The 71,801-nt window shown below is 44.4% G+C and overlaps 2 long non-coding RNA genes across 2 annotated transcripts; both read left to right on the top strand.

Moving 5' to 3' along the window:
• The first annotated feature begins 41,037 nt into the window (after positions 1-41,037).
• LOC113972622 lies at positions 41,038-45,623 on the top strand. Its single transcript, XR_003535948.1, has 3 exons — positions 41,038-41,123; positions 43,999-44,044; positions 45,530-45,623. It is a non-coding gene; the product is annotated as an uncharacterized LOC113972622 (long non-coding RNA).
• A 2,443-nt stretch (positions 45,624-48,066) lies between these two features.
• Positions 48,067-62,404, top strand: LOC113972624. Its single transcript, XR_003535950.1, has 3 exons — positions 48,067-48,228; positions 54,562-54,668; positions 62,286-62,404. It is a non-coding gene; the product is annotated as an uncharacterized LOC113972624 (long non-coding RNA).
• The last annotated feature ends 9,397 nt before the right edge of the window (positions 62,405-71,801 follow it).

Genomic DNA, 71,801 nt, shown 5'->3' with positions numbered 1-71,801 from the left:
TTTCAAAATTTTATTCCAGCTCATTTAAGTTTAGGGCCCTTCCCCATTGCTCATTAATCTCAAGGGAAATGCAGATGAGAGAAGTTCAGTCTGTGCAGGCACTGCAGGTGACTCTGGGCAGGTGAATTCTGTGCTCCTGCTGGCTGGGGGTCAGGAGCCATGGCTGGATTAAAACCCCTGACAGAGCAGTGCCCAATTACAGCTCCTGTAAGGGCTGGAGACTGAGACCATTACTATGGGATGGGAAGAGCTGGATCTCCCATCATTTGGTGGGAGATGAGAAATGATCAAAGAAACCTGACTGGTGTTTGAAATGGAGGAGAGAAGGGACTTTTGCTCTAATGAAACAGTCCCAGCTGCTTTGTGGCTCAGCCTGCTGCCCTTTCTGGAAAACAGAACCCAACTGTCCATTAGTGGCACACAGCACTGCAATAAAACTTAGGGAAATTATGTATCACTGCATCAAGCTGTAGAGTTCCTTCTTATAAAGCAAGATACAGCAGAACTGGGGCAAAGGCCAAGCATTTAGCATTAAGTTCCCAAATACTAAGGTCTTACCTAATGTGCAGTGTATCTCTTGCAATTAAGAGTAAAGTTAATGAAGTTTCTGACAGTCCTTATTTTTTCCCAGGGGAACTTTGGCAGTCTGGGGTTGGCCACAAAGCAAGTTATCTGCAGTTCATGCAAACCTCAGCCTTGCTTAGGAAAACCTAATTCCTTTCTCAGAATACACCTATTAACCTTGCTTCCCCTTTTCTGCAGATATTGTTGTGGGGGAGGTTGTTGTCTGTGCAGTCTCCCCCTCCACCAGACCTTGTCCTCTCAGTGTCTGAGAGCTTTGGTAGGTGAGGGCAGGTACCTGAGCTGAGCAAGGAAAACCTCCTCTTCCTCTGCTCAATGGGAACTTTGCCACTGGCTTGTTAGAGTCGGGATTTCAGCCCTGATGTTCTCCTGGAGATATTGATTATACATGGTGGAAAACACAACAGGGTGTTTTATCAGAAAAACAAGCACAAATGTGCAAATAAAACCACAGAGATAATAAAGGTCAAAGCTGTTTAATGGACCTTCATAAAGTTATGTACCACTTAAATCCTAATTAACTCCAGTTTGGGGCATTTCAGTGGGATTTAATAAATAGGCTTGTGGAGAACCTCTGCACAGGGTTGAATTTCAACGTTTGCAAAGAAAATGGGAGGAGGTTACTTTACATTAGGCATCTGTGTATTTTGCTCCCAAAGTAGCATTTAGGAAAATGGCCACAAACAGCACATGCTGGGTTATAGCTGGCAATTTAATCTGCAGGCAGGAACATATAAAATCCATGATAGGATGAAGTTTTCTGTGACTGCTGTATAATGGAAGCACTCAACAAAACCCAGCAGGCTGAGCAACAAGTGGCATTTCAAACCTCTGAGTTCACCACAGCCTCACGAGTTTTGCAGGATGGGTGTTTTCCTTAGTTTTCCTTAGGTTTCTAGTATTTCAAATGCTTTGCTTGTCGTGGAAACAATGGGGCTGCACCAGTGGGGTGCAGCTGAGTGGTGTACTACAATGCAGAAAAAAAAATCAATTTATTCTGTGGCTCACAATTTATTTCATGGTTGGGGAAATATCAGTTTAAGTGATGATTATGTTACCCAAGTATGTGGTACCCTGGCTCTGTGTCTAATACAAACAATTACTGTATATGGGTTGCATGTGTGGTTGTGATGTGGTGGTGTGGTACCGAGATTTTATCAGCTTTGGGTTGCTCACATTATTCACCAATTCCAACTTTCCCTTTGGTAAAATTCTTAGTGTCTGTGCAGGTCATCCCAAATGAATGTGAGCAAAACCTTTACACCACCAGTCTCTCATCACATATTCCTCTGTTGGCACATACTGGATAGGTGTATTATAAATTCAGTGTTTAGGGAGTCCCTAAAGGCACTCAGGGGACTCTACCTGGAAGGGTTGGTTTCTTCACTGACAAAAGTCCCACGGAACAAACTGCTGGGAAAAAAGAAAAAGATAATTTTTTAAGACCCTCTGGATATTATTTCTTTATAATATAATAGCTTGGTGATTCTTCTGTGGCATCTCGAGGTTTTTTGGCAATGCAGGGGTAAGTGGTTTGAACTCTTTAAAGTGCCCAGGGAACAAGACACTGTGCTCTAAAGCTGGACTCTCTGTCCACTCTCTGGACTAATCCTGCCATTCTTATCATCTGTTTTCTGATTGGCAACACAGAAAAATTAGTTTCAAAATTTCAAAATGTGGGAAAGAAAAGCACTTCTACTCATTTCAGCCTCCTTCCTGCATCCTAGTGATGCATTTGGAGTTCCACACCTAGTCTGTCAAGGCAGATAGAAGTGCTGTCAAACCCTGACTGGGGGCTCCTGTGCCCCCAAAGACTCTTCCCTCCCCTGGTGCAGCATTTGGCAGGCTCAGAGCCAGCCCAGCTCACCCTGACCCAGAGCTGGGCTGGGTATGAAGAGAGGCCCTGTCACAAAAGCTCTGAAAATAGTCAGAGCTCTGCCTTTGGTTAGCTGAGAGAGGAAGGAAAGGGGCAGGGACAGGACAGGGCTCCTCTCCCAGCAGGCAGAGTTCCTCTCTTGGCCTGGCATTGCAGCCTTGCCTCTTACTCCAGCTCCCTCCCCCCTTCTCCCTTCAGCTTTAATATCTGGGTTTGTCTGATTTTAAACTGGGTTATTTGAATGTCAAACTTTCAATAACACTTTACCAGAGGTGTCCATTAACCCATGCTAAATTACAGCAGAACATCTCTGGAAATACATGTGACATGCACATGAATACCAAATGAATTCATTAGGATCAGTGCTATTCCAATGAATACCAAATGAAACCCCAGTGATGGGGACATCATCTCCCTGGGAATAATCGACAGCGTTCCTTTGGCACCACTCAAACACATCAGCTGTTTGTTTGCACTGATGAGAGGTGGCACTCGAGGTTTTAGTTAGATAAACAAATGATGACACCAATAATCACTTAGTTGGTGGCTGTAATGCTTAATAATCACATCCTGAGATCATGCACACTAGAAGCAGTGCTGCACTTTTTATGCATAATGAATCCCAAACACTTCATAAAAGGTGATAACTTTCTTTGACCACTGAATATATTATTTATAAAAGTGCTCCGTTCCCTTCCCCCTCCCACCCTTGGAGATCCTTTTGAATTTTTTTTATCCAATAGAATACACTGGTAGCACATCTTAGACTATGAGGTCTCTTCTTATACATAATTTATAAAACAATTTACAAGTGATTTATTTTTAGCAATAAGATAAAACATGGTGTGAAGGGTTTTGCCAACAGAGATATAGATGGTTTGGGAGTAACACTCGTGGAGGAGCCTGGGGGTCAAGTGAAAATTATTTTTCTGTTTTTCCCTGAGTTGTGAATCTTAAGGAGCCTCCTCTTGCACCCATTGCACAGTGCACTAAATACACACTTCCCTAAAACTGCAGGAAGTTGTATGGCACCATGTTTTAGATGGCCTTGAAAAATACCCTTTAACTGAACATATTGGTGGTTAGACCGTGTTGAGAGGCACAAAAAGAGTGTCCTGTCCAGACACTCCTGGTTTAGTGGCTGGCTCTGTCTAGTTGAAGCCCTGCTGAGTGCTGGGGCTGCTGATGCCCACATAGAGGAGGTAAACTTTAGTTTATAATTAACACCTCGTTGATGAAGAGGAGGGTTGTGCTGCCTCCCCTCTCCCAGGAGATGGCAGTGTTTAAGAGCAGTAGCAGAGCATCCTGCACGTCCTGATCCTCCTGTCCTTGCACCAACCGTGGTTCTCAACAGCCAGTAATTCAAAATATCGTGGTAGGACTGCGATGGGAGAAGAAACACGGGTTGACCCGAGGCTGCAGAGAGGGCTGTGTTGCAGCAGAAGCCCTTTATGTCAGCTATGGTGGCCTGTGGTCTGAGTTACTATTGGGGCTTGTGTAGCAAGATGCTCAAAGATGTTGACCTTGTAGTTTGCTCATGTCCCAGCCTGCAGGTGTGTGCACTGCAGTAGGAAACCCCAGCTAACTGGCTTTCTCTCATGCTAAATATTATTTCATATCAGCCACGATTTTCTACAAAACTGAGGAGTCCATTTCTGCAGGGCCCTTGCCTTGGAGTGCTGGTTACCAGCACAGCACAGGATGTGATGAGCATCAGGGCTTGTGTGCTCACCCAGCACCAATCCGATGAGGTTGTGGCCTTCCCTTCCCGAGCCTTTTCAAAGAGATGTCAGGAAAAATTGCCAGTTCTGCCTGGCCATGTAGAAACCCTGGTCAGAAGTGCCCCCTGCCTGCTGTGGTCACCAGCTGGTGCTTTGAAAATCAGAGCTCTAGGTTGGGTTTCCCAGCCCTGCAGGTTGCACAGCCAGCTGTAACTGTGAGATGTGCACTGGTGCTGGTGTGCTGAGAGCTTTGTGCCTTGGCTCTATGTGTGACTGGGTAAGACAATGCAGAGCAGGACTCCAAATTGCCAGGCCCTGCTTTTTATGTAACAGAGCGAGCTGGTTCTGCCATTTGTGTGTCAGAGCTGGGGAAATGTGTACCTACTGTGGGCTTCCAGGCAGGATCAGGGCTCTGGCACTTATTTTCCTAGAGAGAACATCCTTCTGGAAGGTCATCTGAAAGGGTAAACTTGTCACCACTTAACCAGAAACCTAATCAGTGCAGTTCCCCCAGTCGTGTTGTGTCCAGACACTGAAATGACAGTGACATAAAAGAAGAGTACAGAAATTTGGGATATTCAACCATTTTTGGGGGTTAGATTGAGGAAAAAAAAAAGGGGGGGGAGGAAGAAGCTGGAAGCACAGTCTGGGTGTTCAGGGGTCTGTCTTGCTGCACAATTCCCTTCTCATGCTCCTCAGCATCTCACCCCGCACTCCTGGGCTGACAGTGAGCTCTCCCTTGTGCAGTCCTGGCCTTGAAATGGCTCAGCCTTCCAACTCCTAGGAAACTAATTTCCTACTACTCTATTTGTTTAAAATTAGCATCTAGAAAGTGAACTCTGTGAGCAGCCTGGACTTAGATTTGGGAAGATGGGGACATACACCCCAGAAAACTGTAAATGCAGGCACTGCTTTCCTTTGCATCCAGAATTCAACAGAGCTGTCAGATAACACATGAGAGATGGTTAATAATAAATTAAAAACATCGCAGCCACAGGGAAACTGCATCTCTCCCCTCCCCCCAAACTCCCCCTCTCTTTTGCTTTTTTCTACCCCATGGGCTTAATCAGCATCAAAGAGTAACAAATCCAATAAAATGTTTCCCTGAGCCAGGAACCAGCCTGAACTGGATAGCACACACACACCCCAGCCTCTCTCCTCTCCCCTGACTGCCAGCCCCTTTGCAAAACAGCTGACAGTCGAGGTGGAGATGGAACAAAGGCAGAGATGGGGAAGGGTAAATCACAGGGACACCCCCAGCTCTCATCTGGTGCTGCAGAGCTCCAACAGCCTCCCCTGCTCCTCAGCTACCGGTTCAGAGAGAGCTGTTCTGGCTCCTGACTTGGTTGTTATCCCAGTAAGACCAGAGATACAGGGGAGGGAATGGAAAGAGGGAAGATACATGCATTTCTACTGATTTCTCCCCTTTTAAAACTGAATTCGAACAACAGCAGCTCTGTCAAATTGCAGCAGGTCATACACAGAGCTTTGATGGGTTTATGGCCTTGGTGCTCCACAAATAGCCTGAGCCAGGCTCTGGCAGGTGAGAGCAGGTGATGCTGTGCTGGGAGCGCTGCCAGGACCCAGCAGGGCTCTGTGTGGTGACCCTTCCCCACCCTGCCCTTGCAGGCTCCTCCTGTGCAGTAGCACCTCTTTTCAGAGCTGGAGGAGATGTCCATCCCTCCTGAGCAGGAGGAGAAGGCAGTGGTGGGCTGCACCTTCAGGGCTGAAAGTCCCTGTGGGTGTGTTTGAAGGCAGTGGGCTGACATTGCTTTTCTGTAGCAAAAGATTCAGCCTGAGGTATCACCTGTGTGATGGCAAGTGCTCCAACAGTGCTTATGGCACCAAGAGATTAAAAAAATGAAAATGGGGTTAGCAGGAAGAACTAAGGAAAGGAAGGAGAACATACCCTCAGCAAGCTCTTCATTCTGGGCTGTTCTTTGTGATTGCTTCTAGGGTATGTCTGTGTCCCCCAGAGCTGTAATATCTGAGCACTTCCCAGTTATTAACATGGGGAGTGCATCTCCTCCATAGCCCTGGAGAGAGAGCTGCCATCATTTCTGCCTTAGAGATGAAAACTGGAGCACAGAGGAAGGAAGCTTTAGCTCATGGCCATGCAGAAGAGCCTATGGCACAGTTAAGAAGTGAATCCACATAACTCCAACTCTGCTGGATCAGATCATAGCCTGAAGAACATCCTTGCCTTTGGCCTGTTTGAGCTGCAACACTTTGAGGTGAGTTCAGGTATCAAATCTGCTCTGTGCTGAGTCCAGCTTTCTAAATCTATGCTGAAGTGTACCCATGCTAAAGGTAGAGATTTTGAGAAGCTGACAGGCAGCTCTGCCTGCCAGTGCAGTGCACATCTGGAGCACTTTGTGACTTGAAAGTTTGGCTGAGCCTTCCCAGTGAACTGGCTGTGCACTTTGTGCATCCTCCTTCACGCGAGAGTCCCAGAACCTGCTCGTGTTTCTGTACCTCACAAGACAAATCCCTTGGCATTTTTCACCAGAAGAGCTGTTTCTCTGCCTCTCCTGCTCTGTAATAATTCCCCCTGTGTGTTGTGGTGCTGTGGGTGCTGTCACCCTGCTCAATACCCATCTCCCAGAAGATCCCCTGTGTGTTGTTTGTGTGGCCAGCCCAGGGGTAGGATCAGAGGAGCCTGGGGCTCTGTGCTGGCCAGGGCTGATCACACCAACAGCACTCACAGCCACGAGAGGCACTGCAGGGGCTGATGGGGGGCTGCTGCTGAAGAATTCCTATCCCAGCACTAGAAAATACCTTCTTAGAGAGCAGAGTCCCTTGGATTCACTCTCATGCAGGTCCCTCCCATGGGAAGCTGTAGGACTAGCCAGGCTTTAATGAATGAATTCAGAAACTACCACAGAATTCCTATGGAAATACAGATGACATCTGCATTATGGTCATAATTAATTAACCAATCAATTATCATGATTAATGCTATTTTAATGAATCAGTTCCAAATCATTTTTGGTTCTCATGCTTTTCATTGGGAGCACATTAATCACTCAGATTCTTTGGGTTGCAGAGGAATGCAGGATGTAAATCTGAGACCTGAGTACATCCTTAACAGAGGTGAGCCAGGTTCTCAGCAATCAGATCCAGATGCAGGTGTGGAAAGCTCTCCTGAAGGTCAGAGGATCTTCAAATTTGGAAAAAAAATGCTGGCACATGATAGCAATTGGCCCAGAGCACGCAACAAATGGATCTGAAATGACCTAGGACTGGGATGGTTTTACAGTTTCAGATATGGACTTTCCTGCTAACTCTGTTTATACTGGAAAAAGGTAAAATAATGCATGATAACTGTTCTTGAAATATTGGATAATCCGTAGCAGTTTGGGGTGTTTTGGGTTTGTTTGGTTTGGATTTTTCCTGACGTTAAATGAGAATTCTTGTAGATTTGTATAAATTCAACTGACTTTGGCAATGCTGCACAGGAGCACTGGCTTTCCAAATGGAACCAGTTGAGGGACTGGGGTTTAATATATTCTTGAATGTCTGCTTGGACATTGCTCTTATTTTCAGTGTAGTGTTCGTTTACTCCTGTGGAGAACTTGCATGGTTCTACCATCTGTGAGAGCTTCCAGATCGTGTGAGAACAGAAGTACCGATTTAAATTAATGATTAGACTTCAACCCTTGGATGTAACTTCTCCATTTATCTGAGGTGTTGCCAAAACTCACTGATTGCTTCTGGAATGAGCCAGAAGATGTACTTGGGGTGTTTTGAACAGCTGTGCCTGAAGCCCCTTGGAATCCGAGCTGCTCCAGGGAAGTGCAGCAGATCCATCCCAACACTCCCAGCACTGAGGTGGAATGACACAGGAGCACAGGCTTTTGCACTGCAGGAAACACTGCATTTGGGAAGTGGGTGGGGATTTGTTTTGTTTTTTTTATTATTTCATTTTAAAGAAGAAATGGCTGGGAAAAAAAAGGCAGTAGTAGGGAGATGAAATCTTGGGTAACGAGTTCTGAACCCGTTTGAGGAGAATGATTGGCTCTGCATTTCAGGGCATTGTAGTGAATGAGGAGAATCAAAATGGAAAAAACCCAAACCAGCTAGAAAATATGTGAAGTAATGCACAATGTCAAGCTTGAGCCTGAGGTAGTTTTGTAGTATATGTAACCATATAAGCATTAATTTAGGAATTGATCTCTGTACTGTACCTGTTATGAATAGCTTATTTCACTTGCAGCTCAGAAATACAGAGATATCCTACTTGCATAGCTGAGGGAACATCAGGGGATGGAGTTTGGGTATTTTATTACATTATTACTACTTACCCTGTTAGTGCAGCAGGTCAGAATGTAGTGAGAAGAGGTATCTTTAATGAGTTTAATGGCTTGGGTAGATAGAGAATACTGGAAACCTTTCTTGTAGACACAGGTATTATAGTTCAGATAATGTTTTCCTTCACTGTTTATTATATGTTGCACTCTAAAAGACATATATATGTTGCATTCTAAAGTTTTGGCAAATGTGAGCTTAATATTTGTTTCATAAAGCTATACAAAAGTATCCATTGACTTTTGGAAGCCCTTGGAAAACCCCCTGTTTTCTGATGGCATGTGGGCACCCAATTCATGTAACAAATACAAAAGCTCAAGAGTAGCCCTGACATGGCTATATTAAAAAATGTGGGGAAATATTTGTGGGATATTTTTTGGAGTCTTTATACTGCTTTACTGGCAATCACATGAATTTTATATCTGTCATGAAATCTCCTGACATTTCCACCAATATGTTGCAAGGAGGTCATTAGAACAATTACTGAGATGTGGGAAAAGAAGTAGCATTCCATAGCATCAATTGCCAGCACTGCCATCTCTAAGCAATTAAAAACCATGAGAAGAAAAACTGGACTTTTTTCTGGCCTGTGTATCGAGAGGGTGCACCCGCATTTGTTTTTGAGGTTTTCTGCATTGCTGTAGCACCAGACGGACATTCTTGAAAAGGATGAAGCTGTTTGGGGAAAATTGAAGTCAAATGAAAAAAAATCTCAATGAAACTCTTCATTTCATCCATTAGAACTCACTGACTTGATGTGTTTAAAGATTGTACAGAAACTATTAAATTTTGAGAACTTCCCATGGGAGACGAACAAGTTTCATTAGAAACCAGTTTGTTTTTCTGAGGTTCCCATCAGATTCTGCTTGAATTGTTTGTGAACCTGAAGTGTCCAACAGCCACAGCTGCCCATCGACCCTTCAGCCCTGAGCCTGGCCAGGTCAGCTGGGCTGGAGAGGAGCAAGTGTGTCTGGGAACAGCACCCTGGGGTCAGGCACTGGAGCTGGGAAATGTGTTCCTGGGCTGCCAGCTCCTCACCCGCCTTCCTCTTAGAGAGGGACTTTCCACAAGGACAAGGGAGAATGGCCTTAAGAAGGGAGAGAAGGTTTACATTAGATATTAGGAAGAAATTCTTGACTCAGAGGGTGCTGATGCCCTGGCACAGGTTGCCCAGAGAGGCTGTGTGCCCTCCATCCCTGGAAGTGCTCAGGATCAGGTTGGACGGGGCTCTGAGCAACCTGGGCTAGGGGAAGTTGTTCCTGCCTGTCAAGGAGTTGAAACTAGATGATCTTTGAGGTCCTTTCCAACCCAAACCATTCCAGGATTCTCTGATTCCAGCCCAGTGCCAGTGACCTGTGGTTTTCTCAGGCTTTTGGATCTCTGAGGCCTTTAATTGCCAAAAGGCTGCGACAGATTTGAAATGAATGTGACACTTCTCACAGTGGTAATGGCAAAATTACTGAGATGCTGTTTCACCCTTGCTTGGCAGGGATGGGAGATGCTGAAGCCAACAAAAATTTTGTCAGGCTGGGGCTGTAGCGACCAGGGCTGTCTGACTTGCTGTAGTCCTCTAGGAAGGTATTTGGACACCTGAGAGATCGTAATTCATTCTGAAAATGACATAGTTCAATATTAAAGTTGAATTTCACTGCCATGACATGAAGCTGATTTCTGAATCCAGATGGAAAAAATTCCCAAACTTATATAATTGAAAGGAACTGATATCTTGTTTCCTGACCAGCTCCATTTCTCCCGTGGCAATAAGCTGGAGTTCTTGAGGAAATCATCAAGTCTTGAAAGAACTGAGGAATGGGTGTATCCAAAGGCTCAGCCAGTCTCCCACTGCCAGTGAGGCACGCAGGATTATTCCCCTGGAGACTGAGAGCTCAGCCTGCTCATGGTGTGGCTGTAATAAAACAGGAAAAAATATTAGTGAGGTTTGTCCAAGACCTGCTTTGAGTTTGTGGAAACACTTTTTAGTCTTCTTGGGTCCAGATATGTGATCTATTCCCCTTAAGTCCTAAATTTAGCAGAAAATAAACCAGCCCGGGCTTTCCTCACCTGGGTAAGGAATTTCAGGATGCTCTGTTGCTGGCCCTTGCTTTGGGACTGCAGGAAGGAGGATCAGTTTGTGGATCAGCAGCACTGCACCTGCCCTGCCCTGGGCCTGAGCAAGGCCAGCTCTGCCCACCCCTTACACCTGCGTTTTTGCACTCATGTGGGAGCAGGGGGTTGTTAGTTTGGACAAATTCCAAAGCTGCACAGGACGGGGTCTGGGATGGTCTGGGGTCTCCTGTTGAGGTGCAGGGGTGAGGCTGATGGAGCCTTGTGGAAACACCTGTCCCTGGTCGGGGTCACTGAGCCAGTTGGTCCTGAGCCTTCAAACCAAATCCCTTGAAACTTCACTACTGTTGGAGAGGTGATGGCTTGCACTTTCCCAAACAAAGCACAGCAATGTTTCCTGTAATTCGAACCGAAGAGACAATTTAGTGCTTTGTAATCGGTGGGTGGGGGAGGCACTGTTGAGTCAGGAAGCCCCCAGAGGGTGCTGGCTTTACTGGTTTCAGCTGTGAAATCAAAACACATGCATGAGTCAGGCCAGTGGTTAAGTTCTGCTCACTTTGAGGCCCTGGCTTTGATTAAATTCATGTGTCATTTTCAAAGGTCCATGTTTAGCTTGGTTTTAGATCATGCTTGCATAATTAGTTTATTTAAACTATGTCTCATGTTAAATCAGATTTTGCCTGTGGACTTAAGTACAACTATGTAATAAGATATACCTATTAAACAGATGTTTAATCTTAATGACTATGTTCTTGACAATCAATTGAAATTGAACATCTAATAACTACATTGCAACTAGGCATATCTCTTTGCATTTAATAAGATCCTATAGTAATATAATTATAGTAATATAGCATATTATACATAACATATTCATGGCAATATAACCATGTTTGTATAATGTATAAAATATATATTAAAAATCATCTGAGAAATGAGGAGGCTTTAGCTCAGCTCATCATTTCCCTGAAGGGAAAGAATAAAAAAAAAACACAAAAAAACCCAACAAAACCCCAAACGTTATCCTCTTACAGAGGAAACAATTTGTATTGGCACTTTGCACTGCATGTCCTGTAACAGCACTGTGCCCACAGGTCATCACCCCAAGGAGAGTCCAAAGCAGTGGTGTCGTGGAGCAAAGCTCAGGCTCATGTTCCTTATCTGGTGACTGGTGGGATACTTTTGTCAGACTCAGTAGAGAAAAAAAAAAAGGGGACTAAGAAAAATAAGGGGAACAATTAGAACAAATATAGATGTGCAAACACTTGTTTCCACGAGGCTTGTAAAAAAAGCCCAGCCAGCTCTGTCAGTCCCCATTGGAATTGGGTGTAAATATGATACTTCTGCAGTCGTGCACCCAAGTCTCTGATTTGTGATTGTGACCAATAAATGAGCCATTTCATTAATAGATCCCACAGAATATCTCATTGTTCTGATAGTCCTGACTCCAGAGCTTTATCTTCTCTATCATGACATGTACAAATGATTTGCACATGCTTCTGTACCATAACTGGGTACTAATGGACATTTAAATATAAAACCAAACAGGTTCATAATGTTCTGGTCAGAATTAGCAAGTATGTGTCAAATAGCCTCTTAAGACACTTGAATATTTTGGTAGTTTTGCAGTATTTTAGGATTTTATTTTTTTGAGGAGCCTTTAAGCCCATGGTTAAATCTCTCTTCTCAGCAAATCGGTTGCACATGTGTTCAATATTAAGTGCATACTAATAGAAACACACTGATTAACTTTTGTCTTATGGTTGGACCAACTATTCACTGAACTGTATAGAAAACTTTCCATTGAATCCAATGAGCCCTGAGCTAAACAGTTTAAAATGTGGTGGAAAGGCAGGGAGAGAGAGTGGGAAACAGGTGGGTTCAAATTAGGCTGGATTATGTGGTATCTTTTGGGCTATTGAATATGTATAGAATGGAGCTCTTGCTATTGCAAATTACAAACATGTTTCAGAATCTGTTTTGTGGCACGTGAGCAGTGCAATGATGGACTTGTAACATATGAAAGACATATTGATGATAGTAAACATTAGCTTGGCATTCTGGTCTCCAACATGGCTCAGAACTGGGGGGGGAGAAGAAGTCTTCAAACTTTTCATGTTCCATAAAAATAGTTATCGAGGTTTCTTTTTGCTCAGCCTCCCAGATTCCTCTTTAAAAACTAGCCTGGTTTCCCTGAGCATCTCTTTCCTAGTGCATTATATTCTCCCCACGCCTGCCTGCATTAATTTTTGTTAATATTGTTGTTGCCATCTTTACACTAAAAAATGCATGAAGGAGAGAGGAGTGTGTGTGTGTTTGTGTTCTCCCTCCCCCTGTCCTCATCTAACTCAAGAGCAGGTTTACAGTGAAAAGGCAGTGAATTCTCCAGAGGGAAAACCTATTTTGGTGGCCTTCTTGTAATCATGTTACTGGAGGGCACCTCTAGCTAACACTGTGCTGGATTAAATTAGGCCTAGAACTTCTCAAGAGACTAATTTTACTACTGACTTTGTTTAGCCCTCTTTACCCCTTATTTAGGCTGGGAGAGGATGATGCTCTGTGTTTTGTTTTAGGTCTTTTTTTTCTTCTCCATTCTGCTGGTAATTTTTCCACACACCTTTATTGAAGACAGTGATTGCAAACACATTCAACTTAATATTCAACTCACGCTTTAACTTAACAAGTAGTTCAAAGATTAATTACCATGTACCTTGCAGTTCATAGATTCTATTATGATATAGCTCAAGCAAAGGGAACAGGGGGAAAATCCAGCTGATTAGCCTGTGATTATGTGTTAGCCTGTGCTCGTGGTCTTTGCTTGGTTGTCACTGTGTGATGCAAGAACTGCTGCCTGGTTATGGTTCCCCATCTGCATTAATTTTATTGTCGTTGATGAGTTTGTAGGACTTAAAAAAATAGGAGTGGCAATATTTGTCAGGTTAGTATAGTTAAAATTGTTAATGCTTTGAGAGGTGAAATGAATCTTCCCCGTGGTGGAAGGAGGGCAGTTGTTACCCACATTTCACAGGGTGGCTGTGGCTGATCAGAGTCCTGCATTGCCCCAGCCCTGGGCACAGATCTGAGCAGGATCTGCAGTGGCTGTGCTGGTGCTTCTGGCACTTCACCAGAGCACAGGGGGGAAGCTGCACTGGGGCTGTTTTGTCCCCAGCTTGGTGGCCCCAGGAGGGACTGGGAGACTGAACTCATGGTGAGGCTGAGGTGGGCTGAGCAGCCTGGCCATGGTGTCCCTGCCCATGGCAGGGGGGTTGCAGTGAGATGATCTCTAAGGTCCCCTCCAACCCAAACCATCCTGGGATTCTCTGATTCTGTCATACAGGTGCAGAGCTGACTTAGCATTGTGTCTGGGCACTTTTGATGTGATTATGCTGCACCTAAAACTACATTTAACACCTCATCAGACCGTATCATCTGGTAAGAGTGGCTTTAGCAATGTGCAGAAAGCCCCAGATGAAGAGTTCATCCTGTTGTCCCTCTGCTAATAGCCCAAGTTCTGTGTTTTAAGATTTGCAGAGTGAGACCTGTCAGGGATGTGATTAGACTTTTCTTCCCGCTCTGTTCTCACTGGGAGCATCTCAGTGTTCCCCTTATTCCAGAGTAAATCGATTAGGACTCAATAAAAAGCAGGGGCAGAACCCGCTTGTCACTTCTTAAATGTCTCAGCCTGTTTGGAGACTTTGCCTGAATCCCTGAGCAAGTGGGAGCTCTCCTAGTGTGAACTCCCCACATCTCCAGCTTCCCTGGCTAACGAGGGAAGGCAATATACATAGGACAGAACAGGTTTCCATTCAGCCGTGGAGAAAGCACTTGTGAATGTTGCAGGAAATGAGATCTTAAGTCAGTGCATGAAACAATCTAATCCATCACAGCCCCTCGAATGGCCCCTCATAACTCAGGGGCTGTCACAGCCCTTTGTGTGCGTGAAGGCAGTTGTGGAAGAAGTGACGAACTGCACACATATTCTGCTAAATCCGTTCTGGCAGCTGAGGTAATATATTTTCAATGCCAAGTCACATAATTTTACTTTAGCTCATTTGACTCCAGGCTACAAAGCTATTCCAGAAAACAAAGGGATGGTGTTTGAATAATGAATAATAATGAATTTAATTCTCTGGGCTTGTGCTGGGCTGAAGCCTCTAGGAGGTTAAATGCAGATAAAGTAATGGAAAGGAGAAGTTTTACCTTGCAAAATGGTGTTGTTTTACTCTAGTTGTCTTGACTTCATTAGGCATTGCTACCTTTGGATAGATGCAGCTGGCATATCATTTTAGAACTAATATATTATTAAGTATGATTTACAGATTTACACCTGCAAAATATCATAGAATTACTCTCAGCATCTTCTTCTGTCTTCCAGTTGGTTTGGAGGTTTTTACCTGTCCTGTTATTTTCTCTTGCTTTTGATAGTTGCAGACCTTCACAGTAGCTGCAAGGAAATCTGAGTGTACCCTTGCACCATGACAGATACACAGGCACTCTCTTGTGGTGTCACCCCACACCCTCAGCTGATAACTCAGTGCTTTTCAGGAAGGAAGGCAGGCAATATTCCCAGAGTTCTGGGCAAAGAGGGGATGCCTGTCTCTGCCTGTACAACGCTGAACATGCACTGGCCCTTGCGCTGCTGATATCAGTTTAATGTCAGTGACAGATGGGCAGGCAAGGAGAGGGTTTCCCCCATGGGAAGATCCTGGAAGGCAGCTTCGAGGAAGACTATGACATTTGTGAAGTGTCCACGGACAGAATTAATTACACCACAGTGGCATTAAAGCTCTGGGTTCTTAACTGTACCTTACATCCCTTTGAGAATCCCCCTTTCCTTTAGCACTTTAAAGGGAGTTTGAATTCATTCACAAACTGTGTTCATTGTTGGTGGAGGTGCTTCAGCCTCCCAAAGCCTCACCCAGGCAGGTCCAGGCAAGCAGGGGTGGGGAAGTGCTGCAGGTGCTTGTCTGGGAGGTCTCCTCCCACCTGGAAAGGGAGCTGGTGAATGTGTGCCCAGGGATGCTGGAACCTGTGGGGTCCTGAGCACCACACAGGTGGGGTTTGGTCAGAGATGCTGTTCCAGCTCAGCTGCTTCCTCTGCAGGGGAATCTTTCACTGCAGACCCTCAGTCTCAATGTCCTCAGACCCTGACGAGGTTCCTGCCCAGGACCTGCTCTGGGAACAGTCAGGGGAAGGAGTGAAGGCAGGAGCAGAAGAGCAGCAGCAAACTGAGGCAGAGGCTGTTCTGTGGCTTCCTGAGAGCTGCAGGAGAGCCTGGGGAGCTCAGCCCTGGAGGAGGTGGAAAAGGCCCATGGTCAGGGCAGAGGGGGCACTCACTGGTGCACTGGGATGTGCTGAAGGAGTGGCAGCCACAGGATGTGCAGCTCTGACCTTCCCTGGGTAACTCCAGGGCAGGTCCTTCCAGCCTGAGGGGTTGTGTGATCCCGTGCAATGGAAGTCACTGTGACACCAAAGGTTCATCATCACTGTTCATTCATGGCAGAAGAAGAGCAGGTGAACCAGGAAGGGAAGTCACCTTTAGGAACAGGTTGATAAGTAATTAAAAAGGAAAAAATCCAGACACTTGATAGGCAAAACAGGTTATGGAGAGCCAAAACATACACAGTGTTTTCTGGTGCTAAAGACAACAGATTTATAGAACAGCTCCGTGTGGGATGTATGTTCTTTGTCTGCAGCCTGAATGTGGCAATACTTGGTTAATTTGAGAGAATGAGAAAGTGAAGCTGAATATAAACAGAAATGAAATAGTCACTTGGGCACCATGTGCATGGGACTTCTAGTGAGCTCCACTGGAGGTCCAGGCACTGAATATTTGCAGGATTATGTGTCATCTCGTGGATCTGTTTTCACAGTCCAAGCCATCTGGCATACAGGAGTAAACAAACAGCAGAAAAGATAATAAGTAAACTGGTTTTTTAACTGTTTTTTCCCCCCTTGGTCTTAATACTGTAAGAGCTAAGGAATTTGGATTCCTGAAATAGATTACATCTAATAATGAGTGCAATAGTAAATGTAACATTTCCACCTTGCAGGAAGGCAATATCCTCTCTCTTTTGTTCAGAAGGTGTGGACATGTTTTGTCCCAGCTCCAGCTGTGGTGAGAAAAGGGGTGAGCTCAGCCCTGCCCGAGGGCACTGTCAGGGCTCTGAGCTGATGCTGAGGCAGCTGAATAGCCCCAGACACCAAGCCCTAGTGCAGGCAGTTCTGAGCACGACTTTTGGGGTCACCTGGAGAAGCTGTGATGGTTTCACTGCAGAATTTCCATTGGTCAACAGTGCTCTGTCTGTCCAGAGCATTTCCCAGGTGTTGCTCCCTAACACCGAGCACAGAATTTCACTGCAGGGAGGGAAATGCATTGACCCAAACCTGTTTCACTGGGAGAGTCTGGCAGAAGGATTACAGCATCAGCTTGCTTCAATTCACTGTGTTGGCTCAGAGAAATAGTAGGCTCAGAGTAGCCAAAGAGGTTCTGAATCTCATCAAAAAGTCTTTGAAAGATTTCTATTATGGTTGATGAACTGTACATTAGATGTTATAGAATCAGAGCTCTATCAAAGTAATCCAGATGTGTGTAGACAAGGCCCACTGATACCAACTTATGCCATTTGATTGAGATCTGCATTATTTAATGACTTTCCTTTTGGTGTAATCTCCTTTTGCAAGAAATCTCAAAAAAGAAAGGGAATTTTTTAGCTCTAGTCCACAAGTGGCCATAGTGAGGTCATCACTTTGAACTACTTCAAATCCAGCTAGTTAATCTGGGCTGCAAGAGAAACAAGGTGGGTTAGCTCAGGGTGCCACTTTGGAGGGTGATGCTCTAACTCCCAGCTTGCATCAAACAAGTCAGTCCTTCCATCCTTCTCATCTCAACCTGCATGTTCCTGCCCTGCTTTTGGTGCTCACTGGCACCTGTGAGAAAAGCCAGGCCAAGGAGTTAAACTGGCTGAGGAAGACCACTGGAAAAAAACCAATTCCCTACCAGTTTAGCCCCTTGGATCCAAAAGAGGAAAATGATCTACCTGAAGGTATACAAAGGTAATTAAAATGGGAATTTTGTCTGTTGGAAGATGGAAGCTCTGTAGATAAGGTACAGTGAGAAAAACTGACAGTCCTTTCTCTCTGGCCAGTAAGATTTTCAGGAACTTGTCTCAATCTTTAGACACTGTGTGAAGTATCCTCCCATTCCAGATGTTTGACAGAGTTTAAACCTCCTCTAGAACAGGAACAAAAGCAAAGCCTTTAGAAGCTGCTTGTTGTTAATGTTCTCCTTTCTGAAAGGTGTATAACATCTTTTAACATTTTGAATGGAATCAGAAATATTAAAGAGAAGGAAGAGGCTCAGGGGACAGGAATTGTCTGGATACCAACAGTTGTCACATTGGTTCCCTGTGTGTGTGTGAGCTGGTGTTTGTTTATGCTCTTTGATCTCAGTTCCCAAAAGTATTTCTCAAGCTGTGCTCAGACAGAGCCTATGGGAAGGAACCTTCTGACTGAAATGGAATCCCTCATTCAAGATGAAATAGGATTTTTTTTTTTTTGGTAAGCTGTTTCCTGGCAAGGTTTTCCTGTGACATTTGCTGGGAGGGGAACCCATTAATTTGGATCCAGGCCCCAGCAGGAGCTGATCTGGATGACACGAGATCAGGCTTGGCATTTGTTTCCACGCTGGTGAGGTGCCATGGGAAATATTTCCAGTGTCGACCCATGTTTCCAGCTTTGGAAGCTGTGCTGGAAAGTGCAGTTATGCTGGGAGAGTTGTCTGATGATTTTATTTCATTTTTACACAAAGTCCAATGGAAATGTTAACTATTCACAGCAAATTCAGGTGCAAGCACAGTCTCACACCTGTGTCAGTACCAAAAGGAGGAGTTGGCACACAACTGCTGTCCTTGGTATTTATTATCTTTGCTGTGGAAAGGCTTAACTTCCCAGCTGAAGATGAGGATTCCACTCTGCTGAGTCTACACAGGCAGCTTAACCTGCTCTTGAACCTGCAGAGTGTCTGTGTCTGCATGGAAAGGCTCCCAGAACGAGCTGTTGGGTTGGAATCCTCAGGGAATCCTGCAGAGCTGGGCTGGAAACAGTGGCTCATGCTCAGAGCTGGCACTGCACGTGGTGTTGGGGAGACTGAAGAAATCTGTACATTCTTGTGTCCCTTGCTTTGCTTTCCTGTACCAAACTGTAAGCCAGCCCTGAAGTTTCTTCAGATTTCGGATCAAACACTGAATTTCTATTTCTTTTCTTGCAAATTCCCAGGGGATAAAAAATCAATATGCTAACGGTGTTGCATCAAGCTTTCAAATCTCTGCAGACATCAATAGGCAGCTGTTCTGTGCTTTTGAGCATTTTGGGCCAAGTTTCTGATTTCAAACAGTGATGTAAAAGCAGAGGAACATCACAGGAACTTCTCTTTACACACCACTGGCTCTGGTGTGTAAAATTAAATCAGGATCAAAATTTGGATTTTCATTTACTATTAATATAATAATTAGCATTTTATTAGGAATGGGATTTCTGCACCTTCATAGCTACTCCCTCAGCAAATTAAACCATAATTTTGTGGCATTGTGTGCTGCCCAATATATATAGCTGTTCTTCTTTGGTAAATGTGTATGAAATAGTATTTGCTACTTCACCGATTTAATAGAAAGTAAAATCCTCTCAAGTCAGAGTAATGTCCTCTGCTTTATATTTGAAAAAACAAATTAATCCCCTGATAGGCTGTGATTTGCAATAAAGTTGATCAATGGGATCTACCTCCACAAATTGCAGAACATACCATTCACATTGTTTTGAGTAATACTGTTGTTTTATTTGAAGTACATTGCTGTTGCTCCTTGTGTTCAGTACAGCATCTTAAGAGTTTTTAATAGAAAGAAACTAAATGAAAATTGATTGATAAAAGCTCCATCAAGGTGTTTATTGTTTTTTGCCCAGGGGTAAAGCAGAAACTTTTGAAAGGCACGTCATTTGTCTTAGATTCTGTTTTTCAAAGTGCATGGGCAATGAAGATGTGAACATAAAGGTAGGAAATTGCTTTTTATCATTAATAACTTGCACAGGGGCCTTGTAGTACAAGGTGGAGTGTCCACCTTCGTGCTGGATAATGAGGATTTTTTGCAAAACCTGGTGTTCAGAAGTGGAGTGGAGGATTGTGTGTGCAGTCACAGCAGTGGTGCTGCACCCACAGAGCTTGGAGCATATGCAAAGGGAAGAGAAAATACCTGATTACCAAGGGAGAGCTGTGTTCCACTCAGCTGCTTTACCAGAGGTGCAGCAGAGACAGGATGTGCTTCAGCAGCAGTTGCCTGCAGGGCCTTTAAAGTTCTTAACCCTCTGGAACAGGGCCTGAAACAACTCATCTTTCTCTAGTTCTTGGAGTATTCTGGTTGGGTTTGGGCAGAACAAATCCATTTTCATCAGTAAGAGAATTTTAGTGAGGGTAAGAACTGTAAACTCTATTACATAGGGAAGGACCATCCAATGTGGGAGCACAGAGTAACTGATATAAAGATTATGTTACTGGAAGGAGTCTTCAGAGGACTGTGGGAGGACATTTGTTCTTGGCTGCAGAGAAGGGACTCTGCAAACCCCCCCTCCAGGCAGCAGTTTGCTGAGGGACTGACTTTGAACCCCAGCTGCCAGGACAGAGTTGAGGAACCAGCTCAGCTCTGTGTGTGAGAAGCCTTGAGCCAAACATGGGGTGCTTTGGGTTCATTTTTTTGCTGTACAGAGGTTACTTCCCCCCAAAGTATCCCAAACTGAAATGTCTCTAGTTCTGACAGACTATGAATGTGTATGGTTGGAAACTTCTTTCCTGCTCCCCATCCCCCATGGAGGGAGGGAGGCTCAGTGACTTGTCTCTTTGGCTGCTCAGCATCAGTTTGCACTCTCAGGTCTCTATGGGCTTTTCAGCCTTCAGGATCATTAACTTATTAACTCTTCAGTCCCGTTAACATGTGACTCACTTGTCATATGTTAAAGGTAATTATTTGGAGAGATGAGGGTCAGAAGTGGGTCTGCCCTCCCTGGAATCACAGGTAACAACCAGGGGGCTGCTCATGTTGTCTCCCCCTGCCCATCAGCCCAAGCACTGGGGCCACAGTGGAGAGGTGACCCTTGGCACTGGGAAACTGTGGGCATGCAAGTCATGACATTCAGCTCCTGCCTTGAAAAGCCTCCCATCTAAATGGAAACTTAAACCCCAACTGGAGAAGTTTCAGGACAATGGCAGGTGAAAGGATTTGCCCCAGACTGAGCAGCAGCAGCCTTGGGGCAGAACCAGACCCGGGTTCTGCAACCTGGGGCAGTGAAGGTTGGGATGGATGCATCTTCCTTATTCCTCACAAGACTGTAGTTGGATTTCTCTACTAGTTCTGCTCCCTTCTCACAGATTGAGGATGAAGAATTTCGTGCATGGGTTCCTGGGGGTTCCTGGGTTGATTTGTTTTGCTTGTGCAGTGTAGACACCTTAGGAATGGCAAACACACCAAGATTGTTTCTTGTTGGGAAGGGAACTATTAAAGCCAGACGAAAAGTGTCCCTGCTGTCCCTTTTCTCTAAAATAAATTTCAGTTTTTTCTCTTAGGTTGAGGAAAGAAAAAACATTTTGTTGAATTTTTCTAGAGAAAAATGAAAAAAAAATTATATTGAAACAGCATGTTACTTTTTGTGTGAATACGTTATAATTCATCAGTTAAACAATTTAGGTAAGAAAAAAACAACCTTAAACTTCAGTTCTAGAAAAGATACTTGTAGCCAGAATATAGTTTAACAAAGAAAAGTGATCTAAAAGTGGAAACATGAATTCTTTGTTTCCATATACTGTATATGTCAATGTAAACTAATAGATTTATTGCTTTTCTGCTTGGAGAAGGAAGGAAGGAACTGTTTAATTGGAGAAAGTTCAAACACTGGAGTGATAAACCCCTGTTACTGTGTACATAAGTAGTGTGTGCATTTGTAATATTGTTCTGTTGCTTTACCATGTAGGTAATTTCTGTAGCCCTTACTTGGTGTGCATATGTGTGTGTTTTAAAAATAATAGAAAGCATTTAACAAACCTTTGTAGCTATGTTGTGCATATCATATCCTATAGGAAGGGATTTCAGGTAAGTATTTGAGAAATAGATATTTTCAGGCATAACTACTCAGGGCATGCAAATGTGGTTGTGCAAATTAAAATGGCAGAAATGCCCAAGGTCAGGCCCTGGGAATCCTCTGCACATCAGCTGTGCTGAGAGCTGGCAGTGGGACTTACACAGAACATGTGACAAACATATGGAAAATATATTCTTTTGCTTTGTATTTTTTAAAAAATGGATCATACTCCACGTGCTACTGCCTTTGAGGGCTGGAAGATAAAACGTTGCAAGGTTCATTGACTTTGAGATGAGGATCCTGGGTACAGCCCAGATGGAAGCCTGATACAAAAGGCTGCTCTTGTCTTTGAACATTATCGGCCCCAAAGAACTGAAATTCCTTTCAGGTTTCCCCCCACCCACTTTAATGCAATATGAGTGCAAACAGTTCCCACTTGTTTTTGTTCCTGGGCCAACCTGCAGTTTAAGCACTGAGGAAAATGTGTTTTAAGAGAAGATTGGCTTACAAGTCATTTTGAATTCAATGGCATGGACCCCAAAGGTTTTTGGGAGGTGCAAAAAGCCCACCTTAAACTGCTCCAAGGCTGCTCCAGTGTAGCTGTTCTGGTGCCTGCAGAGAAGATGGTTTAAGGAGGTTGTGCCCTCCATGGACCTCATTCTCATGCCATATTGATGTTTCTCTTTCCTCACCCTGGTTTTGGCTGACACAGTCACTTGTAGATCTGATCCTTGGGTCAGATCTTTGAGGTGATCAGGACTAATACCTGCATTTCATTTTTTTTTTAAAATTTTATAAAATTTATTTATACATGGCATCATTTCATTATGATGCCTCAGAAATACTTGCTCTACCAACTGTGGCTGGAAGGGCAGGTGAGTGTGGACAGGGCTGGTGCCAGTACCAGAATCAATCCTGAAAAGATGTCTCCAGGGTTTTGTGACCCTTCTGCCCTTTGCACTGTTTAGGAGGCACAGATCTGCTGTGACCTGGTTACCAGGCTGGGGTTTGACACAGGGTGTGTGTTCCTGGGTGATGAGGAGGGTCTCCAGGGGTGAGGTGTGAGGGGGCCATGGCAGGGACACTCTGCCCTCTGGCACCCACAATAAATGTCATTGTCACAGAGAAGGTGGTACCTCTGACACTGAAGCCCAGGGGACACAAGGGCACCCCCAGGAACCCTCCTCCAGCTCCTCTCTGCCCCTCCTTTGGGAAGTTCCCACTTCCTCCCCTGGAATTCTGGGCAGGGCTAATTCAGGCAGGAAAATCCTTCCTTAAGGCTTATTTTCATATTGGTTTCCTCCCTGAAGTGCACACTGAAGGGGTTCCACAGCTCATCCAGGGCATCACGCAGCTCGCAGGGAAGTGGGGCCTCCCTTTGTGAGGTCCAGGTTGAGCCACACGTGGGTAGGAATGGCTCAAGCTGCTCAACTGGTCTCAGCTGGCGTGGTGGTGAGCACAGAAGGTGAAAAGATGCCTTGAATGTAGCTTTTCCTTTCCTCCTTGCAATCTTGTGCCAAATAGGGAATGGAAAAATTGGCTCCAAAGCCTTTATTTTTTCCTGCTCATTTTCTGTTAGTTATTGTTTTTCTTTTCAAGTAGACTTCCAGGCTGAATGCAATTTTCCTGTGGGAGTAGATGCCGAGCTCTGCCTGCATTTTTATCTCCATAGTTGACAATAATAAAAATTCCAAACAACTTCCCCCGCATTCCCTGCTCTGCTGTTGTCGTGTTTGCTGCTGGTTGACAAAGTCACCTCTGCGGCCTTAATATCTGAGTACATTTGTTTTGCAAAGTGCTGGGAGCTGCATGGCTTGTTGATGTTTTCAAAAGCTTTCCCAAAAGCTGTTGAAACCCTGCGTGTTGCACAGGGAGGAATTTAGGAATTTTCCACTCCCACTCCCCAACTGTTTTTTGGGTTGGTGTTTGTGTTTCTCTGCAGCCCCCTGCAAACACCTCCTGGCAGGAGGGGATGGGAGAGGGGCTGGGATGTCAGGAAGGCAGCCTGTCTTTCCATGGAATATTACTTGTTCACTGAGATCCTGTAAGAAATTCCTGGGAAGACTTTCCTTCACGTGCACGACCCTTCAGTGGAAGTGATGTCCCAAAACACTTCAAAGGGTTTTTTCTGTCAACTTAAAACCTTCTCTTTTCCCATTCCTCCTTTGCCTATTTCCTCCTTTCACCTCCAGGCATTCCAAAGTAGGACTTGCCTGGTCACTAATTTGTTTTATCTGTTTGAAGATGAAAATGCTTTCGCTCTTGAAAGAGCAAAAAAAAAGTAGTTTGAGAGATGCTGGTTTTGGGAACAACTGAGGCAACAGGACCAGGCTAAACTTTAACCTGCAGCTGATGTGTGGCTGGACCAGGAGCAAATTCTCCTCTGCCAGAGGAAGGAAGGAAGAGCTCTGCTCTGACTGTTTATTGTCAGAGTGTTGCCTGGACACTACAGTAGCAAATGGCCTCTGAATGGGAAGGGAAATGATGACAAATCACTTTCTGCTTTAGAACACCATCATGTTTTAATGTGGGCTTTGTTTATTCAACTGCTTTTTCATGGATAATGGTCTCCTTATGCCATAGGGTTTTGTGTAGATTATTTGTCTTGATCATCTGTTCTTGCAACGTGGTATAAGATGGTTTTCATGCTGGAGGAGGAAAGACAAGCCACGCTTTGCATCTTGAGAATCCCCAGGAGCCAAATAGCACAGCTCCCTCCAACATTACCTCCTGTGCTCCAGAGCCCTGATTTTGAAAGATTGCATCTTGCAGAACTTCCAGACCATGAACCTTGGCAAGCAGGAGCTTCTACACATTCCCAAAATGACAGGAAAAATAAAATTGGCTAAATTAACCACTGAACCTGCTTCCCCTTTCCTACACCTTCAAGTTATAGCAGTAAACATCATTAAGACCATTCACTTTTTAGTCAAACACTAAGTGTGACTAAAAGATACTTTACACCACAAAAAAATATTCTGATAAATGAAGTTCCAGGCTGGATGCATATTATGTAGTAGTTTGGAAAATCACTGCCCCTCATTTCAACCCTGTGCTGTACAAATCAAATTGCAAATGAAGTCTGCTTCTGTTGGATGGTGCCAACCATCTGATAAGGAGATCTTGGCTGACTCCTCATGTGTCTTAAGGGGATATAAGAAATGAATATTTGTAATTTTTATTACTCTTTGAAAATACCATTTTTTTTATGCCTTACAAAAACTGCTTGATCAATTTTCGTCTCAAATCAATTATCACAGGGCCTTTTCTCTTTCTGCAGACTGTTAAGCTTTTGTCTCTCAGAGTTTATCTTAATAATCACAAAAAATCCAATGACCCATAACAGGATTCACATTATTCCTTTTTATGTTTTACTCCATGTACAATTTGGAGATGTCTGGATCTGAATGGAGCTGTGATTGAGGGTAATTTAGGATGGTTGAGGTGTGCAGAATAGGAGCAGAAAGCTGGTGGTACCTCTTCATTTCCAGCCAGATCAGCATTTTTTTTCACATCCGGACCCTTAGCTGCAGTTTCATTTTAAGCTTCCCTTGATGGCTGTTTCTGCTTGGACTTTTGTTGTAAAAGCAAATAAATACATAGAAATGTGTTATTTTAAACTTGGCCTGGGCCCTTACCAGGCTGCTGGTGAAGCACTGGTGCTGCTGGGGGGAAGGGGAAGGTGGGTCATGCACACACTGGGGAAAGGAGGGTGAAACTGGGGGATTAGCCCTCAAATGTTCTTGCTCTTCATACTTTAAGCTCAAGAAACTTGTCTAAATTGGAAGTCAACACTATTCATCCTGCAGTGGTTTCTGTGCAGTGATATGGAATGTGAATTAGCATAATGATGAAACAGATACGTAGTTTTTGTCATGTATTTGTTAAATTTTTACTTGGTTTGTATCAGGAAGAAGGTTATTTAGTAAAACTACCTAACTTATTTAAATATTATTACTTTAGAATCAAATATATAAATTCTCTAAATGGATAGTTACATTAATTATTAAATGCATATATCAATTCTATAATGAATAGCTGCTCTAATTATTAAATGCTTGCTTAGTGTTAAAGTTTTCTCCAAGTGTGTGCCTGCCATATGCTAATGGCAAGCTGGTTAATATTATTTATTCCAACCTACATGTTTTCTAGCAATATGAATTTGTAGAAAGAATTTTTTTTGTGTGAACAGTGATGTGTTTTCAGAGCAAGTAATTCTTCAGTTTCCCATCATCTGTTGGGAACTGGTTTCAAGGACTGTGTTTGCTTGTTGTGGTTGTAATCCCAGTCCTGAGTTTGTTACTCTGACTCCAGAATCCTGGGTTAGGTAAAAGTTTAGGGATGAAACCTTCAGTGAAGCAGAGCTTGGTTCTTCAGGAGTTTTCCAGCACAAGGGATCAAGTGGGAAGGGTGAGCAGCAAGCAGAGAACTGAACAGCTCAGGGCATCTCCTCAGTGATTATCACTGTTATCAAAGTGGAATTTATCCAATTAGCCAATGCCATTAAACAGCTTCCATTGACTCTTTTCTCCTGCCACATTTTAATGTGTTTATGTCTTGAAGGAGTGAAGGATGTATTGTTTGACATGACAGCTTGCTTTGTGTGCAGCTCCCTCTTCATTTCAACTCAGTGACTGACAAAAGACAGGAGTGGGTCTTTTTGATGTAGCACAGGGAATTATTTCCTGATTTGACATCCTAATTGATTGGGGATTTCTTATTATATTAAGGAGTTTTCATCCTGAATTGCTCAGCAAAACAGCATTGGTTCATCGCAATAGGAGGATAAAAAGGAGGATGTATTTAAGCATCCTTTTCTGTGCTGGGACTATTCCATATGGCCAACAATCTTTTCCCCCCTCTCCTCTTGTTACCTTCAACCCTCTGCTTCTCTTCTCTGAAGTGGCTTCAGAGCTTCTTTATAGTGGCTTTTTTTCAAAGCATTTTCAAGTGGTACTGGTTGAAAAATAGAGTGTATTCATGTAAAAAGTTGACAACCTGCATGTTTTCACTACAAAATTAAAGACATGTTTTGGATTTTCCTCTCTTTTCAATGATAAATGGATGGTAGAGGAAGAGAGGGGAAGGACAGTGGAGAAACTCTTTGGTACAAAGGAAAGATCTTTACAAAGAGAAATCCACACCACTCAGCTGAGGGAAGTCTGGGTTTGTGGCATTGCTGTAGGTTTAAACTCTTTTCTGCATGATCTGGGCAATCCTAAAAAATAGGGGAATTCCTGGGAGCCTTCAATCAGACCAGAAGGCACTGGGTTGGTGGGATGTGAGGTGCTCCTCTGGTGAGCTTCCCATGCCTGGCTTTGGCATTGACACCCATCCTGGTGCCACCCCTGCTGTGCCAGGCTGGTGCTGGGAGCAGCTGGGTGCCAACCAGCTTGGCCATGGGCCACTTGCCTCAGTGCTCCCTCCCTGCCCAGCCAGAGGAAATATGTGTGAAATGATGACCTTACCCTTCTAATAAAAATTGTAGAATCATAGACTGGTTTGGTTTGGAAGGGATCTTAAAGATGATCCACTGCCAACCCCCCTGCCATGGGCAGGGACACCTTCCACCAGCCCAGGTTGCTCCAAACCCCTTCCAACCTGGCCTTGGACACTTCCAGGGATCCAGGGACAGCCACAGCTTCTCTGGGCAACCTGTGCCAGGGCCTGTCCACCCTCCCAGGGAAGGATTTATTTCTAATATCCCATCTAAATTGAGATTGTCAGTTTAAAGCCATTCCCCCTTGTCATGTTACTCCATCCCTTTTCCAAAGGGCCTCTCCAGATCTCCTGCAGACCTTTTGGGTACTGCAAGGGGCTCTCAGTTCTCCCTGGAGCCTTCTCTTCCCCAGGTGAACCCCCCTAGCTCTCCCAGCCTGGCTCCAGAGCAGAGGGGCTCCAGCCCTGGAGCATCTCCATGGCCCCTCTGGACACACCAGGATCCAGCCAATAGATGTGACTGTTGGGCAGAAATAGGAATGTCAATGAGCTCCAGGACTGGTGAGATGCAGGCAGGGGGGAAGCACAGGCTCAGCACAGCATCTTAAAAAAATAAACAAATGAAGTGAATTGATTGTTTTTATGGAGATTTTCCTTTAGAGAGAAAGCTGCTCTGACTTCTGGAAGGAGCTGGATTTTCCATCACATTCCTGTGCTTCAAGAAATGGCAAATACAGTGATGATGATGCTGATTGTTTTTAAAATGAAACTGTCTGTAGTTATCTCTAGAGATAATAATCCCCTGCTGGTTTAGTGCTTCCTTGATTTGGTTTGTGTAAATCTGGGGAATGAGGCACCACGAGGCTGCCTGAGCTCCCCCACAGCACCCCCAGGGCAGGGGCTCAGCTCAGCCACCTTTCCAAAGGGATTTTCTAAACTGGTTCTACAAAGTTTTGCTGGGATGCTTTAGCTCTCAGATGTTCTTCATACTGGACCCAAAGCTTCAATAGAGCAATCTTTTCTCCCGCTGATTTCACATTTTTATTGCAAGCTAATTGATTTTGACCCTCTGATTTGCACGTGAGACCTGGTGGCACGTCTGTGTGCTGGCAGGTCTGAGCATCTTGGTGGACAGAAGAGATGCTGCCTGGCCCCCAGGGACTCGAATACTGCTGTGCAGAGTCGGGGGAGTGAAGGGATGGTGCCCATTTTACACCTTTTTTTCATTTGCCTGAATGCAAGCGGCCACACGTGAAGGGTAAGATTCAGGATTTGCAGGCTTGTGTTGTTTTTGTGTATAGGAACACAGGTAAAGCAGCTTTTTGTGACTGATTTGACAATTATTCCTTCTTAGGGGCAGTTTGGTCTTGCATATACCTTTTCATTTTTTTATCCTAATATCTGAAAGTGCTTTTCAACCATTTAGATTAATTATTTACATTTTAACATCATAGAATATAGGTAAGAAAGTAGAGAGAGGTTAAACATACTCGTCTCTGTTGCTTATAATGACACCTAGATCTAAACCAAGTTTGCCTAATTCCCACTCTCCACAGTGACTTTGGGACAATTGTTTTACATGAGCTCTGTCTGTGTTTATTTCAGCCACGTCTCAGGGTTACCCCAGTGTGTGGTTTTTTTGAAATCACTATCAGCTGAATGTGCTGTTAAAAACATAATGTCTAAGGCTGCCTTTCAAAAGAGAGATTTTGCTGTGATCCCCACGATTTCATGTAAGAAAAGTCCCCATGTGCTGGTTCATGGATAGAACCCAAATTTCTGTTGTTGGTGGTGTGAGACACGAGTGTGAGGGCACCACCCCAGCCAGCTGAGTGCTGTCACCCCTGTCAGGGGCTGGGACACCAGAGGGGACAATGTGCAGCTGCCACCAGCTGATGGAGTTGGTCCCTCAGCTGAAGGAGGGGTGTCAGCAGGGCTGTGCTCACACTCTGCACTCTGAGCTCTGCTGAGGCAACGGGTGTGTGAAAATGATAATGATGTGTAGAAGTGCAGCCACGTGTGGGACAGATTAGAGGACCTCTGGAATGGCATTTGTGGAGCCCAGTTAGGCCTCTTTTCTCCAGATTATGTCAGTATAACACAGCTGATTTTGGAGCCTAAATATGACAGTGCTTCATCAGAAAATCACGTTAAAAAGGGTGTAAAGTGTAACGTGGGGGACAATCATGAGGAAACCCCCTGGGAGTGAGACATGGGATCTTCCAGCCATGAAAAGCCACCAAGGGGTTAATCATCCCCCACTGCAGATGAAATGACAACAAGCTCTTGGCAGCTTTCCCCATTCTTTATATAACACTTCCAAGCCTGAAGCTTGTATCCTCCCAGTAATGCTTTTAATTTGTGCTCTGCTGGGGAGAGGCCAAGATTTAATCGAAATCATTAGAATGTCTTTGCTTGAAGTAGCTGAGGGCTTGTAGTGAGCTGGAGGAGGTTCCTGCAGAGTAATTAAAAGGAATCCACGAGGTCGTCACTGGTGCCTGAGCTATTCCAGACACGGGTTCAGGGGGGAAAGGTTGAGTTTAATGACAACTCCTCTTAACTGACGTGGGATGCTTGCATAGCCACAGAGTTTTAATAATTAAACTTTGTGTTCTTCCCTTCCCACACACCTGCCCAAGGGTTGTTTTTGCTTTATCTCAGCACAGCCAAGATGGGTCCAAGCAGAGCCCAGGAGCCCCATTTCTCAGAGATTGGGGCTGAGGGGGCTCTGCCACCTGGATCCACATTTCAATTGTCTGGTTTATCTTTTATCTCTAAAATGAGATGAATTTCAATGTTCCTGTGAGAGTGCACTGTGAGACTGTGGAGTGTGAACAACTGTGGGCATTTGTTTACAGTCTCAGCTGAGATCTGGTCTTGAATTTGGATTCTATTTACATGGGACTATCAGAACACAGGTGTTGTTGCTCTCAGTGTATATTGGTGCCTCTGTATGGGTTTCAGTCCTGTATGTGCCTGAAAGCCAATGCCATGCTCTCAGTGTGTGCACAGGAAAATCACCTGCTGAGGTAATTTTGAGGCACGATCCATGTGCTAATTGCTTAGTGTAAATTAAAACATGCACTTTTTCTTTGTTAGTTAGATATTAAACAAAAAGGTACTCAAAGGAAAGCTGAAAAAAAAGAATTTTATGTCTCTTGCACTGTACAGTCCCAGTGTTGTACAGACAGTGATGGAGTGAACTGGCAAGTGAGGAATTTGTGTGAGAAACTGTCTTTTTTGAATGACTTCTTATTCCTACATTTGAATACAGCCTCTTACAGCAGAGTAGGTACAAATAATGAACTAATAGTGAATGTTAAAGATTTAGGGAATTGTCTGTGAACTTTTGACCCTGGGAATATAAGGAGGTTTGCTTTTCAGGAGAATTAGTCTAGCTGGGCTAATGGGTGCCAATAAGGGCTGTAAGCAGTGTGTCAGGGACCAAATCTTTTAATTAACCGCTGAGTGAAAAGTAGTTTGGGAAATGCAATAAGTCAGATTCAGGTCAGATCAAGCAGAATAATATGTGGGCAATGAAGAAATTAACATACTAGGAAATGCAAGCTGAAAATCTCCAAACTTTCCTTATTAGACTGATAGAAAATCGGATTTACTTTGATTGCTTCAAGAAAACATTGCACCTACTTCTACTGACTTGTTCTAGCAAGGTTTAGACTCTCCTGGCCAATGTCATGTGCAGATGAAAAAGATTAAACTGGGGACATACCATGGTCCAGCTTTGAAATGCCTGTGCCTTGTGGCCCAGGCTGGCTCAGTCCTGGGCTGTGTTCAGTGGTTCTGCTCAGGGTGAGGGTGCCCACAGAGTCCCAACAAGGATTACATTGCTGGCTGCTCCTATCTCGTCCTTCTTGACAAATAATATTGTCTCTGAGCTTCTCTGAGTTCTCATTTTTTCTGAATCTACTGTCTGTTGCTTTGACAGTGGCATTTTAACTTCGCTGGGAGCAGTTTGTGTTTTTGTCCTGTGCTTGTGTCATCCCTGTCACAGCTCTGTCAAGAAATCATAGAACCATTTAGGCTGGAAAAGACCTTTAAGATGGAGTCCAATGGTTAAACCAGCACTGCCAAGCCCAGCACTAACCCACATCCCCCAGTTCCACATCCACACGTCTCTTAAATCCCCCCTGGGATGGGGACTCAAGGTGAGCACCACTAATTATTAACACAACATGGATAATTGCATTCAGCATTGGCCTGTAGATGTAAGGATCTCAATTTTAATTATACCTTATTAACAAAATGAGTAGGATCAGAACTACATCTAGAGAGTTCAGAAGGTAAACCAGTGCCTGTCAACGTATCATTACAGAGTAAGGTTTGAATTATTAGTTTAGTTCATATCTAATAGGATTTTAATCCTATTCTGATTGTTCTCTGTGCACATCAAAAAGTATTATTTTATAGAAGGATTGTGCCTTAAATTTTGGTCTAGAGGGCTTTGAAATTAATGGAAAAACTCCAACTAAGCTTAAAGGGCTTTGAATCAATCTGTTTTCAGTCTTTTGCATCAATACTAAAATTTAAATACGCTTTGGAAACCATGATTGTGGGTTCCTGATTTCTTAAGTATCATTATCAACAATGACAATGTGGCATCTGATCTGCCAAATGACTTCTTTAAACCTCCACTAATGTCTCAGTCATCACTAACTACTTAAGTAATTTATTTAATTGGAAACTGCACTAACTTCAGTGTTACTGCACTGCAGAGTTGTGAGGGATTCCATAAGATCAGACACAACTTCCCAAGCCTCACTGCATTTCCTCCTTGCTTTCTGACTGGCTTGATAGTTGCAAAGTTTAGACAGAAAAATATTTTCTTTCTTCATAATTGTTGCAAGGTGCACTTCTTGCCAAAAATCAAAGGCCTAAATTGAATCCACTGACTTTTAATCCGTCCTGCTGTCAGCTACAATGCATGTTTAATTGTTCTGTCTGTATGTTGTTGGGCTGGAACAGTTTCAAACAATCTACCAATCATGAGCAGGAAAAAAATCATTAGAAAATCAATTTCTGCTTAATTGCAGATCTTTCTTCCAAATGGGAACGAAGCAAGATTTATAACCTCAGCCCCACTGACTGCACAGTGATGGCACTTGAGCCTGTCAGGTTCTCATCTGTGCCATGGACAGCTTTGAGTTTTTCCACCTGCTGTGGGTGAGCACAGGGAGGGCCCTGGGGAGCCAAAGGCTGTGGCACAACCCAGGTGTGGAGCACGAGAGGTCGTGTTTACAAACCAAGGGGGAGAAAAAGGCATTATTGAGGGAGAAAGCAAAGCAGTAGGAGGGAATTTTAAGTGCATTCTTTATTTACACATTTCTTCCGAATGCTCTGAGTGGAAACTGCAGTGTCTGCCTCGTGGAGACGCCCTTTGGCATCTGACTGTCGATGCCAGCACTGAGAAAACCCTGGATCCCAGAGCTCTTTGGGGAGTTTGCTCTGCTCCCAGAACAAGGGATCTCAAAGGTAAACTCCTGTCACTCAACAGGAGAGCTCTGCCATTGACTTCAGTCACAATTTCAGTTAATCTGAAAACCTGCAGTCTGATTTCCTTCTGCTGAAAACTGAGCAAATCATCATGTGGTTAAATGGTAGCAGGCAAGGAAAGCATAGGAAAGTGGAAAACTGATAGGAAAATCAGTCCTGTCCCCCTTCCAGGTTCCTCCTGCTTTGCTGAGAAAATGTAGCTCCACTCCCCTTTAAGTTCAAAATAAGTAGAAGAGAGTCACAGTGTAAATATCAAGCAATAGCTAAAAGTGAATTTACCAAAGTTCAATAAACATAAAAATGATGAATTTAGATGTCATGTAATTAACTCAGAATTACATGAGCAATAACCAAGTAATTACACCTTTAATAATGCATTAAACTTGTCAGGAATACTTAGTCATTCAACTAGAATTTAACAAGATAGCCTATAGCAAGTTACAGTAATTAGATATCACTACTGAAAACACTGACAGTTCCTAATTGATACCTTTTATTATAAAGTTAAATGCCAAACATTTCTTTGGAGTGGATTAAGGAATAATATTGCCAGTGTTTAAGACCATACTGCCTACTCCTATAAACTGTATGCAGGTATAAAAAAGCAGCAACAAACAAAAACCTAAGGAAAAAAGTATATCTCAGTTAACCTATCAATCCCTAACCCAAATGTGGTTCAGGGTCTCACTCCTGTGATTTAAATTCCAGCCTAAGAGAGTCTGTGCCCTGGCAGGGCCCTGAGCAGCAAAGGGAAGGGGAAGAGAACACTTTGTCAGGTGAAGAGAATGCCAGTGGCATCCCCTGGGGGTGCAGGTTCAGAGGGACTGAGCCCAGTCCCTCTGCAGGAGGACAGCAGCAAACCCAAACAAGCTCAGGAGTTTGTACATTAGATATTGGGGCAGGACTTGGACTTGCTAACAACTAAATCAGATTGTTTAGGCTACAGGAGAGGGGTTTTGGAGAAAGAGGCAGAATAGAATTGAAAGTATGTGTTTACTTGCTACTTCTGAATGTGGGAGATATTTCTGCTGGATTTATGTTCTTCAGTCTATGCACCTGGCAAATAATTCTTTTTCTTTTCTTTTATAGTAACCATGCCAAAAAGTAAAGTTTGTTCCAGGGGAAACGGAAAGAATAATGTAAAAAGAAAAAAAATCCTATTGGCCAAGTCTAAATGTAGTTTTTCTGCAACAAATATGTTTTGTTTAATTATACTTTTAAAAAAACTTTTGAACCCTTTTCTTATTTACAACAACAATCCCCACATTTTGCCTGGGTTCACAAATATTTCTGGTTTGTTAAATCATAGAATCATAGAATCATAGAATAGGTTGGGTTGGAAGAGACCTCCAAGATCATCAAGTCCAACCCCTGATCCAACTCCAATTACTATATCATGGCACTAAGGGCCACGTCCAATCTCTTTTTAAAAACCTCCAGGGATGGTGAATCCACCACCTCTCTGGGTAGGCCGTTCCAATGCCTGAAGTTCATCTCTTTAGCTAATTCCTTGAGAGAGAAAGTATGCAATCCTAACCTGGGTATGTACTGGAATCTCTGCTGCTCAGTGGAACCATCTGTACTTTATACCAAACTAAACAGAGATTAATGGTGTCTCTGTGAAACAGGAGAGATCAGCTGGAATGATCACATACATCTTTTGTAATTTCTTTGTTCATCTGTATAATTACAAGTCTTATCAGGCTGCATGCTGAGCTATGGCTGATTGTCAATAAGGCTTCTCTTGATTGCATCATATAAATATTCCATGTCAGTCTTGTAGGATGCAATTCCAGGGTCCAAACAACTATACCTTAGTCCATGGATACAACGTCCTGGCCTTTTTTGTTACACTGATAATCAAATTAACTCCTAAAAGGCTTCCAGCTACCAACCCCCAGTTCCTCTGCCCTCCTAGTGCTGCTCCTCTGCTCTGGTGCAGGGTGGCTCTGCTCAGTCCTTCTCTCCACATACATAAGATTATTCATGAAATGAAACTACTGCATTTATGTTTACATGATTCTCAGCCAGTTGCGTGGCAACTGGAATTGTCTTTACTTTTATGCATATTAAAATAATTCAATAGATGCCCTTTCAATAATTAATTGGTAATGAATGTAGAGGCTGTAGAATGCTTTCTCTGATGTGTTTAGGCTTTATCCAGTGGTTAAACTGGAGAAACAAGCCTTCTTCTTCCATGTTAGGACTTCTTTACAGGAGATGCCATGCACTGTTCTCAAAAATAACAGGCAGTAAACCAAACCCAGGAGGAGCTGAGTGACCTGTTCTCAGTTTTGCTGTTCAAAAGACATAGTTTAGTGATACTTTCTTAAATATATTTTAAACTAATGTACTGTTTACTCAGAAATAACCATAAGTACTGTCAGTGGGGCTGTGGTAGCAGATGAGGAAGGCTTTGGTGGTTGTACTGGGGTATGTCCCATTCCCTCACTCTGCTGCTTTTTCCCAGGCATTTGCTGTGGTGTGCTGGCCCTGTGGATTTTGGTGATACATCTGTGTGACTGGGAAAATAACCCTGCAAAAAGGGTTTGGTTTTAGTCCATATTAATTTGTTGCAGGCAGTGAAAGGGTCGACATGAAGATGGGAATGATCCAAAGGAATGAAGAGATAACAGGGGAAAGATTGTCTTAATTAAGACACTCTCCCACTGCTATCACTGCAGCCATGAAAATGGTGGATAGAAAAGTTTCTTTAGAGCTACAAAAGATAGTCCACAATTTTTGTCATATATTAACTGTATTCTGGCTGCTGCATGAATTACCCTTTAATGACATGCACTCTATAATAACCTACATAGACAGATACACCTTAACTATTATCTTTCCCAAATGGTGCAGGAGCACTGGACCGGTGCATTACACCCCCACTGCAAGCAATCAGGCAGGAGATGTTTAGTCTGGAAAGGTCCAGAGAATACATTTCTCACACCATCTACTTGCCACAAAATGTTTTCCAATGACTTATTTAAGGCCTAATGAAAAAGACCACAAGGCTATAATCCAGTAGAGGAAGAGAGCAGGAGAAATCAAAGTCATCAGAGTGTCCCAAGGGCTGGGAAATGCAGGGAACTTGCTGAAGTACCCAGGAAATCCTTGAATGCTGGTGGTGCAGGCAAAGCATCTGGAGTGATTGCTGTTAACAGGGCTTGGAGGAAAGCTCTTCCCTTCTTAATCCACTGTCCTGTGCTGGGCTGAATGCAGAGTACACAGATACACCAAACAGTGTCACTGCAGGTCCTGCTGGGTCCTGTTCTCCTCAGGGATATCTTCAGTGGATCAGGGAAAGCAGGAAAACTCCTGGATCGATTTCTCCCCCTTTTGATATAGAATGTCTTTTTGGTCCTTTCAGCAAACTACTGGAAGCCCTGAAAGGTGGGATTAACCCAATGTAAAGATGAGGTGGGCATGCTGTGAAAAGGTTTGAACTAACATATTTATTAAGTCCTTAATGAAAGTATTAAGCTTTTGTGGCAGGATGAGGGAAGTGAAGTTAAGATGACCCAGCTGTTTTATAGCTGTGGAAGTACACAGTCTGCACAGACATCCCTGCTTTGGACAGCAATGGAATTTTTCAGTGTCCACCAAAATCTAAATTTCAGTCTTTGTCTTATTAAAGCCCTGACTCAGCAGATCCCTTCAGCATCGTTTTGCTTTCAATTCCATGATGCACAAACTGGTTTAAATACTTTGGACTCCCCAGTTTGATTCCAAGGGAGATAGAAAATGGCAAAATTTAGAACATGGAACCTATAGGTGCACTAATCCCCTGGTGTCCTTGGTGCCAAGATGTGTTTCCAATCTGGCCCATCTGCCAAAGATCCTCTTCCCCTTTTATAGTTCATTTCATCAGGAGTGGTTTTGACAAGAACCAGAAAAATATCCTGGAATCACCTCCTGTGCTCACAAGTGATTGTCCAATGGTTTGTGCAGCGTTCCCATGCAGAGGTTACATAAAAATGTTCTGTTGCCATGTGAACTGGAGGTTTGTTTGGATGGAGCATCAATACCCAGGAGGGGAGAAAGGGCCGGGGGGAGGGAAGAGAGGAGAAGACACTGGCACAGTGCCAACCTCTGGAGTTTTTTGTGATGATAAATGGTTCACAAGGAGTCAGCATGACCCGCCAAGGAAACCCGAATGCTCTCAAAGAGCCTGGGCTTCAGATCCTGCTGACAGACAAGTCCTCCTTATCATCCCCTCTGCTCAAACACAGCAGAGTGTGCCCAGCAAGGGAGGGCACAGAGGGCTGCCCTGGCAGATGATGTGATGTCCACCCACATGGCCAGGGCTGATTCCCACCCACCTGACTGCTGTAGCAGCTTTGCCTTTGCTCCCAGCTGGACACCCAGATCCCAGCAGATCCCCTCTGCTCTTGCCTGTGCTGCAGCAAAGGCCTTGCTGGTTTCTAAAGGGAGGAATTCCCATTCAAACTGTGTGATCAAGCTGAGTTCTCTGTGCTTCCCACAAAGCACATGGAGTTAATGGAATAAATGTTAATGGAGTTAATGGAATAATATCTTATGACAAGCACAACACAGACACAGGAGTTAACACTTGCAGTCCATACCTGGCTTTTCACTTGATTGACTTTGTCACGACACCATATTTATTGTTCTGTGCATGCGTAAAATGAGGAGAGGTCACAGCAGGTACCATCTTTCTGTACATCTGGAGAGAAATGGGAACGAGATTGGAGAGAGATGGAAAAGGAGAGTCTAGGAGACAGGTTGATACAAGTGGGTGAGGCTTCCAGGGATGAGGAGGTGGCTTGTCTAACCAATTGCTTCTTCTCTACTTAGTTATTGTTGCCATCAATGTGAAGACTCAACAGCTGCAATACATATTTGATTTTGTGAGTGGGACTTAAGTAGACAGAAAATCAAATTGGAGCCAAGAACTAGCCTGAAGGCAGGCACATCCTAATGCAAAAACTTTTTTAAAAGGGATTTGAGCATTCCCTGTGGCACAGCTTCCCTGTCCCGCTGCTGCTGATGCAGCATGGACTGGTTTCCCCCAATTTCCAGAAGACCAAAGAAATTAAATACTCTTCTGTCAAAACCAAACTGCCTCTGGGCAGCAGATGAGGAGGGTTTGTGAGCTCTCTATCTTGTATTGGTTTTATTTTTTTTTTCCTTCTCCATCCTGCATTTGCTCTTTAAGAAATTGTCATTGGGGAGGGAGGGGAGAAGGCAAACAAAAGTTGACTTTTGTGAAGCGGCTGAGACTTGGCAGTTGTGTGGAGGTCACGGTGCTCAGTCAGTGTCAGCCTCCATTCCCCAGAGCTGTATCCTGTAATGTATTTATTTATCATTACAGACGGACAGAATTTCCCCCCGCTCTGGGTTTGTTGTGTCCAAGGCCGCGGGTTCCGACAGGGATCAACAGCACTCCCGCCGTGATGGAGCAGCTCGTCAAAAGCTGAATTAGATGTTAAATCTTTCTGAAGTGGGGAGGAGGTGGAAGGAGGGGAATCACATTGTGCTAAGAATTTATCATGTGTTGTTTCCTGTGAGATAATGTACAGGGGAAGATTTGTTATGGTGCAAGTCTCAAACTGCTGTTTCAGGGCTACAGTGTCTGCCAAGCTTATGATGTATTTGATCTTTTCTGAAAGTCCTTCTTTTCCTTTTCTACCTTTTGTTAAGCTGTCTGTCTTCCAGGTAGGTAAATAGTTAAAATGCTCCACCTGCTGAAATATGTAAATGTAAGCACCTAAATTTGCATGGATAAGAGGAATAAGAAGAAATCTGCTAGATGAGAGTGCGAGACCCAGTGAGGCTCCAGCTCCTGGACAGAAGGTTGGATGCTCAAGTTGTCCCTTAGCTTTGTGGTTGGATATGACAGACAAGTTGTGAAGGTGTGCCTTTCTGCAGAAACCCCTGAATTTTGGTACAGACCTTGAAGAAAACAAGGCCTTGCTTTGCAAAGGTGCTGCACGTGCAGCATTACAGAAAGCCCAAAGAAGCAACAGTCTGATGGTGCTTCTCAAAACATTTATTGAACCAGTTTGCATCAGTCACCATCTCTTCCAGTGCAGGTCCCTCTCTCTGCCTTGTAAAATGGTGGAAATACTGTGTGTTCTTCTGCTCTTTCATCACACTCCTTTTATCCTCAGAGGGAAGTAGAGATGAGTCTCATTTATGCTTCCTGATATAACTGTGGTTGTTATCTGCAGTCACTGAAAGGGCAGCTCAGGTACCTTATTAATGGACTGTAAAATACACCCCTTTTAATCTAAATGGAGAAGAGGTAAGTGTCAGATTTTTCTCTCTGAATAAATATGTTGGCATAAGAATCTTTGGGGTAGAAGTTTTTCTCCAATTCCTCAATAAAACGTCAAGTGCAATGATAGATGAACTGGCACTCCTGAAGTTTACTCAATATTGTTTTGTTCTCAGTATCTAGGTCAAGATATTTCTGCTTTGCTTGGATCAGACAAAGTTTCCACAGATCTTAAATAACACTGTTAATATTATAAGTGCTTTGGTTATCAGGCAGGAAGGAAGCTTATTGATCAGCAGGGTAAGCACAGTGTGCATATGAGCCACCTTTTCCTGCCTGCCTGGAATGAATGTGAAATGCAAAAGCAGGCATGGCAAGTCCCTGTGCTGAGGGGTGGGAAGGGAGCTGGTAACACACCTTCCTCCCTGCCTCAGCTGTTTCAGTGGTCTTTATCAGGGGCACCTGCACAACCTTTAACATAACTTTTCCACAAAGCAATCCTGGAAGTTTGTGCTTCTGTGTCCTTTGCACAGGAGAGAGTGAGGTGCAGGGAGAAGTCAAAAATTCACCTGCTGTTGAATGAATTTGGCCCTGACTTTGGACTTGACCCCAATCTGTGTACTGCCAAAGTGCTGGTTTGTCCTTTGGGCTGGGTGAACTTGTCAGATGTGAGTTCCCACCTGAGTGTCCTTGGAGGAAAAAGCCATGGCTGTTTGGAGCCCCTGAGCTCAGGAAACATGAGCAGATATCAAATGTGTCATAAGTCAACAATGACTTTGGCACTGCAACCCCTCACTTCATCCAGGGTTTGGGACCTCATCAGCTGCTCAGGTGGTTTGATTTGGGTAAAAGTGACTTAGAGGTTAAATCCAGGAAAAAAAATGTTCTGACTTTTCTAGGCTGTCCTAAAAAGAGTTTTTGTCCATCATTCTTTTTGGAGGTTTGTGATGTTGCCAAAGAAATCCAAGGTAACCTGTCTTTGCTGTATGTACATTGTGACATTGTCTCTCTTAAGAACAGCTCCTGGTTTTCACATTGTTATTTACAGAAAACAGCTCACAGGGCAATAGTAGGAGCCCTGAGTGATCATCCTGGTCCTGGGATGAAAGATAAAATCATGTGGTTTCCTCTGCCCATTCACTGAGTGAAAGTTGAACCCTTTCTGTGAAATAGGGAGGCTTTGACAAGAGGAGAGGAGAAGAGCAGGTAGCCAGGGAATTAGAGCATCGTTCTGGGACATGGGAAATGCTTATTGGAACCTCTCTGATTGGGAAGTGGAGTGCAGGACCTGCTGAGCAATCCAGTGAAGCAGCAGTGGCAAAAAATGAAATGGTGGGGTTTTTTTTGCATAGAAGGTTTGGAAAGTGTCACCTACAGCCTGTCAGAGAGTGACAACCTCTTGGAATCTTTTTTATTGGCACTTCCTTTCTGCAGCATTCGAAGAGAGCAAAGAGCTGATCCTCTGTGACTTTCATGTTTACTTTGGAAAGGATGTTTCTCCAAGAGAACTGGGATTGTCTCTGGAGAGACCAAGCTGTCATTGACAGACTTGTGCATTCTGACTGTAGGAGGAGAAAGGCCAGTTTTCTGAAGCTGTGTCTCCCCACATGTGCTGTTCCCACCCTGCAGGGAGGCTGACAGGGAGCAGGGTGCTGGGGGACAGTCAGTGCTGCTCTTGGCTGCTGCCAGCAGCAGAAAGACAGACCCTGCTCTTCAGGGACCATCTACCTTGTGGTAGAAAATCCTAATGGATTTGTTTTAATTTAGGCCTGGAAGTCAATAGGTTGGCTTTCTCTTCCCTCTTCTATTTTTGGGATCTTAAATTTACTCTTTTTTGACCATGAAAGGAGGAACTGGTTGAATGAGAAACTCCTTCATAATGTGCAAGAGTGGCAGAAGGCCCTGGGCCAGGCTGGGGGCAGGGGCAGGTTGGAGGAACCTGGGCAGGGTGGGACTCTGGGAGGGGTCCCTGTGCATGGGGGACGAGGGGGGTTCTCTCCATCAGCAGCAAATGCTGGTGCTCCAGGACTGTGCTGTGTCTGTGGGCCTGTGGGGGAAGCTCAAATAGATTCTTGGCATAAAATCTTGGGTCTTGGATCCTTTTTCCTTAATGGATTGTTCTGTCTCCCCGGTGACACCACTGCAGCTGCAAAGCCACAGAGGCACTTTGGCTGAAGTCCTCGTGGATTAAAGGAGAGAACAGTGGATAGATCTCCTCGGCAGGAGCAGGACTGAATGATCCCTGCCCACTCCAGCCTGGGTGAGTCCCAGTTCTGCTGACCTGAGGGACACATCTCCTCATGTCCCAGGCTCTGGAGAAGAGAGAATTAGTGTGTGCAAAGTTTTCAGTTTATAGAGAAAGATTTGAGGTCTCTGCCCAGGCAGCTTTTTTGTACCTTCTTTGGCTTTTGGAAATTAGTAAGTTTATTTTTGTCTGAGTTTCTTTAATATATGGCAAAGGTGGCTAGAATCCTGCATAGACACTTTTTAATATTTCGTATAAACCTAAACAAATACATTAAATAAAGGTTCTTTCACCTCCAACTTGATGGTTCAAATCCAATCGTGCTTGGGAACAGAACTGTTCAAGCAGTAAAAATAAAACATCTCCTGATTTATGCATAGGAGTGTCAAACTTTGACTTGTTCTGATTACTGGCATCACATTATTTGTGAACGTTCAGACAACTGCCAGAAATTCATGGAACACGTTTGTGAATCCCCAAAGTTTCATAAACTTCAGCCTGAGCAGTTATTTGCTTTCTGGTGAAGAAGTGGGCTGGCTGAAGCAGTCTGACAAGACCAGCTCACTAATGTGCAGGTCCCACAGTAACAATAATGAGTGCTGAGGCTCTTGTTTCTCTTGCACAGCAGAAGGTGGCAATTCTGCTCCAGGTCACACCAGACAGTTGTCATTTGCTCTCGGGGGCTGTTGCTGCTGCTTTGAGGAAGCCAAGGAAGAAGGGATCCAGCTTGACTTTCAAATCTTACATTGTTTGCTGGGCCAGCTGTTGGAAAAAAATCTATTATTTGCTTCAAGGCTGAATTGTTCTGTTGGAGAAACCACGGCCAAGTAACTCCAGGTTGTGGAGAACAGGAGGAGGGGGAAGGGGAGCTGTGGTTCAGAGCCCTGCACAAGGCAGGACACAGAGCTGTTCCCACACACGAGTGCATCAGTCACTCTGTGTGTTTGTACCAGTGTCCAAGTGCCCTGAAAAGCACAGGGATTTGGCAAATCCATGTGGATGCCACACCAGGAGTAGAGGTGCCACAACTAGAACCTGAAGTCAAAGCATTTCTGGGCTGAGATGACTCTCCCCTGACAGACTCTGCCATTCCAGTGGAAGGTGTCCCTGCCCACAGCAGGGGATTGGAATTAGATGATCTTTAAGGTCCAACCCAAACCATTCTATGATTCACTTATTTTTTGGGCATCCAAAAGCAATTGGTGAATCCCAGGCTATGGGAATCTTGGCTCAAAGCAATGTCAATGGCTTACAGTGTTTCAGAGCTACTCTGGGACTAATTGTACATGACATTTTGAGCATTTTTTAATGTTCTTTTCCTTTCTCTGTGAGTCTTTATATTCTCTCACTGCTTTCTCTCCATCTGCATGAAGTAAAATTTAGAAAAGGTTATTATAGCTGCTTTGTCACAATATATAGCACCTGCATGGAGAAGTGGCAGGGTAGGAATAACATGGCATGGTTTGCTTCTGCTCTCACTTTGCATATGTGCAACTTTAAAACGTTACTTGTAGTTTCTGTTGGTATTACAAATAATAGATCAGGTCCACAATTTATTTGCTGAAGGTTCCAACAGATGTGGTGTAATTAACAGACTGTAATCATTAGGTTTTGGAGAGAGGGTGACAGATCAATTTTTTAACTGTTTTTTCCACTTAGAAATACATCCAAGTAGTGCTGCCTCCAGAGAGATGTGCACATGGATGGATGTACTTTGTGCATGCCATTTTATACACACTCTCACTTTGCTTTCCAAGTATTAACATGTGTAAATCCCTTTGGCACGTGCAGATATGTGCAAGTGGGTTGTGCATCGGAGCATTTATTTGCATGTGGAAGAAAAGAAAGCACATGTGGAGTTGTGTGCACTGGGAAGAAAGCACATGTGGAATTGTGTGCACGGGGTTACACTTGCACTGAAGGATTTTTAATGTTTGACCTTAGGTGGTGTCTCTTCAAATCTGCAACTCAGTGATTCAGCTCCTTTTGCCTTAAAAATAAAGGCAGGATGACTTTGGGTGGAGCAATAGTGATATTATTTTAGGAAGTAAACCTTTGAGGTGTGTTGCTCAGTTACACCTCCTTTAATATAGTAACATGAAAACCACAGAGATGGAGAAACCAGTTTTGGTGGGTGCATACAGGTGCAGCTCAGGGGTGCAGGTGCTGAGCTGATACCCAAGTCTGCAGGGAGCACAACCCAGGGGATCTTCCTCCCCACACAGATAACCCTGGGGCTGCAGCACAACACCACCAGCTCTTGGCTGTTATGGGTCCCATCTGTTCCACAGACTCGTCCAACCAGTTGAGTTTTGCTCTCAGGGTGATCGAGCAGGAGGGCCCGTGGTGCTGTGATGCCCATTCCCAGAGCGATGCAGGACAGGGCTCCAAGGGGGGAATCTCCTGCAGGAGGTTCAGGTTAGGAGTTGTAATGAGCTTCTGAGAATGTTAATGCATGTGTTTGAGTTTTGAGGGTGGCTGAAAGAGGGGAAAACAGGTCTGGAGAGAACTGCTTTTCCTTCACCTTTTGGGAGGGTTCTCAGGATTTTGTCCAGTAGCTCCTGATTTCTGCCACTAAACTCTCTTGGTGCATGGCAGTAAGGGTCATGGCAATATCTGAAAGCATTGCCCTAAAATGGCATTAAAACCTAGGAAATTTCACTGGGGAAGCAGGGGAGAGCCTTGTGGCAAAGTGTTGGGTTATCAACCTCTAACAGCTGCCATTGATTATTTAAATCCTTTTTTTAAATGATAAGTAAATGAGAGTACCCCTCTCATGGTACCCACATGGATTTTTTTTTCCCTCTTCTTTAGGAGAAATTGGATATTTCACTTTGTGTCTTTTAGAGGCTCTAATTCAGGTTTCTTACTGTTCTATCCCTTTCTTTAGGGCCAGTGCAGGAGGCAGGAATCTGAACTGCCTGATGCTCAAGAAGGTGAGTAATGACTTGGAGAAGACCTTGTGCGTATCTTTTGATCTTTGGGCTTCAGACACCCCTTCACCCATAATTAACTCATGTGTTGACTGATCACCTGAGTGATCAAGGGAGACTCAGTATGTCAGGGGAAACCAGGAAACTATTACTCTATGGCAAAACAGCAATCAAGGCAACTCGTGTGTGATACAAATCAGATCCCTGCAAGAACAAGTCACGTAATGGCAAACTGTGCTGGAGATGGATGAGATCCTAAATCATTAGCTTCAATAGCATCAGTTATGTTTACAGGGCAAGCCCATGGTATCTTCATGGCAAGCACTACATGCAGATAACAGCAGCAGCAGCAGCAGCAACAGAAATTAAAATTACAGCCTGAATTTGGGGAGGGGCAGTGCACTAGACACAACTGGCCAATAAATCAAGACCATCCGTGGGTTGGATGGAGGGGAATGGGAATGGTTATCATGCTGTTGTATAAAATGCACAGCTTAGGGTATATAGATCATTTAAAATATATATGAATTTGAAATCAGCCAAAAGATATGTCAGGCATTTCTCTTTGTAGAATTATGGTATGTTTTTAAAGCCTAAGTGCTTTTCAGTACAAATTTTAGCATGTTTTGCATTCAAATGGAACATCTACTATATGTGTGAAGCCCTTGCACACACTGACTGGAAAAGTGGAGGGAATCATTGGATTTATGGGTTCTTTTGCACATTCTGTCAAAGTCAGCCCTTCTGCCTAATGGAGCCCACGGAACAGGAAAGGCTTTCATTGCACAACTTTGCATAAGAGAGATGGTGTTTGCTGTCTGACACATCACAACCTGTAAACAAAGACTCAAAACAAGTCTGCATTAAAAGAAGGAACCTCAGCTGGGAAGGGATTATGTTAATAACAATTTCTGTAATGTCTTTATCAGCATTTCTGTGGCCAGTTTGTGATAATAAACAGGCAAAAAAAAAAAAGCTCTTGTTTGAGATGGAAGTAAATTCCAGGCTGATATGAGTGATGTACCTCATAACCAGTTATAATTAGAAGGGAGGCTTCTTACAGCTCTGTTCCTCTATAAATCACAGCAGATATTACCCCAACTTGTACAACAACTATGAAATATGCTATGAAATGTGAAATGCATGAAATAGGTTCTTTTGTTGCAATTTCATTCTCAGAAAAGCTCTAATTTGACACAAGCTTATGCCTTTTTTTGACAGGTTTCTTAAAAATAAGGCCCCAATTCCCTATTAAAATTTCCATTTAGTAGAGTCCTTTTTTTTGTTTTTTTTTTATAATCACAGTTTGTGCAAAGTGAAAGCATTGCATATTTGGGTAACAGAATCCCTGGAAGAGTTGATTGAAAAAACTCAAGCAAACCTTGTCTACAGCAGAAGCTTCATCTCAAACAAAATTTTACACTGAAGAAGCCAGAAATACAGGATAGTAACTAAATAGATGTGTATTTTCCTTTCCTTTTCTGACAGAGTCATCTTTGAGCTGGCCTGATGCCCACCTGCTTTATTCCAGATGTGGCCACGGAAAGTCCCTCAGGAAAGCAACCACAGGGAAGAAAGTCTTGCTGGCTTAATACCTAAAAACAAAACCAAAGTAAGATTTCTTGAGTCTTTTTCTTATATTGAGGTCTAAGTTTTTTTCCTATGAATTTTATTATATTTTTAATAGAAGATGAATGAGTTTATTTCAGAAGTGTGTTCTCTGGAAACAGAAGAGCCACCCAGTACTGTTGGTATGGCAGGGCTGTAGCTGCCTCTATTGATCCTAATTTAAAGCTGTAATTGCAAATAAAAACATAATTATATCCCCCAGCCACCTTAACTGAAAGGATTGATTCACAAGAGCAAAGCATGATAAGAACTTCTCATGGGCCAAGTGCTCATGGACATTTTAACCCCCTGGTTTGGGCATGGCCTGGATTTGTTCTTGCGTGGAAGAACATCATGGGCACTGGGGAGACTCAGAAAACAACCATGGTTCCCCTTCTCTTAGAGCAGGTTTTTTGAATGAATGTGTTTGAGGACCTGAGGAGGAATAAAAGTAGAAGATTGTAGTTCCTCCTTGAATCTGCCCATATTACAGGATATTAAATGTACAGCATGTTAAACACACCCAAGGTCTTTTATTGTGAGTGTCCTCAGAGGAGATGCAAACCCCACTTCTCCTTAAAGGAAATGGTGGAGGCTGAAGATCCTGAACCACCCTTTCAGAACAGGGACTGGAAGAGAAGAGGGGGCACTCCCTGTCCTGGCATTCCCTCAGCCCACCAGAACACGAGTATCTCATCACAACCCAGGGAGGTGAACACCCAGGACCTTCGGGGTACCAAAACACTTCCAGGGATCTCGGCCCAAGAGATGAGCTCTTCTTTAGCAACCCAGATTATTTTACCTTCAGAGCCAAATAACTCTACTTATGGTGCAGTCTAACAAGCCAGTCATGTCTGCTTAATGTTCTCAGCTTGGAGGAGTAAATCTGTAGGGCAAGAGATATTTTATAAGTCTGAGATTAGGAGCAATGGGGGGGGGGAAGGCTTACACTATGATTGGCTGTAAAAACAGTGAGATGTCATTACTCAAGGGAGAGTTCAAATATGAGGGACAAACTTAGCTGCTTTAAAAATAAATTAGTATTTTTAAAGAATTAGACAGAACTCTTGTTTGTTAGATGAAATTATCAATTGTTTTGTCTTCCAGAGGTAAACAAAGAGCTGAGGGAGTTTCAATCACTCACTCAGTCTTATGACCTTATGGTCACTGTCCAAAATACCAGCAGTAATGTTTCATGCTGGAGAACTAAGAAGAAGAAAAGCAGATACTCAGCAGGGTTAGCCCAGTGTCCTTCCAAGTAATCCCTTATTTTTCCAAAACATTTCCATATGGGGAGCTCTGTCACTGAGCAGAAGCACTGAGAGCAGTGTGGTCAGTGCTCTGTGTGGGTGCTGATGTTGGCTGTTGAACACCCAGAACAGCTGAGAGGCTGCAGGGCTGCCCTGCTGGCTGAATGGAGAACTGATGCCTGGGGCTGAGATGGGATTGTAACAGAAACTCCAGCCAGAAAAGGGGCATCACCACTTGGGAGGGAAGCAGAGAGCTCGGATTAGCTCCTCTGGTGGAGATGAGTACCCAGGCAGAGTCTGAAGAACTGCTGCAGATATGAAACTCTTGCCTGAACTTGGTGGAAAATTGGTTCAAAACACAAACTTGCAGCATATACTTATTTATGTAGTGAGCCTGAGATGTAACCCTGAATCTAAATCCATTTTTGCTGGGCAAAGTTGAGATCTGGCTCTCTGCTAACCCTGCAAGCCTATCTACAGTTCTCCAACCCTAGAAAGCAGAGGGACTTACTCTTAAGAAAAATACTCTCTTTTTTTGTGTGTGTTTGGTTTTTTCCATTTCTTTCATTTCCTCTTTGTTTCGTTTTTTTTTTTAATTTTCTTAAAGGGAAAATCTGTTGCAATAACACAAAGCCATCACGCTCTCTCTGGTTACAGCTGAGTGACACCACACGGGCAGCAGAATATGTACAAATTAAACTGTAACAACGTCCCGGGGAGAGGCACAGCAACAGCATAAAAATTATCCACAGTGCAATATGACTAATGTTGTGTGAAATGCATTCACTGGCCAAATGATGGCGAGGTGTATCTTAAGGAGTTGTGCTGCTGGAGATAATGGTTATAGAAGGAGCTGAAGGAAGGAAAGGTTGCAGGGAGGGCAGCCTGGCTGGGAGGAGGCTCGGGCAGGTGAAGTGAGCAGAAAGCTGAGCCTCTGGAATACAGAACCATGTGCTGAGCACTCAGTGGCACCTTTCCTCCTCACAGCCTGCTGTGGAGGTGTGCTGCTCTTCCAGGCAGCACATGTGTTTCTGTGCTCCTTCTCACCTCCTTTTATATGGGCTTTTTGCAAACATTTATCCAGAAACACAAGCTGCACATGTGTTAAATATTCTCTAGCTCCATTACTTATGGAAATGTCTTTTTTTTCCTTCTTTCTAGGTACAAAAGAAAACAAAAATCCCAAAGAGAAGGGACTGATTTTTTTATTAGAACATCTAAAACTAAGAAATCAGCTCAAATTTAGAGAGAGGATGGCTAGAGTAAACACTTCATTAAGGTGCACTCACAGGTTTTCATCTCATTCCTTAATCTGAGAGTCTGTTTGAAGTAAGTAGATGTTTTGCCTGAATAAGAAACTTGGGTATTGGTAAATTAATTTGATTTTCCTCTCAATTAAACATAGATTTAGGAAAAATACGTGTAGTGACCCATTGTAGCATCATGCTTATCCACAGATGTTTATCTAGCACATGAACATTTTGTTTTCAAAGGAATTTAGGGATTACCCAAGCAAGTCTTTTCTTTAAAATCCAAGTTCCATTTTCCAGAACAGCTGAGGTGAGCTCCCAGCTCACTGAGTGTCTCTTACAAACCTAAGTACTTTTTCAAATCAGAGCACTGGGCAGCAAAGTGGACTTGGCTGAAATAAAACCATTCCCTGGGCAGGGTGTTGCTGGAGAGCAGGGCCTGGTCTCTGGTGCAGTCACAGCTCTCGAATTACCAGAAAAACAGAGTGTTTTGATGGTGTTCTTGATTATTTGCTGCCTCGTTGGTTACAAAGGAGCAGCTTAGGCTGAAATCATGCAAAGGTTGTTCTTTCTGATGTGTGGGAGCCACCTTAGCCAGTTTTGCTTCTCATTTATTGATATGTACAAGGATGGGAGGTAGACCCAGCCAAAAGTGCTGGGATCCAACTATTTTCAAAGCCCTGAGATATCCAGAGGGGGGAGTTCATTTGTCTCCTCCTGAAGATAGTGGGTCCCCGTGGAACGTTTCAGGGGAAGGCAAAGCTCTCCAGAGATGTGGGGTGTGCTGGACTCAGGGTTTCTGTTCTGCTTCAAAGGCAAAGGAGGAGGGAGTGATGTGATAAAATCAGTGTTTTCAGCCCTAAATCTAACTTGGATCTGGGGGTTCTTTGTGAACCTTATAAAGCTTTTTCTCCAGCCAACCACCTCCACTCAGCACTGAGCACGTGCCAGGAATTCCCCAGCAAAGGAAGCTGCCAGAACTCGTGGAGTTGGGATAACTCTCTGCTATCAAACCCATAAAACCCCCAGTGCAGGCAGGGCTGTGGAGTGGCCAAAGGGGAACATCCTCAGCCCAGGCTCAGGGATTTTGCACCCCCTCTGTGCTGCAGTTTCATGCTTTGACAGGGCTGTGCTGGCTCTGTGCAGCAGAATTTCTGTGTGCCCTGTTCCTCTGGGGAATAATCTTGAGCCATTGGCTCTGGGGGCAGGAAAGCACGTTCTGGCTCTGCCAGAGTGTGCAGGGATACAGCAAGCTCAGCACGGGGAAGGGGGAGAGGCACTCTGGGGCCTGGGCTGCTTTATATCTCAGCTGATTCTCTTCTTTCCCTCTTCCTATCCCCTGAATTGCTTGACAGAAGAAATCCAGGGAAGATCCAGCCATGTGATTAACAGTGCTGGGGGCTGGGGAGGGATGACAGGGAAGTGCAGCGTGGCCACCAGCCAACTTCCAGCAAGAAACAGAATATCTGGCTTCCTCTGATCTCCAGAGGAAAATTAAGTTACAAAAACCTTTAGTGGAAACTTTGCATACGTTCAGTGCCATTGCCATGCCTGACAGGAAAAAAACCCCTGATGTATTATTTAGTTTATAGTGATAGAATTAAAGGCATAAGCTTTCCCACCAGGAATGAAGGGGAAAAAATCCTCTTGAAAACTGAAGACAAAACCCCTTTAAACTCCTTGACTGTTTTGTGCTGTCAGAGCTCTTGAGAAATTCTCCTTTCCGTGTCCATGGGTGGTTGTGTGAATTGTATTTTGGAACATCTTCCCCGTGAATTTCTGCACTTGCATCCAGAGCCCTTCTCCTTTTCCCAGCCATTTGTGCTGCTTCCCTCAGGAGCACTGCAGGGCAGGAGGGGATGGAGGTGGGCAGGAGGCTCCCAACTCTCCTGGGAAGACACTGCCCCAGGAAAGGCTTTGGCTGCTCACACTGCCCTGAGAGCCAAGGCCCTGCTGCTCCTCAGAAACCCTGTGTGACACAGAGAGGAACTGCTCCCCCTCCTCCTGTCTGTCATCAGTGGGGAGGAAAAATCAGGGAGTCTGATTTAAAAAAAATAGCTGAAGTGTTAAGTGAGCAACAAGTTGGGACCTGTGTGTGTGAGAGAAAGCACTGACTAAAATAAAGTGGCCTCCTTATTGACAGGTACATCTAAAGCAGCTGGAGCAACCACGATGAAAGGATTACTGACATGTCAGCCAGTTTCAGAGAGGAAAAAAAGAAGCTGGATTGGCTGGTTAGATCCCTGCTTCATTTAGTCTTATGGCATGTTGATAGATGTGTGAACTGAGGCTTTTTTCATGTCAGAAACACTGAACAAGGGTCTGAAATGGCATCATGTGGCTCAGCACCAAGCATTCCCCTGCCTGGCTGTGCTGTCCTCTTGCTGGTTGCTCAGGCTGGCAGGAATATGGCTCTGTTTGCTCTGACAGGAGAAAGTACAGCTGCATTTTGCAGTATTTCCCTCTACCTGGTTGCTCCCAACCTTCCTCGTGTGATTCCTTCACCAGCCTCATCTGAAGGGAACATTTTCCTTGCAGATGAATGTCAGAGCCACGTCCACATCCCATCTCCCCTCTGAGCACTTTATTTCTCTGCAGCCCCGGGGACCTCAACACCAGGCAAAACTCCATATGGGGCTGAAATTGTACCCTGGCCACAGGAGAGGGATGTGTTTGTGTAAGTGGGCACACACAAAAGCAGATGTGTGCCGTCCAGAATAAAGGAGGCTATTCAGGGGGTCACAAAAAGGACAATTTATGGCCAGTTTCAGCAATTAGTCAGACCAAAGAAGTGAGGTGGGTCAGTATTAAAACCTCACTGTTTTGTTTACTTTAAAACAGCAACAGGGAGTTCCAGCTGATGAGCAGAAATACTGAGAGAGGGTAATTAAAGAGAAACAATCTGCAGTGTGTCTCTTCATTTTGTTGTGCTCCCCTTACTCAGTCTGGAGAAACAGAGCTGCTGCTTTCTCTGTGGGAGGGTGGGGTGTGGGCAGTGTGGGCACTTGAGCAGCAGGAATTCACTACTCCCTTCATGCCAGGCTCCTGCACCTTGCAGTGAATGAAGGTCCTTCCTCCAGAAGTGCACCCAGCAGAGCTCCTGGGTCTCAGGCTCTAGGGCCATCCTCTCCTATGACTGTTTTTATTGTGCTAATGGGGGAAAAAGTTCCCTTGAAAGATTGATAGCTGCTAAAATACCCCCCAGCCCAAGAGTAACTTCAACTGAGTTAAACCTTGAGCAGGACCCACACCCCACAGTTAACCACCTTATGTTAGTATAAATATCCTGTTCCATTTGAACTATTTTGTGTTTTATTCAGGTCCCAGTTCTCCTGCTGCCAACACTTGATTTTATGCCACAGTCCTATGAGTAGGGATTTCACAGATGTTTTTACAAACTCCAGAGCAGCCCAAGGCTTCGTGCTATATGGAACCCTTTAAAGTGCAGGTTGTAGGTGTACAGTAAGAAGGTAAACTTTCCATGACTTTTTGTTTTACCTGGTCCATGGACAGCCTCTTCTGCCTTGTGCATTGTGAGTGTGCTTGGGGAAGCTGATGGATGATTTCATGTGTGGGGATAAGAGTGAGAGATGGAGAGTGCAGTGGAATGGCTGGGCATTACTTAATGGAAGTATCTTAATGAAAGAAAAGATCTTTAAATACGTGGTTTGATTCACTGCAAATTTGTGGCAGTAGATGGGGCCCTTACTGTAATAAAATTTCCTTGAGCTGGGAAGTCTCTTGGGGGTGGTGTGAATATGCAGATATTGGTGGGACTTCTTAAAGATCAGCTCTGACCTGACTCAGGCACTTTGTTGTTTCCATGTAACTGCCCATGAAAAAAAGCCAACACAAAAAGGTGGGAATCAATGTTCTTAGACTTCTGTGTCCCATCTTTTCATTCCACTCTGTCCTAATGTCGTCTTCTACTGTCTTGCTTTCCAAGAAGCTGCAAACCCCCAGGCTCCTGGTCTTGCTGACTGTGGACAGCACTTGGGGGAGATCAGGGATGAGCAGGAAGGGAAACACATCCCTGGAACAGGATGGGGCAGGACCAGAACCTCACTTTGTGCCACCACGCTGTGGATTCAACATTTCCCTCCTGCAAACACATTTCCTGGCAGTGCCTGGAATCCAGACTGGGCTGCTCGAGGGAGAGCCATTATCCTAAAGTGCTTTTATTGATCTGTTGACTTTCTGTCTCCCTCCTTCCCTTCCTCTCTTCACCCTGCCAGCCTCCTGAAGACTCATATCTTGTCTCATACAACCAAGATATTTTAAGGGGAGAACAATGATTTTGAAGTCAGATTAGACAAATTATACTTGACCAGTGAAACCAGATAACCCCTGAATGATGTCTGTAGAAGGATTTGTCTACATTTATGAACAGCCCCTCTTCCTTCTCCTCTTATTTTCCCCCTCTGTGTGTGTCCTGGTGTTCCTCAAACAATCAATTCAAGGCCTGGTACATGTTCCTTGGAGCAGCCTGTTCCCAGAGGGGCAGTGCCATACTGTCATGCTTTATTTTTGGCTGGTTAAAGAAAGCTATGGTAGTAAATCTATACATGTGCTGTGATATCCAACAGTATTAAAGGCTGATATTTAAAGAGGGGCCTGAAAGAATTAGTAGTTGATGCCTGTGGAAAGCCCAAAAGAGCTGTGTGCCTTACTGGAATTTCAGGTGAAACATGTTGGAGTGCAATATATTACAGTGACCCGAGCTGCAAATCCTTTGGAGATGGAGATAAAGGGAGAAAGATTAATACTGGAGAAAATGTTAACAGTCCTGTGTATTACCAAATACTAAAAAAGGGGTTTGGAAGTTGGTTGACTTAATTTGATTTACTATTTCAGTGTTCATAGTTTCTCAGGTTTCTGGAAAATTGCAATTCTTTCCAAATTACATTGCTCATTAATTAATTGGTTGAGGCACAGGCATTTAGTCAGTGGTCTGAAAAATACACAAGTAAATACTGAACAGTTTAAAAGGCTAAATTTGGTTATAAGAGTGCATTAACTTTTAAAAAATCTAAACTGTCAGGTCTTTCATATATCTGAATACATCACTATTCATGAATACAGTGCTTGACAGATAAAGAAGTTATCAGTAGTTTATAGTCAGGTGTGCATATTTATGTATAAATGCTTTATAATGCTAATTTTTAACATTGAAACAATATAAGTAAAAACATATTTCAGTAAAAAACATAAATTCACATTGAACCCTTTTGTTAGGCTGGATAGTATTTTATCCTGTGGGGAATGCCCATGAAAGTAGTGTGAGTGTTTTCACTGGGAAATATTAATGAGATTAAGGACAAAAACTTCTATGGTCAGATTTAGTCCTTATCCAGCTTATTCATATCACCATTAGTTTTCTTTTTATGGAATCTCACGGAGAAGAAGATAAATTAATTTGCACTAATGAAAGGGGTTGCCTGGGCAGTACTGAACCCCTGCAAGCTTCTGCTGTTGCTCTTGTGAGCCAGGAAGGAACCAGCTCTGTGGTCTCAGGTGGGCAGCAGAGCAGACAGGCCATGGATCATGGGCAGGGGCTGCAGGCAACCCACTGGGGAAATGTTCATGGAGAGAATTTATCTAAGAAACTGGAATATGGTGAAATGGGGAGGGGAAAAAAGAAATCCAAGTCTGCTTCCATATTACTGGGGAAGTGCAAACATGTTGGTGATAAGTTTCCCAGACCATGGGATGCCAACAATGGAGATGGAGTGATTTGGGTTCACGTGAGGAGCAGCAGGTCACAGCTCAGGGCAGAGGACTCTGCTCCTTGTGGGGCTGTGTCAGGAACAGTGAACTCCCCTTTGGAAATCACAGGCAGGGAGAAGGGAATGGGAGTCCTGGGGGGAAGAGAATCTTGAAAGCTCGAGGCTTGGCAAGTACCCCTGAGTCATTGACTGTCCTGGAGGAACCAGAGCAGCAGCAGAGCTCCAGCCTGGTGTGCACTGACCTGCACCCTGGGAGTGCAGCACATTCACCTCGAGCACTGGCTGGAGGGAAGAGCCAGAACTGTCCTCCCTCCCAGACACAGCTCACAGTGCCACTGCTCATGGAGAAAGTGTAATTCAGTGTATTCTGAACGAGGCACAAATGTGCATTTCTTTGTCAAAACGTAGAGATTTTGAGGCAATATGGTTTTGAGAGGGGGTGTGTTTGGCCAGTTCTGTAGAAATCCTGATCAAAGCACTGGCTCAGTCAGTGAGATGCTATTAACAACTGCTGTAAGTAGACTGAGAAGTTTGTTTCTGTGTTTCAAAACCTAATTGCTCAGTGAAACTTCCTGAGTAAACAGGTTTCAGGGCCAGAAGAGGCTCATAACCACGCTTGTCTGGTAAGAGATTGTACAATGATAAAGCTGATGTTAGTTCTAAAAGGTAAATTTGTCTTTATACAGAGCAAGGTGAATTCGTGGACCTCCCTCCTGCAAGATGCTGTCAGGACAAGCTGAGAAGTTGGATGTCTGAGACAGATCAAGATGATTTTCCAACCACCAGCACGCAAGTAAACACAGGATGTCATTTGCAAGCAAGGGAAAGCAAGCCAAAAATCACAGTTCAAGATATAAATGATGCTTGAGCAGGATTATGTAAAACTCTGTCTCCTCTGACAGCAGCCCTGAGCATGGACGATGCATTTGGTGGGGTGGCACTGCCAAGCTGGCACATGCCAAGCATGGGCTCAGGCAGGTGAGCTGGTCTGCTGGGGGAGATCCTGTGTGCACAGCAGTGCTCTGCTTGGGGCCTCTGGGGCTTTGCAGGAAAGAACTTCCCTATGGATTAGAATGCAGTGTTTGGGATGTTCAGTGACACAGGATTGGGGACTGTCCCAGGGAAGAGGATTCTGAACTGGCAACTGCCTGGATTTTTATCTGCCAGCCAGGTGAGCCAGGCAGCCCCACACCTGCTCTGTCACAGGGAACACAGAACAAGAGGGAGAAGGAAGGGAAATGTTCTCTAGTAATTCAGGGGGAGGAGAGAGGCAGGAGGAGCCTGTGCCCCTTTCAGCTCACAGTGACTCGAGCTGCCAGCAGAGCAGTTGGGAGCTGCAGGGTGTGAATCCCACAGGAGCCCACTGTAATTAAGCATCCTGCAAGGTGAAGGGGGGGAGAGCACTGCAATAAGTTCATCAGCAGCATCCCCATCGACCCCTGCCCCCCTTGGACACCCTTTGGAGATCCTCAGCGTGTTCTGTCTTTGTTTCAGAGCCAGGAACCAACGCTGGCAAATGCAAAGGTGTGAAATGTTGGCCAACCGATCCCAAGGCACTGCAGGGAGTGTTACTCTAAGTGGATGATGAGCTCAGTTCAGAGGCTGCTAAGTTAAAGCTTATTACCCTCATTAAGAGATGTGTGTAATGTGGTTTCAGGGTTCTGATATGGTAAACCCAACATTTTCCAAGTGTTTTGTTGTTCTGTCTGTTGTGCTTGGAGGGGAATTCAGTTTCTGTTTTGCACTGGGTCATATTCAGCCCAGAGAAAAGCTTCCTTCCCGGAGTTCAGAGTGTGGGATCTCCTCTGTGAAGGCAGAGGCTGAGTGTGGGGCAATGTGCTTTGTCAGAACCAGGAGGAGTTTCCCGGTGAACAGAGGGAAACAAGGAGCAGGGTGCAGGATGTTCACATCCCTCTACTGAGACCCAGTCCTGTGCTGTGAGCACTGGGGCTGAAGGGCCAGGGCATGCAGGGGTCCCTGCCCTGTGCTCCTTGGAGCTCTGCATGCCAGGAGATCGGGTTGTGTTTCTCCCAGCAGGGTGGAAATGCAGAAAGACAGCTCAGGTTTAACTTTCTATGGAATTTAATAAGCAGGAGCACTGTGGTGGGTGGTGCAGGGTCAGGAAGCAGTTTGGCTACACCAGGTACCCTTTGCACAAGTAGACCTGAGTGTCTCTGCCATGTGCTCCTCATCATCCCCATTGTCTGTGCCTTTCCTTTATCTGGGCTCCCACAGCTCCTCCCAGTGATGGAGCACTGGCTCTCCAGCTTGGGAGGGTCAGGTCAGGAGAGGTTTGAGGTGCTCAGCCCTGCAGTGAAGCCCTCCCTGCCTCAGAGGGCTGCAATTGAAACCAGCTGATCCCACGTCCCTTGCAAACATTTCCATTTTAAACCACTGAAGTTTTATGTCTTTCTAGTAAATTTTTTTTCTTAGGCCTCATAAATCTCATAAAGATCTGGAACAGCCAGTAAATCTGGCCATTCAGATACACATTTTCCAGTAAAGAGGATAATGGTTGCTGTTCCTGATGCCACCTCCCCTCCCCAGCCCTTGGCTGGAGGAGTTCCCCTCTCCCTGCCTGCAGCTGAGAGAGGCACCAGGCAGGTCCTGTTTGCACGAAGGGCTGAGGCTCTGCTGCCCCTCTGCTGCCTTTCCCACTGCCCCTGCCCGGGACCTGAGCAAAATCATTGCTCCTCTGCACGCCTCCAATCAGGAGAAAGAGGTTCATGCTTCCCTGCTCAGTGGGTTGGGAATGTTGGCTGAACCTCAGTTCTGCCGTGAGAAGTTGTAGAACTCCAGGCTGGGGATCCTCCCAAACATGAGAGTTCACTCTGTCAGCAGGGCCTCAGTGCTCCTGCTCCCTGCCCTCTGTGCAGGGGGCTCGTGGCTGGGCTGTGGTTGGCTCTAGTCCCTGGGATGATCCAGAGAGGAACCTTTCTACCTGTGCACCCAAGGCAAATCCAGCAAAGTCTCTTAGGCTTGGATTTCCAGGGAGGCTTGAAAGGACATGAACTCGAGGACAGTGTAAACCCAAGACTCCTCAGACTTCCATTGGAAATACCAGGCAGAAGTGCTGAAGTTATTTAGAAAAACATACCCTAGAAATAGAACATTGAAAGCATATTTCCCCTTTATTTGTTGTCTCCCAAGTTCAAACAAGCTTATTTCCTCTCCTGCAACGCTGCTTTTGATAATCTTGTGCCAAAGGCACTGAATCTGTTCTTATTGCTGTCAATAGCAAGATGCCTGTTGCCTTTAATGGTTCAGCTATTAAAACACTGCACCCCAGTTGTCTGGCTGTGAGCAATCCCCAGCTATCACAGTGACAATATGGAACCTTTTTCCTCTCTGAATGTTTCTCTGCAAAGTTTGACCATTTTGGCTGGGGTAAAACATGTGTCTATCTGGGATTCTTTCCAAGGATGAGATTTTGACAGCTGTGCTCATGTTGGCAAAAATCCTGACATCTTGTGCTTCGTTGAAATAGCAGATTCTTAGTGGAGAGGGGTGGGAATCCGATTTCATAGATGAACACTTATGAATTGAACGCTGTGAGCCTGGCTGAGCCCTTTTCACTTGGGTGAGGAGGCTGAACCTCCTCTGGGAACAGGGTGGAGCCTCCCTTTCTCCCCCTGCCCACCTGTGGGCACAGATGGCCCATGGGCAGTGGGTTGGAGCTCTCTGTGCCTCTGCCAGCTTCGTGCAGCAGTTTGGGACATGCCTTGGACTGCACCCACCAAAGTGGGAGTCAGCCTGTTTGCAGTACATGCCTAATGATTTTCATTTACATTCGGGATGTTTGGGCACGACTGGGGGTGGTGTGAGTGAGCTTTCAGTGAAAATCCACCTTTGCAGCCCTGAGCAAAGCCCAGTCTGTAATTTATGCCACAGAGCCTGTGAAAAAACAAAACCTTACTCTAGTCTGAAGCAGCCTGTTGGGGGGTTTTACAATCACTGTTATGATTAAGATGATTGAGTGTTTTTGTTTGCCTTTTTTTTTTTCGTGGAGTGAAATCTCCATCTCGAACTGGAGAAATATTTCCCACAAACGCTGTAATTATTCAAAGCTGATGTATTTCTGCAGTAACCTTCAATCTGATGGACTGTCACTTTTCTGATGAAGAATCACTTGTTGGGAGACTCGAATTCCTATTATCTCAACAAATAGGGAATGGTGGCTCAGAAAATTGTGTCATGAGGTCACCCAGGTTCTCCACATCAGAGCCAAGGATAAACTGGAACAGGTCTGGTGGAAGGTCATCAAAAAGTTTTCAGATGGTATTTTGCAAAGATTATATTTATTTCAAAGTTTCCAATGGCCAGATAGTTCCTTTATATTTTACCAAGAAAAATAACTTAAAAAGAAAAAGTCAAGAGGTTTTAAAACCACATCAACAATAATTTTCCATGTCTGGTGTTTCACTGGAAAACAGGGAAAAATATTTTTTAAAACACAAACAAGATAGTAGTCAAACAACAAAACCCCAAACAAAACATACCTCCTGATGAAAACAAACAGTTTTGCTGAGGAAAGATTGTAACTTAGGGTTAGACGCAGAAACTCAGATGTTCACGCTTGCACCCATGGCAAATGTAAGGTATTTGATGTAACTTTTAAAGGAAAATCAGCTAAAGTGGCTCAAATTCATTCTTGCTGTGTGTTAAGTGACATATACAGATATTTACTGTCCATGAGAAAGCACTTGGGAAGCCTTTTCATGTCTTCAGGTGCTCAAGCCTTTTTTAAGGGTTTGGGAGGCTGCAGATCCCTGTTATGAAGCAGAGGAGTGGGATTTGAAATGGGTAAATCTGGGACAGGCAAGGACAAGAACAGGGGGATGTGTGGGGCAGGCAGGGGAGCTGGAGGTGAGCACTGAGCACAGAGGATTTATCCTTGCATAGGCTGGCCATGCACTGAGTGGCCAAAAAAGTGACCAATAACTACAGAATTATATGGGAAAAGCTGTAGCCCTTGTGCTTTGCTTGTGGGAACTGTTTGAGGAGCACAGGGAAGGCCCCTGTGTTGTGTGGGAGGTTGGTGAGTGTGGCCCTGACCGACGGCTCAGAGGCCTCTCGCAGTCCTGCCTTAGTGACGAGCTCTCCCCTTCCTCTCCCACTTGTTTTTTGAACACTAGGGCAAATATTAGCACATCTGGGAGTGCTGGGCTGCTGTGTTTGGAGTGCTGGTAGCACCCCTGTTAGCTTGATTAAAACTAACATCCCCATTTCTGCACTGAGAAATTCCAGTGGCGTGTCTCCCATAAATTAAACTGAAATTCCAACTCTGAGTTGTCTTCTAGTTCTGCAGCAGATCTGTTTACTCTGGAATAGCATAAGGCAGATGTCTTCATCTTTGCTGATTCTTAACAGGTCACAGGCATTGACTTTAAATAACTAAAAGCCTTTAAAATAATTTTAACACATGCTTCCCCCTCCCCAACAGACCTTAACCTTTAGCTGGCCTTAACCAGAAACGCCCAGGATAAAATAATCCTAAAACAGACCATCATAAGCCGAGGAGCAGCTCTAAATATACAGTGTGATCATTACCTGAAACCAGGGAAGAGGTTGGAATAATTATTGCTCATGTTTACACTTCTGTATCTCAGTGGGTTGTGTTCAATCCCTTAATGATGATGATTAAAAACATACTGGAAACATGTGGGAATTAGAGCGAGCACTTGACCGTGATTCCGAAAGCACAGAGGTGGCTTTGAAGTGGGACTGGACCCAGTGTGTGTTGCCAAAACATTGCCAGAGTCAGGAGCACTGTGCAGCAGGTCCTTGGTGATCCTGGGCACGATGCCCTGCCTGGTTTGGCTCCTGCAGCATCTGCCTCCAGCACCAACCTCAGAACTGCTCCTTGGACGTCAGTGGGGCTCCTGCAGCCCTCAGGAAAAGCTGATTGATGGGGGGTGAGGGATCATGCAAATACTGTGCTTTTTAACTTCTGTAAAGCCAAAGCTGAATTTTGGGTTGTTTCTCCATGGGGGACCTTTGGAGGGAGAGGCAGTGTTCAGGAAGAGGGAAGGAGGAGGAAGTTTGGGGTGGCAGTGGGTGCTGCTTTAGGCACTTTGCCCTGTGGGTAAAGGACTTCAGTGGGTACTGACATGAAAGGGAATTCTCCAGCCACAAGCTGTAAACCTTGTGTTTTAGGAGTGTTCCTGTGGGTGAAGGATAGGGGCATGTATTGCAGAATGGATTCCTTTGTTTGTTTTCCCCATTTAAACAAACAAAACCACTCCTATTATAATAAGCAAAGGAGGGTGAGTGATGAGGCTTGTGCTGTAAAGTCATTTTTGCTGGAAAAGTTGTCCTGTTTTCCATTGCTTAATTTCAGTTAATTCTGGCCTTGGCAAATCCAATCAAACCCTGGTCATGCCCACTCTCCATGCTCCAAAAAAACCCCACTTGCCTTGCCTGCCCATCACTCCTCCTGCTCCACCTCCCTTGCAAGTCTTTGCTCTTGGTCATATCAGGCACAATCTCCTCATCCAGCATTCTGCAGTTCTGCTTTTGGGTCTCCTGTCCCTCTGCTCAGAGATCACTGATGGTGGCAGATGGAGGGAAATGCAGAGAGTGGAGTTTGTTTAGGAGAAGATGCAGCAATATCAGGAGTCCACATCTGACTCCACTCCTTTTTCCTTGTTGGGGTGTTCCTTGGAGGAGCCTGACATTGTACAGGAGTCTCCCGTGCCCTGGCCTGTGCAGGACAGGATCAAATGGCTCTGGTAGGGCTTTGCAGCACCCTTGGAGCTGTGTTCCAGCTCAGAATCTCCTGCAGTTCCCAACCACGTGGAACCAGTGTGAGCAACAGACTTCAATCCATTTTCTAAATCGGAGTTTTGCCTGTGAAAAAGAATGGGCTGCCAAAATGTAGGGCTGCAAAGCCCAACTGCTGAGCAGTTCCTGTTCCTGTGAGGAGGAGGAACTGTGGTGAAAGCTGAAGGAAACCCCAAATGCAGCCCCGTGTTGGGAACAAAGGTCTCTGGCTCTGCAGCAGCCAAGGGTGCAGCCCAAGGCCAGTGAACACCTTGAGCCTCATCCCGAGGCTCTGGGACCTTTCACAAAAGCTGGGCTCGGTTCCAGTGCTGAGCCAGAGGAAGGACACTTGGCCCATGTTGCACCTGGGGCATCTCAGCCTTATTTCAGTTTTACAGAAGGCTTTATCTGAGTTTATTTTATTTAATGGCCTTTTTTTTTTCCTGGTTATACTGTCACAGGAAATTCTCACTGTTCTATTACCTTTTTCCTGCCGGAACTAGCCTTAAAATATAATGAATAAATAAATATATGTACATACATATAAAAATATGCAGACAGGAAAGCCATTGAGATCTGCAGAGGCCTTGATAACGCTGCTGATGAGGTTGCCAGCTTTGAGCTGAACAGTTCCCCACCACCTCCCCAACCCCTGGGAACTCAAGGGGAGGTAGTTGTGAAGCTTCTAATTCTGACTACAGGTGTCTGGTTTGAAAGACACCACATGCCATGTTGTAATCTCATTTAGGAAAAAGGTAATTAAATAAAAATGCAGATGTGTTACAGTCACAGTTCCTGAACATCTGAAATGCCTGTCGGGTTTAAAAAAGTAGAGAATAAATGTCTCTGGAGGAGCACTGTCCTCTCATCTGTTGTAATATTATCCAGTATTAGTATTTTAAATAAGAGGAAGAGTTTAGAATGTCAACATCTGCTTTTACCCATCTCTTTACAGCAGGAACATTGTGTTTAAAAACAAACAAGATAGGAATGCTTGAGCTCCCCTCATTATTCTGTGTATTGAAATATTCCTGCCAGTGTTTACTTGTTGCACGTTCTGCTCCATCATTTGGTGTTCTCAAGGTGCTGTAGATCATCCAAACCAGAGCAGTTGTTAGACCTGCTCAACTCTGTCATAACAAATCGGGTACTCACTGATCTTGCTCTTCTGAATTCTTAACTTGAAAAGTGTAAATGCCACTATATTCTGGATAAACTGCTTGAAAAAGATCATTTTGAAGGAGATTAGCCAGCTTTAGGATGGGCTGTTCCCTGGGGAGCAGCAATGATGATGGTAGCAATGATAGCAATAAGCTTACTGCAGAATTCATCTGGTCTCAGGCCAGCCCAGTGTTTAACCCCATGCTCAGCTCCTCAGGTGTGTTTGCATCCCTGGTGAGCAGAGTTAAGCTCATGAAGCACATCCTTCAGCTCTTTGCTCCATTGCTGCTGGATTCCAGCACATGCTGCTCCTGTTGTTTGTTTGAGATGTGCTATTGCTGGGTTTGACCAGCCAGAGGAAACCTTTGGGATTAGCAAAGGCTGAAGAATAGCTAATATATTAATTTTCAGTATAATTTAGGAGGTTACAACATATATTATGAGGTTTTTGATCTCTCCTTTCCTCTGTTTAACCCTTTTTCTCTAGTGCTACCTGAGGTTAGGAGATGCACAGCTGGGAGTGGAGAGTGTTGACCTTGGAGAAGGAGTACAGAGGTACCAAGCCTGGCTGCATCACTGGGAATCCTGCTGGGAATCTTTCAGTAATGCTGGAGAGTTCTCCTAAAGGTACTATTTCTTTGAACTCTTGCTTTTGTTAAACAAAAAATGAACCCCAGAGCGTGGCTTCTTTAGAGAGGTGCAAACCCACACCTTTCTAGTCCTCCTGGTGTGATGGAAGAGACCGTAAAACATGATGTGGTTATTGTGTTCTAGGCTCCAAAATAAAAAAGTACATGAGAAGTTTCCTACACTTCTTATTAATTTTTCAGGATTTTCAAGCCAATTTCAAGCCTTTTTGAGACCTGACAAGTTTTGAGCACTTAGTGCTGGCAATTCCTTGAGCCCCTTAAGCCAAGCTTGTGGGGAATCTGATTTTTATTGAACTTTTTTGAAAATTCATCCTTCCTTACTGCTCTGAGCATTATAGGAACACCACCTGAGAAAGAGCGAGGGCTTTAAAGTCTGTACCATCTAAAATGATTGTCGCAGAGTAGGAACTCCAGCTGCAGCAGGTTTTATCCTCTCAGACCCCACTCTGCAGCACTTAGAGAGGAGCAGAGCCCTGTGTCAGCAGCAGCTCCTTGCACAGCTCAGTGATGCTGCAGGTCTGAGCTGAGGCTGCCAGGGGGTTTTCAGGGCTCTGCCTGCTCTCAACTGGGTTTGCAGGCACAGAATCACAGAATGGGCTGAGTTGGAAGGGACCCACAAGGATCATTGAGTCCAACCCTTAACCCTGCATGGGATCATCCCTGAGAGTCACCCCCTGTGTCTGGGAGGGAGAGCAGCAGTGCTGGGGGAGCAGAGACCCAGCAGTGCCCTGACAGTGCCAGCTTTCCAACTGGACTCTTGGGGTTATCCCTAAATGCCTACAAAATACATCAGAACCCTGCCATTGTCTCAACCAGACTTTGGATCAGGGGCTCTTAAGCAGAAGAACAGCACATCTTCTGTTTGTTCCACACTCCCATAACGCCTTTAAAAGAAAAGAAAGAAAAAAGAAAATCCCCAAACACAAAGCTGAAACATGCTGTGAGTTTTGCCCTGACAGCCAGAGGTGGAAGGGATGGTTGGCCAGGATTAGAGTCCCAGGCTTTGAAATCTCCTCCTGTGAGTTATGGCTGTGTGTCAGGAGCAGTAAGCAAAGCAAAAGGCAGTAGCTGGGCCGGTGTTCTGTTCAATTGCCTGGGGCCCCAACTGAAATTTAATAAGCAAATGTAAGATTTTAGTGCTTTGGAATGGAAACTTTATGGCAACTTCTTTCTGCAGCCCCTGTTGAAGTGATGTATTGCATGTCTGGGTTGTGCAGTGCACCCTGAATGCTGGACCCAGCTCTGCTGTTGTGCTCTCAGTCCTGCCTGGGAATTCCTCTCCCAGGCTGGAGCCAGGGGAATCTTCAGGTCCCAGAGCAAACTGGTGTTGAACACAGTTATGGCTGACATGTCTTCACTGCAGCTCCTTGCACACTTAGGGTGAGAGTCCTGATGGCTGTGGCAGGTGGGGGAATCTCTACTGGGGATTTCTTGAAATCCTGTGTTACCAAATCATGTTCAGGGATTGCATATGGAGAGTAGATCCTGGGATGGGAAAAGAGGGGCATGACTTGTTCTGGTGCTGTTTGTCCTTATTCTTTGGGTCATTCTTAAGATTTCAAAATACAGAGGTCTTCTATGGGATTCTCTGATTTTTTTTAAATTTTTTTTTAAAAGACAGATTCATTTATTGCTCAAGGAGTGTCCTGTCAGAGCTTGACTCAGTAGTGAGGATGCAGAACCCTCTCATGGGAAATGAGGAAAAAGCTCCTCATTTTAAATCCCCAGTGCCTCTGTTCCCTGCAGAGAGCAGGTGAGGAGTGTGTGCTCTGCTCTGTGACCAGCTTCTGTTTGTTATTTTATAGTTTCTTCTTTATGATGGTTCACAAAGACTTGTTGTCAGCTGTTCCTCATCTCTCTCCAAGCATGAAAATCTAGTCTTGAGGGTTGTGTGTAGAATCAGATCCTATCAGGAGCTGTTGTCAGGAATGCACTGAGATGGCAAAGGGAGCTTTACCCTTTTCCCAGCTCTCTGCCACTGGTCCCACTCGTACCAGCTGGTACAGCCCATTTCTTAGGGATTTTCTGCATGTTACTCAATACCTCCAACATCCATTGCCATCTCTAGGAGATGAGGAGGCTGAACAACTCTAAAGAAGTGCTTCAATTCAGTCTGACCAGGAATAGAAAAATCCTCTTTACCTTGCCCAACTGACTGTTCCACCTTCATGTCCTTCCAGCACGGGCAGGGATGTGCCAAGGGCCAGTCAAACACGGAGATCCCTCTCTGGGGAAACACAGCAAAGCTCCCACAATCCTTGTGCTCCTTGGGCACCTCTCATGTGCTTTCACTGGGACAGGGCCCACGTGGGGCTCCCTGGCTGTGCAGGTACAGCCACTGAGGGCAGAAATGACAGGAACTTTTTTAGAAAACGTGCCTCTGTTTCAGCAAAGTTTCTCAAGTTCAGTCCCTGCGAGGTCCCCGTTCCCTCCTCCTGCCTCCTCCCGCGGGTGTTTATTCCTGTTTGCTCCTTTCTTTCTCGCAGATGGCAGAGAAATCTTGTCAGTGCTTTTCTGGCTGTGCAGCCTTTTCTCAATCATCTCTCCTTTTGTATCTCCAGCAATGTGCAGATCTGATGCTTTGCTATTTCTGTGTTTCTTTTCTGTGCCATCTCATTGTCTCAGCCCTGAGCTTTTTGCTGGGTGAAAGGAGCGACAAATTTCCAGTAGGCAAAAAATAAACCATCCCCAGCTCGTGAAAAGAATGACCCTTTGTAAGCACTGCTATAAAATGTAATGGTTTTTGATGTGAGTTCCTTCTCTAGGTTGGAAGACTGACCAATAGGTCCCTGAGAAGCATCTTTTGATCTGTCTCTCGGATCAATTGGAATTTTATTGCACGTGAGGAGAACAATACTGCATGAGCCCTTGAAGGGGAGCGAACACAGATGACATTTTTATTCATTCTCAGCCAGATTGCTTGGTATTGTGTCCCTTCTGTGCAAAATGACACTCTGGCAACAGGCCACTGACTGCAAAGCATCTTGGCATGGGCCTCCTGTTTGTCTCAGGCTGAGCATCAGCAGAGATGCCAGACTGTTGGCCACGAGCTGAGGGTGTTACAGCCCTGCCTGTATCAGCCCCTCGTTGCCATTTTTGGTGCACAGTGAGGGAGGCAGGATGGGTCCTGACTGTGCAGATCTTTGGGGGTTGACTCTCCCCTGGGGAGCAGCAGCTCTCCTGGCTGGCAGTGCATTCTTGGGGCAGTCCTGCCAACCCTAAACAAATTAGTCTTTGGGGCTTCTGATCCTGTGTTTCCCTCTCCTTTTTCTTTTCTTATGTATTAAGAGAAATTTTTGAAAGCCTTGAAGTGACCAGGAAGACAAATCTGATTGACTTCCCGTTCCATCTGAGCCACTATAGTTACTGCAGCTTGCACTGACAGAGCCAACACCTCCTGGATTCCCCTTGGATTTTCCAGAGGGCAATTCCTCAGTGTGCTGGGCCTGGGAGCTGTCAGGAGAGGGCTGGATGTGCTGCAGACAGGGAACACTGAGCTGTGGGCTGTGCTGTAGCAGGACTAATGGCCACCAAAGCCAGGTGTAATACTGAGGCATTTCCACAATTATCCAGCAATTCATATCATAAATGGTATTTTCAAGGTCCCTGTTGGGTTTTTCTGCCTTCTAAGACAGTTGTTTATATGGAGGAGGTGGAGGAAGATTGTCTTCTTCCAAGCACAACATTTTACCTGGACATTTTCCTGCTCCAGGTGACCCTGCCCTGGCTGATCTCCAGAGGTCCCTTCCAACCCCAGCTATTCTGTGAATCTGTGAACTGTTATTTCATAGGATGCCCAGATATTTAATTTAAATATTTTTTTTTCCATCCAAGTAGGAGTGTGGTGAGATGTGCAACAGCCACCACTGTGCACTTGGGAGACACTGGCCTGAAAACCTGGATGTGAATTCCTGTCCTGCCTGCTGGAGCCAGGCTCCCTCTGTGCCTGCTGCTCTGGAGTGGGTATTTCCCAGCTAAATAGTTGCATTTTTCTGCAGGAAGGACAGTAGCTTTGCCTTCAGCTCTGATGCAGGGTGACATGGACCGTAGGACCTGTCACCACTCATGAAGTCAGTTCTGTTTCAATGTTAATAAGTCCTTAATCAAGTCATTTGTTTCATCCAGGATGTCACATTTAGCAGTGAATTGTCACATGCTTGAAAACTGGAACCATAGGAGAACTATTTAATGCTAAGTGGTATCTGCATCATATCTGAAGCTGGAACATGCCAGGAAAACATCCTTTACATTCTGCAACTGGTATTTCCGAGCTTTCAGGATCAATCATGGCTTGGCTGGGTATGTCTGCTATTTCCCTCTGTTTATGTGTGGCATAATATTATATTCTATATTTGGTAACTCATTCTCACAGTGCTTATCTGTTACCTATTTTCTATGGCTGTTTCTTTTGCTTTTTAAAATAATACTGTGCAGCGTTGGATGAATATCTTGAAACCAAGATTGACACTGTAAGTCTAGCAGAAAATAACTGACATTTAAAACTGGTACTGCTCATTCTAGTCTGTTTGGGATATGTAAGGGAAAAGGAGAGGTTTGAGCCAAGCAGCTGCTGGTGGGATTAAGTGGGAAACTGTCCAGAGAGACCAGGTTTATGATTATCATCTCCTGTTCTTGATGTTGTCTTCAAGAGGAACAGAGCTAAGGGCTAAAACTGTATTTTTAATATCTAGTTCCTGTAAGTCTTTTCCACTTGAAAAGAAGCAAAGGAAGTCACAGTGAACTGATGGTGAACATCATCCCAGTGCATTTTCCTCCTTTATTTAAATTCCATTAGTTGTTGTGCCCTGTTTCCTTACAAGCTTGTTCCTGTCTGCAAACAGGTCCATCCCTCCTGTCGGCAGGAATGACAAACACACCTGTACAGGCACCAGATGCTGCTGGACAGCAGTGCCATCATGGACAACATTTCTGCAGAGTGACACATTGAAACCCCTTTTTTTTGTCTTAGGGAACCCTCTGTATTTATATTCTAACTCTGCCTCACTGTTGTGTCCTTGTGAGCCAGACCCCTTGTGGCAGGTTTGGGAAGACACAGAAGGAGTTCTGGGCACATCTGTGGGAAAAAACATTTTGGTTTGGGATTTTCTCCAGTTTCTGTCAGTAAATGGTGTAAAAAAAGGAATTACAAAATATTAGTTTAGTTTTTATTTTGTGTTTCCATAGTCCTTCCCGGTTCCAACCAGTTGATCAGAAATACTAAGTATTATAAAGATCCATGTTTTCTGAACAAAAATGTTGTGCTCTCCTAAAAGCTCATTTTCCTATAAAATGTTCTGTTTGAATTTAGTCCAAGTCATAATGAGTGCTGGAGCAATTAAAGTATCAGCCACTATAAGGAGTCTTGGGAGCACAGGAGACAGATAGGATCAGGGTTTAAGCTACTTAAATACCTTTTATGAGAAATAAAGATTTCACAAACCTCAGTTTCAAACAAAATAGTTGACATATGCTAAGCTCAAAGTACTAAACTTCTTCTCCTGCCCCCTCCCATTAAACAAATAAAGTTCTATATAATATTTAAACCTTATATCTGCAGGAAGAAAGAAAACACTTCTTTTCTATGTAAAAATTTTTGGCAGGTGCTCAGATATTTATGATTATGGGATCATGAAATGCCATGGAAAGGTGAGTGGGAAGGTGTGCTGGGAATTTTGAGTATGACTTTGTTGCATTTGTTAAATCTTAGTCTTACACTCAAATTGTAGCCAGGTTTGTTCATTTCCATGTGTCAGGGAGTAGTTATGGTGCATTAGGAAACTCTTAAATCAATGAAGTGTTTGTGTGCAGGGCTGGATCGTGCCTTCATATACTGCAATCAATTAAATTCCTTTTATTTAATTCTTGTAACCATTACCCTTAGAAAAAAAAAAGAAGGAAAGAAAGAAAAAGCCTTTTAAATATTTTTCATTAACACATACTATTAAGTGGGTAAGTGGCCTAAGTATATTTTAATTTAATTTAGATTTAACAGCAACATTTTTCCCATACTAATTAAATGCCAGTTTGTTATTAAGAAAATATTTATTGAAGTTGAACTTGGTGATAGATACATATCTATCACATCACTGTTAAACCTCATTAAATAGTGTTTTAATTGCAATTTGTTTTTAATTACCATTCATTAAGCATATTATTAAATCTAAATTGCATGCTTATGAAAGACGAGTTTGCCAATACAAGTGGCTGAGGCCCTTAACTGCTGCCTTGCTTTTAGGTTCCCATAATTTGAAGTGTGTAGGGTGAAAGTTTGATCTATTTATATTATTTCTAACAGTGTGCCCTCCCTCCCTCCCTCGCTGCCTGTGTCTCCCATCGTCATTAACAGAATTAAGAACATCTGAGCCAGTCAACAGATCCGAAATGGTGACAACACAGATCTCTGGGTGAGGCAGCTGGAGGGAAACAGCAGCAGAAAGGGAGCACAGGCAGGGAGAATAGAAGTTAAACAGGGTATTGAAACCAATTATCTAAGTTGGAAGAAGCAGAGGATGGGGATGCAGAGGGATGTGGGGATGATTCCAAGAGTTCTGGGCAGGGTCAGTCCCTGCTGCCCTGGGGGACAGCCCAGGGGCTGCTCAGCAAAGGAGCTGCTGGTGCCAGGGTGCTGTTCTGGCTGCTGGGGTGGGCACTGGAGAGCAGGGCAGAGCCTCTGCCTGGGCTGGGCAATAGGGTTCACAAACAAGAGGGTCAAAGAGAGCCCAGCACCTTTCACTTTTTCCTCATTTTTAACCCCCTTTAGAACCACCATGTGGGATGTGTGAACTTGCTTTTCTCAGACATGGTTGCCAGATTCCTCAGTAGGAGTCCATGCATTTCAGGCAAGCTGAGAAGATCCTGAGATAGGAATCTTTCTTTTCTAAGGGTATCAGCTCTTTCAACACAAAGACCCCATGGAGTTGGGGTTTTAAGGCTGGATGGTTTGCTAAATCTTAAAAGAAAAGAGTGTTTTGGAACCTTTTGTCTAGGAAGGACATTTGATTTTTTCCAACAAGGAGGAAAGGCTGGCAATAAGAGTGTGAGGGTGCTCTCCTGCTGGAGACCAGCTCAACCAGTTAGCAAGCTGGGGAGCCACTGCCAGGGGAGATGGAGAGGCAGGAACAGACAAAAGGCATGGTCCCCTAGGGCTGCAGCATGGGCATCTTCCAGGATGCCAGGGGCTGACCCTGTCAGGGCATTCTGGCAGGAATTAGTGGGGATGGGGCTGTTGGGCAGTGCCATGGGGGTGAACAGACAGTGTGTGTAGAAATAGCAGAAGCAGCCTGAGGTGCTGCCAGCTTTCCATGGGCTGGCTGAAGGAACAGGGTACAGCTCTGCACAGTGACACTCCCTGGCTCTGCTTCTCCCTGCACTCAGGATGGGTTTGTGCCAGGTTATCTCCATTGACTCCAATGGATTAGCTCCAATTCACAGTGCAGTTTAAATCACATGCAGGACATCTTTTCTCCTCTTTCCAATTCATGAATCTCTTTCAAAACTTTCTGTACCAGATGTTACAACTGTAAGCAAATCATCCTGGCAAACCAAAGTATCTCCTCATGAGTCTGTGTCACAGGAGGCCTTGGTGTCTCTATCTGCCTCTGGCTCTTCTGCTCATAAAACGTTATTTATACGACGTTTTTTTTGGCAGATGGGTGTCTTCCATGAAAAAGCCATTTCCATTCCAATGCAATAGTGCTTTTATATGGACTGTTTCAGTCCCTGTTGCACAACCCTTTTGCACAGTGATTCATTATTCTATCTTCTTGATGTGCTGAATCATGGGATGGCACTTTGCCAGCTTCGTTGTGTGCCAACAATAACTTGCTCATGTTTCAAAGATAGAGAAGGCTGCAAAAAACACTGCAGCCCAAAAACCACTGCAGCACAAAAAACACTGCACAGGGAGCCTGGACATTTGGCTGAGGGAAGTTCTCAGCAGGCTTGGAACTCCCACATGAGTGGGGAAGTTACCTTTCAGCTCCTGCTCTCCTTGCATGGCTGTAGGGAACTGCACTTGGCCTCCACTTGTCTCTGCAGAGCTGCAGAAGGCTCAGATCCCTGTTCCCTCCAAACTGACAGCAGTCAAACACTCCTGCACATCAACCAGTTCACCTCTCCATGGAGCACCCTCTGCATTCAAAGGCTTGACTTGCAGAAACGTGGAGCCATGGAGAGAATCTGGAATTACCCCCAGAGCTCCATCAGGTGGCCTCGGGGGGATTTCCTGACATCATCCCCAGGGTGTTGGTGTGAGGAGGCAGCTGAATTAATCCCTGTCCTACTGCAGCAGCCTCAGCAGGGCACATGTCTCCAGGTGTCCCTCCATGGCTCTGGGATCCCGGGCTGCTGGGTCACAGTGTAGGGTAATAATTCAAGGGTTGGCTCAGTATTTCCAACTTCTATTTAAAAATTAATTTACTTTCTGCCAGTGATGCACAGAATCTTTGCAGAGGCAAATGGTGCTTTCCCTTGACCATCCTGGAACCCTTTCTGATTTGTTTTGGTAAGAGTTTCTAACTGCAACTCTTTATCTGATCACAGAGAATTTAGAATCAACTGAGTATATTGACAGCTGTTCTGAGAAAAGAGACAAGGTTTTGGTCAGAGTAGAATACGTTACACTGCTTGAAAACAGGGTTTTAAAGGAAAAACTCTTGTATTTTTAAAAGGTATTCTTATTTGAATACTGTATTGCACTTCTCAATGTACTTCAGCCTGGAGTACAACACAGTACTATGCACTACCTAATGCACTTCTGACAGGCACTTGAAAGGCCCTTGGTTGTCTTTTGAAGACACTAAACCAGTGAAAAATTCTAGATTATGAAGGTGTTGTCCTAATAGACCTTGAGGGTACATTTGCACATCTGATATTTAAGTGTAATTATTACAGCAGTTTCACATACAAAAATATCCAGTATTTTTAGGTATTATAACCTGACTGAGATTTTATAAGACAAGCAGCTTTAGTGCCTGTTTCCTCCCCCTGTGCTTATTGCATGCTCATATTCCACGAGAGTCTGTCCATGGGCAGTTAGACTTTGATGTGAGATACAATAAAGATCAGATTTTAAGAGCAGTGTGTACATATTTGTCTGACACGTGTATGTACAGAAAAGGTCAAGGGACTTACTGTTAATGTTTTTATTCCAGGTTGTGGGTATGTGAAACATCTTTATAGGGATGCTGTATTTCTATATTTGTGTCTCTGCTTTGGTATTTCTAGTTCAGTGTCTTCAGCCTTTTTAAAGTGTCCTGCCTTATTTTTCCACACATTTATGTCTTTATTGCCTTATGTCTTCATTCCTTGTGTGTCACCTTCTTGCCTCCACACCTTCTCTCCTGCCCAGGTGG

The sequence above is a fragment of the Neopelma chrysocephalum genome, unplaced genomic scaffold (assembly GCF_003984885.1).
Source record: "Neopelma chrysocephalum unplaced genomic scaffold, ASM398488v2 Primary Assembly neopelma1_94, whole genome shotgun sequence".
Lineage (NCBI taxonomy): Eukaryota > Metazoa > Chordata > Aves > Passeriformes > Pipridae > Neopelma > Neopelma chrysocephalum.
This window is presented reverse-complemented; position numbering and strand designations above follow the sequence as displayed.